The following is a 66,849-nucleotide window of genomic DNA, read 5'->3' on the forward strand; positions in this document are numbered from 1 at the left end:
CGCCTCTGACCCAGCCATTCTCGGGCCAGAATCCCAAGAAACAGACACACGTCCACACGAGGGCCTGCGTGCAGGTAGGCGCCCCAGAGCACCCCTCACGAAGCCTCACTGGGAACAGCCAGGGCCCACCCGCAGGCGCGTGGAGGAAGCTCGCCACATGGGTACGGGGGAGCCACGCAGAGCACCGGAGCGCTGACACCTGCAGTGGGGGGGCGGGGCTTGGAAACACGCAGAACGGAAAGAAGCTGGTCGGTCACAGAGGGTGCGCTCTGCGGGACTCCTGATGTGAAATGCCCACAAAACCCAGCTACAGGGACAGGGCTGGGGGAGGTCACTGGGAGTGACGGCTGGCGGGCGGAGGGGACTTCTTGCAGGTGATGGAAACATCTTAAGACTGGACCGTGGATCGAGTTTCACAACCCTGTAAATCTGCCGAGGTCACAACGGAGGGAATTTATGTCTGAGCTGTGCCCCCAGAGGGCTGCTCTGGGTCTGTCTGCCACATGCTCTGCCCTGTCCTAGCAATTCTGTGGCGCAGACCCACTCCGCCCGCCCTCTGTCCCTCCCTTCGTCCACCCACCCACCCACCTCCTAGCTAGTCCAGCCCTCCCTTCTTTCACCTGTTTGTCCACCCGTCCATCCGTCCATCCGCCCACCCACATCACAGCTGCCGAGGGGCAGGCCCTCAGCACGTGTGCCCACAACCCCTGCACACCACACTACCCGTGCGGGGCCAGCTCTGCTCTTTACTGGTCCAAGTCCTCCAGCTCCCAGCCCTGGCAGCTTCCGGGGGTGGGCAAGCTGCCCTGCACCGGGCAGGGCAGTCAGGACAGGCAGCAGCCCCCTGGCTGGATCCTCCAGGACCTCTTGACCTCTTCTCAGTCCAGAGTGGAAAGCCGGGCCCCAGAGAAGCAGCAGGGCGGATAGTTCTGCTGACAGGGGAACCAGGTCATGGCTGCGGGTGGGCAGGCCTGGTGTGGCAGTGGGCAGATGCCTCCCCACCCTCAGGGCTGGACACACTGGGGTGTGGCACCAACTCCACGGAGTCCCCCAGCCCTCTGCTGAGCAGGGGAACCCTGTCCTGCCCATAGCAGTGCCCTAGGGTCCTCTGACCCACCTGCCTGTCCCTAGCTGAGGCGCCACAGAACAGCAGAAATGCATAAACAATCACGTTTTTGTTAATAAAAATCACTGTCCCAGACCAGCTGAGCATGTCGGGGACAGCGCTGGGAGTGGAAGCTGGGTCCCATGGAGGGGCCGCGGGGACCCCAGGGAGGTCTATAAGGGGCTGTCTCCAAGAGAAGCCGGGGACCAGCTCACTGGACAGTGGGTGCAAGCTCAGAGGCGCCCCGGGGATGTGGCCACCAGACCCCTTCGTGCGGGCGCCATGTGCATGCAGGGGCAGCGGAGGCTTCAGAAAGACCACGAGGGCTGGGGGGCGTGCAGGTGGTCCAGGAGGGGCCAGACGAGCTGGCCTGGTGCCTGTCGAGGTGCTGGCCACAGCGCCCCCAAAAGGCCCATATCCCCAGCTGGTAAGGCACAAAGTTTCGTTTCCCGGGCCCGGGCCCAGCCTGGCCCTGGTGCTCTGCTCCGCAGCATGTCCAGTGGCCCGCTGCTGTGCGGAGGCTGCCGCGGGTCCGTCACTTGGCTTTGGGCTTGGGCCTGAGGCCTGCGGGGAGGGACAGAAATGACATTAGGGAGCAGCCTTGCTGGGGGGCAGTGCTGGGGCAGTGGCATCCGGGGCTCCAGGCTCTAGCTAGCTGTCACCACTGCCCAGGGGGCTGTCTGTGTGTCCCTGGGTCCACTCTGACCCAGGGGGCTGGGTCCCCTCTGACCCAAGCCCTCTCCCTGACAACAAGGCTTCCCCAGGGGCCGGGGGGAGTCCTGTGTCTTACTTCCCTGCATCGTAGACCCAGCTGCACTCTGTCTGTCCCCATCTGTCCCCACTGTGTCACCTCCTCTCCCCGGAACTCCCTTACAGTTACTTCTGCACGGGCACTCATGTTGCCCCCCCACACACCTGTTCTTTCTCCCACTGGGGCCCGAGGGCAGCTGGGCCCCGCCCAGCCTGCACACCTCCCTGGCTGGCCCTGCAGGCCCCCTGCCCATACCCATGCCCTCAGTGCTCTCTGGTCCAGGGGCCCCCGCCCCCCCTGCCCCCTGGAGCCGGGGGCTGTCCCTGGGGGTCCTGGGCAGCCTTGGACCTGAGCACGGCTGCTCAGAAGGCAGGGCAGCTGTGGCAGGAACAGATGGTCAGAAATCACTGACAGTGGGTGTCAGCTCCGTTCCCACCGCAGAGCGCCAGGACAAACAGCCAGGCAGGGGTGGGGTGAGGGGGGAAGGGTGGAGACAACACACGGAGGGAACCGAGGGGGCCGCTGGGCCCCAGAGCATCGGCGTGGACGACACCGACGGGTCCTCCACGCGGCACTCACAGAACGGCGAGGGAGAAGGAAGTTTGTGGGAGGGATGGAGAACAGGAGTCAGTGCTCTGTAGCCACCAAACGGAAGACGTCACCCTTGGCACCAGTACGGGCCGTGCACTGATCAGTGAGGACGGCACTGGGCAGCGGGGAGCGGTCGACACCGTCACCCACCAGGAGATCTGTGTCACCATCAGTAAAGCAGGGGACAGTCGGCCCCGCGCCTGTCCAGTGATGCTCGGGGCGGGACAATTGCCACCGGTGTAGAAATCCCGCCCCAAACACAATCAGGACCCAGTGTGTGTGTGTGTGTGGGGGTGTGTGGATGGGACGAGACACACCCACAGCGAAGGTGTCTTCCACGATCTCCGTGTCACCCAAGACAGGAAGAGCCTGACCAAATCCAACAACTACAAGGGTGTGACCCGGACATCTGGCTGCAGGGGGCCTGTCACCGACAGCCTGTTCTGGGGACAACGGCCTTGTGCTTAGGAGACACACTCAGGGCCCATGCTCCGTGATGTCTACAAATAATCATGAAGTCATTCAGTAAAGCCGAGGCACCAAAGATGAATAATTTTGCAAGTTTTTGCCTTTCCAGGGTGAAGGGGAGGTGGCAATGTTCATTTTAATCTCCTTGCAAATTTCCTGTCGGGTTGAAGCTTTTCCCAATCAAGAGCCAGGAGACAAAACAGTGGGATTCCTTCCTGCTGCCCTCAGCCAGGGGCTGGCAGGGCTGGGGAGGGCGCCAGCCACACACGCCTGGCCAGCAGTGATGGGAGCCCATGGACCTTCCACTGGACAGTGGCCACACGTGGCTGCCAGCTCCCAAACCCACAGACTGCACAGCCAACTATCCCCCTGCCCAGAGCCAGCAGCCAGGGCCACATGGCCAAACCTTGGTCCTTAACAAACACGCCCGTACTGTCGTCAAGAGCACGTGGGTGCGTGACACCAGAACCAGCCCTGGCACCGAGGATAGTGTGACCCTTGGGGTGAACTGTAAGGAGACTTCACCACTGCCCCCGCCTCCCCCGGCGCCCGTCGGACCTGGCCTCTGTGCCCAGTCAGCCAGCACAAGGTTGTGGCGCGGAGTCCGGACACTGGGCACACCTGAGCATGGCTGGGGGTGTGTGGGGGTCAGATGGCCCTGAGCTCACAATTGGGGGGGGGACAGGGGTCACCTATACTGGGTGCCTCCCACCCAGGACAGACGCAGCAGGGCCCAGTCTGTTTGTGTGGCTGTATCCGTGAGCCTCTCCAGCCACACCAAAGACCCGGCCTGTCCAGCCCAGGATGGGGGTCCTGGAAGGCCCCTGTGTCTCAACAGACCCACTGACACTGTCGCCAGGACCGGGCCTCCAGGGAGAGGACATGGCACACCCCGCTGAGGGGCCCGCTTGTCCCTGGCAGCCTGTCCCTGGGACGTCCCTGTCCCTCACTGCCTCACTGTGGACACGAGTGACCAGCACCAGGGCCAGAGGGAGGGTTGGGGTGCGCCCTGCGGACAGACCCAGAGTAGAGGTGTCACCCTGGAGGCCACAGGGCAGGGGAGGGGCTCAGTGCAGCTGAAGGTTAGGCAGGGTTAAGGCTGGGTTAGGGACGGGGCAGCCGTAGCTTGTCCTGCGGGCCCAGGAGGACAACCGCCCCTCCCCCAGGCGCTGGAGCCTTGCCCTCCGGAGGACACCCAAGGGGCCCTGTCCACTCGACTCTCTCGAGACCCGTCTGCCTGTCGGGCAGCTCTGAGGTGGCCACAGCAGAGGAGACACCAGCTAAGCAAGGCCCGGCTCCCGCGCTCCCCGGGAGGGTGGGGATGGGGTGGGGGGCAGGGAGCCCCACCACAGGCAGCAGAGGGGGCCAGGGGACGGGGACACTGCAAGGAAGCCGGGTTAGCGTCCAGGAGGGCCAGCGGGCCGCCGCCACCACCGTTATTAGTGCAGAGCGCCAGGCCACGTACCTACCTCACTGGATGACACAGAATCTTTTTGTTTTATTATCGTCAGAGTCAGGGGCAACCTCTGCTTTCAAATAAAAGAAATGCACTCAACCACTTATCACCCCCCGAGCATGGCGCCGGGGCTGCACAGACACTGAGCCGGGCGCAGCCGCGCCCCGGGCCCCCAGCCGGGCGGCCTCCCTGGTGTGGATCGGAGTTAGCGGGCTAGGGTGCGGCGATGCGGGCCGGTGGCCCCCAAAGTCACCCCTCCCGGGGCAGAGGCGCTCCTGCAGGGCTTGGACCAGCCCGGGAATTGTCCTCACGTGGGAGGAGAGGGGAGCAGGCTGCGGGGACAGGCCCGGGGACTTGGTGTGCTAAGGATGAGCTCGACCGCACGCCGGAGCCCCCGAGTCCTGTGGGACTCGCCCACCCAGGTCCTGCCCGGGGGTGGAGTGAAGGGACACAGTGACATGAGAGGAACCCCACGTTACCTTCCTGGATCCATGAAGGACGCTTCTTCCTCCGCCTGCCCATCCCCTTGGAGGCCCGGCCCTGGGCCCTGGGGAGGGTGCCAGACCCTGAGGAGTCAGTCACCGAGTCCTCGGAGAAGGACCTGTCCAGGGACGTGTCCAGAGCAGAATCTGGGGCCACATCCTCCGGGTCCTCGTCCCCGCAGGGGCCCGGGGCAGGAAGGCCGGGTCCCCGGCCATGGGCAGCTGTGTCCTCCGGTCCCTCTCCCGTGCTGTCGGCTGCGGCCTGGCAGACGCCCCGGGGGGTGGGGGGGTCCTCAGCATCCTGGCTCGAACCCAGGGTCCCGGAGGGCTTGTCACTGGAGAACTGGAGGGGCTTCAGGGCCTGAGCGTCCCCTAGCGCCACCGGCCAGGCTTCCGCAGAGGGCTGTGGTCCCAGGGGGTCCTCCGTCGACAGGAAATCGCTGGCATCGACATACCAGGAGGATCGCCTCTCCTGGGGCCCGGGGCCGTCCCCTTCCAACGGGTCTTCCGTGGGCTTCGGGCTGGAGGGGGCAGCGTCCACGAGGTCCCAGTCTCGGGGCTCCATGGCTGCCATGGTGTCGAGACCAGGCCGAGGGGCAGGGCAGCTGGTGCCTCCCACAGGTTCCCCCGCAGGGCCACTGGAGGCCCCTGTGGAGGGAGTGTGTGTAGGTGGAGAGAAGGGAACCCCAAACCCTTCTGAGAGCACCCTGCTCAGGATAAGCCCAAGCGAGGGCCTCCCTCCTTCTCAGCTTCAACCGAACGCCCCTGCCCCCGGAGCCTTCCCTGGTGGCCTCCAAACTGGTTCCCACGGGCAGGCCCAGCCTCGGAGTCCTTGGTGTGTCCACAGGGGAACTGCGCCCAGGGGCATCTGTCAGTGGGCCCTGGGGCCCCATCTCTCCTCCGCACAGCAGCAGGACACGTGGAAGCACTGTCAGGGTGAGTGGTCTCTCTGGCCCCACCTCACAGCTGTCCCCTATCTCAGGGCAGCAGGGGAGATGAGAGGACTCCCCTGTGAGATCAGGGAGGGCTTCCTGGAGGAAGGGAGGTGCTGGGCCCAAAGGATGGCGCAGGGAGGGGATGGTGGAAAGAGAACTGTGAAGAGCTGGGCGAGGGTCCTACCGGGTGCCTTGTCCCTTGGGGGATCTGCGGCGGCCAGCCTGCTGCCCCCTTCTGCGTCCCCTCGGCCCCGCGTCGTTTTCCGTAGCCGGAAGCCCTTCCTGATATCAGCCAGCAGGGCGTCGATGACACACACCTCCTCCTGCTTCTTGCCTCCCTTCCTGACTGAGAGGCCCCAGGACCCTTAGAGCCGTGGCTCACGTAGTCCCCAGAGCCCACCCGGCAGCCTGAAGAGATGACCCCCCGTGGTGGGCAGCAGCACAGCACAGGCCTGCCCCCTGACCCCCAGTGGTGGGCAGCAGCACAGCACAGACCCACCCCCTGACCCCCAGGGGTGGGCAGCAGCACAGCACAGACCCCGCCCCCTGACTCCCAGGGGTGGGCAGCAGCACAGCACAGACCCCGCCCCCTGACCCCCAGGGGTGGGCAGCAGCACAACACAGACCCCGCCCCCTGACCCCCAGGGGTGGGCAGCAGCACAGCACAGGCCCCGCCCCCTGACCCCCAGGGGTGGGCAGCAGCACAGCACAGGCCCCGCCCCCTGACCCCCAGGGGTGGGCAGCAGCACAACACAGACCCCGCCCCCTGACCCCCAGGGGTGGGCAGCAGCACAGCACAGGCCCCGCCCCCTGACCCCCAGGGGCGGGCAGCAGCACAGCACAGACCCCGCCCCCTGACCCCCAGGGGTGGGCAGCAGCACAGCACAGGCCCCGCCCCCTGACCCCAGTGGTGGGCAGCAGCAGCACAGCACAAGCCCACCCCCTGACCCCCAGGGGCGGGCAGCACACAGCACAGACCCACCCCCTGACCCCCAGGGGCAGGCAGCACACAGCACAAACCCACCCCCTGACCCCCCGTGGTGGGCAGCACACAGCACAGACCCACCCCCTGACCCTCAGGGGCAGGCAGCACACAGCACAGACCCACCCCCTGACCCCCAGGGGCGGGCAGCACACAGCACAAACCCACCCCCTGACCCCCCGTGGTGGGCAGCACACAGCACAAACCCACCCCCTGACCCTCAGTGGTGGGCAGCAGCACAGCACAGACCCACCCCCTGACCCCCAGTGGCGGGCAGCAGCACAGCACAGACCCACCCCCTGACCCCCAGGGGCGGGCAGCAGCACAGCACAGACCCACCCCCTGACCCCCAGGGGCGGGCAGCAGCACAGCACAGGCCCCACCCCCTGACCCCCAGGGGTGGGCAGCAGCACAGCACAGGCCCCACCCCCTGACCCCCAGTGGTGGGCAGCAGCACAGCACAGGCCCGCCCCCTGACCCCCAGTGGTGGGCAGCAGCACAGCACAGGCCCCACCCCCTGACCCCCAGTGGTGGGCAGCAGCACAGCACAGGCCCACCCACCCCCCGACCCCCAGGGGGGGACAGCAGCACAGCACAGGCCCCACCCCCTGACCCCCAGTGGTGGGCAGCAGCACAGCACAGGCCCACCACCCCCCGACCCCCAGGGGGGGACAGCAGCACAGCACAGGCCCCCCCCCCCGACCCCCAGGGGTGGGCAGCAGCACAGCACAGGCCCACCCCCCCCCGACCCCCAGGGGGGGACAGCAGCACAGCACAGGCCTGCCCCCTGACCCCCAGTGGCGGGCAGCAGCACAGCACAGGCCCACCCCCCCTGCCCCTGCCTGGGCCTCACCAGGCTTCCCGTCCTCGCCTCGCGGCCTCCGAGCCTCCTCCTCCTCCAGCTGCCGCTTCCTCCTCTCGGCCTTGGCCGCCTGCTCCTGCCGGTCTTTGTTCTCCTGTGTGTGTGGGGGGGGGCAGACACAGAGCCCGTGATCCCAGCTCTCGATCACCGGCATGTACCGGCGCCACCCACGGACAGCCACGGGGCGCGGGAGCCCGCTCCGGCCTCACGCCCTGGCCCACCTTCAGGGCGCGGAGGAAGAGGTCCCGAAAGGTCTTCATGGTGCTGAACGTGTCTTCCAGGGACAGCTGCTGGGCGTCCTCGCACAGGTAGCTGGCCAAGTGCAGCTTCTTCTCCTCGATGGCCTGGAACACCTCTTCCAGCGCCTGGGAGGCCTCGATGCTGGCCTGTGGGCACGGGGCATGGAAACGGCCCTGTGAAGGCCCAGGGCGGGTGCCGCCCAGCGTCATCGGGAGACAGTCAGTGCCCCCTAAGCAGGGCCTACGGCTGTAGAAGGGTGGCAGCCACCGGCACTGGCCCACAGACAGTGTGGTCTCCGTGCAGGACCAGGCCCCGAGGACCAGGGGACAGGACCTCCTGCGGTGTCCTCGCTCTGCCTCTCTCCTTCCCCACGCTCACCTGTCCTGCCCTGCTCTGCTACCTTACAGACAGTGGGCACAGCAGGCACTGGGACGCTGGAGGGCCTGCCTCCCTGGACACCACATTCGGTGCCACGACGACCGCCCCACCCCGGCCCAGGGTTCCCTGCCTGCCCGCCTGCTGGCACTTGCCTGGACCCGCTGGGCGTACTGCTCCTGCACCTCGAGGACCGAGGACGACACCTTCCGCTCCATCGCCAGGAGCTTCTTCAGGTTGTTGCCGGACTCCGAGCGGATGATCTCAAGGTTGATCCTAAAAGGCCGGGCGGGAGTCAGGTGCAGCTGACGTCCAGCCTGGCTGGGCAGTGGGGGGCCTGCACCCTGCACATGCGCGGGTCCCCAGAAGCGTCAGGGCTTTGGGAGGGGTCCAGTGGAGTGGGGGGAGGGGCCTGCAGCGTTAGGACCAGAGAACCTTCCACAGCAGTGGACCCTGGAGTTGGGACAGCCTGGGCTGCCCTCCCAGAGCTCTCTCTGTGTGACCCCATGGATGTAGCCTCTCTTCCTGGGCCTTAGATCCCCTGTCTATACGCTGGTGGAAGCACAGGGCTCCTCACGGGTGAGCCTTTTAAAGTGGCTATTTAGACCAGCCCCCAGCGTGACCAGGGCCAGGTCATTCCCTGCCCCTTCTCGGCCTCAGTCTCCTCCTCTGAGTCACACCGGGACCGGCCATGGTGGACATGAGGTCATGTCCCAAAGAGAAGCGTGTGTTCTATTGGGCAGTGGTCCCTGGGGGCGGGGGCCTGGCCCAGCCCCCTTACAGACGGGGACCAGAGGAGGGGCCCTGGCTTGGGCAAGCTACCCGGGGCAGGAAGCACTCACCCTGCCGCCTGGGAGGGCGGCTCCAGGTCCTGGGGCAGCTGCAGGAGGTCCGGGTGGCTCTTCTCCACCTCCTGCAACGGCAGATGTCCAGGGAGACTGCTGCGGTCACCAGGCCTGAGCCCATCCCTCTGCTGCCCCCCGGCCCTGAGTGAGCACCTAAGGGCCACACTGCTCAGAAAGGTCTAGGCACTCTGGGCCTCCCCCCTTCTTTCCCCTGGTCCTGGACGGGAGCCGGAGGAGGGGGCAGGGGAGACAGGTGGGGCAGGGGGCTTGAAAATGAGGGCTCTGGGAGGGGCTGGAGGCAGAGTGGGGCGGGGCGAGGATGCATCTTGAGGGCCCAGGACACGCAGCAGCGAGGTGCCCGACCTCCAGCACGTGGTGCAGCAGCGTCACCCGGCTCTGCTGGGACTTGGTTTCCGTGAGCTTCAGCAGCGTGCTGATCTTGAAGCCATCCGCGTTCCCCGTGTGGCTGCCCTGCGAGGGACAGGAGTGAGTCTCCCTGCCTCCCGGCGATGGGGGTCAGGGCGGGGCGGGGAGGCGGGGGCGCAGTCAGCAGTCACTCACGTAGTTGAGGAAGTTCCCGATGCGCAAGATCAGCTGGCAGAAGACCGGCAGCCGCTGGCTGGTGAGCAGGCCTGCGGAGGGCTGGCTCAGGGTGGGTGCGGGTGAGTGGCTGGAGCCCCCCACCCAGACAGACAAGCACAGGGGCTCTGGAAGCAGGTCCCCAACGTCTGTGTTCACTGAACCCTCACAGCCCGGGGGCAGATGACCACCATTCTTCTCCATGGGTGAGGAAGCAGAGTGGAACCTTCTAGAACCTGCAGCTGCCCTGGCTCTTAGCGAACCAGCCTGTGGGGCTTCCGGAAGGCTATCTCTCCTGACTTTGTCACCGGGTTGGGAGTGGACGTCTACTGCTGTGTCTCCAACATGGCCATGGCTGCAGGGAGTCCCTGCGGACTCCTCACTGTGAGGCAGTGGTGTGTGGGCACGCACACATGCCTGCATGCGGTGTGTCTGCATGTGCACACGTGTATCTGTGTGTACGCACACGCGTACATGAGTGCATGCATGTGCACGTGTGTGCAGGGCAGTGGTCTGGGAGGTGAGGAAGGCCAGCAAACACAGGTGCTCTTAGGGACAGTCTCATGCTGGCGATACAGGGGCCGGATGGGCACCCCCACCTGTGCTGGCCCCCCTCTCAGGGCCCCACTCACTGTCGCAGGCGGCGAGCACCAGCTGGGCCTTGGGCCGCACCATGTCCAGCAAGACGGCCGTACCCTCACACAGCAGCATGCACTCGACCCGCAGCTGGTAGCTGGGGTGGCAGGATGGGCAGTCAGGGCCCGGGCCTTGCACACCCCTGCCCTGGCCGCACTGCAGGGGCCGAGGTCCAAGGGTCCATTCAGCACAGAGCTGGGGGCCCCACGCCCATCCCTGCGCAACATTCCATTCCTGGCGGGGCCCCAGAGGCAGGTTCAGCAGGACAGGGCGAGGCCCAGAAGGGTGTGTGAGACCAGCCCCAAGTGCCGAGGATGCCCCTCTGCCTTCCTCTCCTGTGGTGCATTCCTCCCTCCTGGGCTGGGCGGGATCCTGGGCTGGGGCTGGGAGGTCACAGCGCCCTGCTCACTGCCCACCACCCATGGTCCCCTCGAGAGGCCCCACGGCTGGGGGTGCGTGAGGTGGGCACGGAGCCTGCAGGATGGCCCACACAGCCCCGCTCTGCCCTCCAGGTCTGGGCCCATCTCCTGCCCTCGCCCTGCCCAGGCAGGCGGTCCAAGCGCACCAGGGGATGCCCAGCAGCAGGAGGTAGAACTGGTCGGCACTGGACAGCTTGGCTTTGTCCTCCGTGAACGAACGCAGGTTCTCAATCTGCAGGAGGAACCCCACGCATGGAACCCCGGCTTCTCCCTCCCTTCCCAAGAACCTCCCCCCAGGGACTTTCTGCTGGTCTCACCCACTCCATCTGGGTGTAGCAGGGTCAGCGGGCTGGTCCCCTCCCCCTGGGGCGCCCTAGCGGCGGCCGCCCGCATCCCGCTGACCTCGTGCTTTTCAGGGAGCAGCTTGAGCAGCTGCTTGAGCACCTCCACATCAAACTTGGTAGTGTCCCCCGCACGGATCATAGCGGTGACCTCCTCGTTGGAGCTGGAGGGTGCGAGAGGTTGGGCGAGGGTTCGGTGGGCGGCCCGAGAGGGACCCTACCCGTCAGGTGGGGACAGTCCCTAGGCCCACAATACTTCTGGTCACAGCACGGGCTCCCCCACACCCATGAGGCTGGAGTGCACAACTGGGGCTGTATAACCGCACCCCCTTGGCCAGAGCACTGCCTCCCCTTTTAGGGGACTGCTCAGGACATAGCGGCACTCAGGGGCTCTCTGCGGGGCCAGTGCTGACACCTGCAGGGGTAAACTGGGGGGGGGTAAGGAGGGGACTGGGAGGCAGGGCCAGGTCCTCGCCCCGGCTTGGCAACCCCCTGTCTGTGGCCTTGGCGGGGGGTTGCCAGTGCTCTCTGGGTTTGTCTCCCCAGGGAGTCTGAAGTGGGGGTCTCCCAGGCCTCCAGGGGGCACACTCTGAGGCTATACCCTCACTGTCTCTGGCCCCAGATGGGGTGTGCACTTCCCAGGGACATGGCCCCAGGTGGGGCGTGCACTTCCCAGGGACATGGCCCCAGGTGGGGCGTGCACTTCCCAGGGACATGGCCCCAGGTGGGGCGTGCACTTCCCAGGGACAGCCTGCAGAGGGCACCTCTGAGCCCCAATGAATGGCCCCTGGGCGGCTGGGGATCCGAGACTGGGAAGGGGAACTGGGTCCTGGAGCTCACCACTTGAACTGCTTCAGAAAGATGTTGAGGTTCAGGCTCTTCTTAGAGTCCAGGAAAGTGATCTGGGAAATACACCGCGGGTCAGCCAGTCCCTGGAGGGCAGCGCAGGGAAGGGGGCACCCCCAGAGCCCAGGCCCAGGCCCCACCTCCTTGGGCTCCTTCCTGGCCAGGACTGCCGCCGGCTCCTTGGGCTTGGCCACAGGGAAGCAGAAGAGCTGCTCGATGCTGGAGAAGTCGGGCTCCACCACCTCAGCACCCAGGCTGCTCAGCGAGGCCCACATGGAGCTGTGCTCTGCGGGTGAGGTGTCCGTCAAGCTCATGCCGGCCCCGTCACCCAACTCATCCAGGTGGGCAGGCAACCTGACCTCCAGCTGGACTCGGCCGTGACCACTGAGCACAGCACTCTAGAGGCCCCACAACAACGAGCACCCAAGTGTGTGGGCAGCGCAGGGGTTTGGGCATCAGACACACACCAGCCTCCGGGGTGTGCGAAGGCAAGGGTCCCCACAGGTGACCTCGGATCAGTTCTTGTCCTCTGCCCCCACCTGACTGTGCCAGGGCTGAGCCCAGAGCAGAGAGAGACTGCCTTAGCCCTGCGGGCCCCCCCAAGCACACATGCTACAGGTACCACCTGCCCCTCTCCTGCCCAGCAGGGCCCAGCCCGCCCCATTTCTGGAGAGTAGCCACTCATGGGGGACGGGGTCCAGGGTCCTCACCTTGCGCCACGTGGGATGGCAGCTTCTGCCAGTTCAGCTTCTTCATGCGCAGGGTGGGTGGGTTCACCTTTCGGTGGCTAGGGACCCTGGCAGAGCCCAGGCTGTGGTCTACCTGAGCCTCAATGACCTCCTCCATGCTACCCACTGCGGGGGGGCCAGGGATGCCTGGCAGGGGCGGGGGTGGGGGTGGACATCCCATGCCTGGGGGTGGTGGAGGTGCAGGAGGTAGGGTCCCCTTAGAGCTAGGCAGTGGCGGTGGTGGAGGGGGTGGGGGGATCGCGGTCCCTGGGCCTGGTAGGGGTGGGGGTAGAGGTGGAGGGGGTGGAGGGGGAGGTAGGGGGAACGAGGTCCCCAGGCTGGAAAGGAGAGGTGGTGGGGGAGGGGGCGGAGGAGGAGGTGGGGGCCCAGCGATGGAGCTGGGGAGGGTGGGTGCAGGCGGGGGTGGGGTGGGTGCCCACTGCTCCAGGTCAGTCAGCTGTGGAACGATCTCGCTGCTCGAACTCTGGATATGGACAGTGTGCAGGCCGGCGAGAGTCACCGCTGGCTGCAGGCTCTCCACACCTGCCTTTGGGGTGCCTGTGTTTTGGGAGGAGCTGCCGTTCCGACTCTGGCCTAGGTCGGCCTGGACACTCTTGTGGGCCTTGTGCAGGGAGCTTGGGCGGGGGGGCCGCCCCTTCACAGACACTAGCCGCTCAACCATCTCCTCCAGGGTGCATTCCTGGGCTGTGGTGGGCAAGGCTGGGGTCAGGCCAGAGGGCCAGGGAGAAAGGCATGGCCCTCCCTCAGGCAAGGGGCAGGTTCGAAGTTAAGCATGGGCGCCTAACCCCCATGGCCTAAGACTTTTGAAGTGCGCCCACCAGGCTGGGTCAGGGAGGCAGCTGTGGGCAGGGTCGCTCACCGTCACTGGCCAGGAGCACGGCCCGGTTCACCAGGCTCTCCAGGGCTTCCCAGAGCAGCTGGCTGGAGCGGAGGCCAGGCTCCAGGTGCAGGAGGCCCTGCAGCACTGACAGCAGCTGGGAGGACGCTGGGGAGCAGCTCACCTGGGTGGGTGGAGGAGGAGGGTGGTCAGCGGCCGTCCCCTGCCTGGGGGGGACTGACACCACCGGCCTCAGTTTGCCAGGAGCGTCCACCCCATGACTACACTAAGACTCTGAGGGGTCCCAGTCACGAGCCTGCAGCAGCATTGGGTGACACACTGGTGACATTTGGGGCCAGACAGCGCTCTGGGTTGGAGGCTGTCCTGTGCATAGCAGCATCCCTGCCCACTGTGACGACCCAGGGTCCAGGTGTTTCTGGAGGCCCCTGGGGACACACGCCCTGGTCTGAGAACCAGTGGGTGATGCTAGCCGGCAAGGTCCGAGCTGGACCGGAACTCAGCCTCCTGGACTCGGGCTGTTTCTGAAGTCCCCTCAGTCTGCCTGCTGGTGGCCAGCCTGCTGGGGCCCAGGACAGCACAGCCACCTCTGGGCAGCCCTGCCCTTGGAACCCTGTCCCCTAGTCCTGTGGCCTCCTATTCTAGGCCCCTCTCCTTTCCAGCCCTGGACTGACCCCTGGCTGCTCCCCGAGTTCGCTCCAGTTCTGGTCCCAGTGCCCAGTCACAGAGGATCGACCCGACTGGGGCAGGAAGGCGGCTCTCCCGGACCCCGCCCACCTTGTGGAACAGGGAGGCGAAGACCTCCTGGTGGCTGTTCATGTCGACGCCTCCGCAGACCTGCAGCAGCTCCTCCTCGTCCTCCGCCTTGGCCTCATCGAAGGCCTCGAGCTGGATCAGCAGGTCTGCATCCTCCAGGTCCCTGCGATGGAAGGGGCCGGGGCAGCTCAGCCCAGAGCTCCCCCCAGCCTCCCCTGACCCGAGCCAGACGCACAGACAACCTGAACGGGGCTGTTTGTGGCCAGCATGGCATATGGTCACCATTGTCAGGGGGCAGCCTAGGTCTGTGGGGCTGGCTTCTACAGTCAAGGGACAGAGTCTCACAGGCTGGGGGGCTGGGAGGGCCCCACCAAGACCACACCTGAGGGGGGCGTGGCTCACTGCAGGAGCAGCGGGAGCTTGAGTGTTCATTGGGCCCAGGAGCTGCCAGTCATCTTAGCCTGGCCAATGAATTGCACCCTCAGCAACAAGGGAGGCCCTCTCAGCACCCCAAAGACTTCTCTGCCCAAGGCCAATTGAGCACCAATCACATCAGCCTTTTTCTCTTCTTCCTGGGGGTCCCTCTACCCCAAGCTGACTTCCTTAGGGAGAACTCCACCCTGGAGAGTGATCCTGATGAGGCCTCAGATGAGGGTTCTTAGCTATCTGGGTTCTTGGGTACCCAATTAAATTTGAATTTCAGATAAACAATGAATGATTTTTAGTGTATGTCCCACGCAGTATCTGGGTGTACTTATACAACAACGTTGTCTATCTACAATTCAGTGTAACTGGTGTCCTTACTATATACTCGGCAACCCTAGTTTTAGGGGTGGCTGCCAAGCCCCTGGGTAGGAAAATTCCACAGAGCAGACTGTCCAGCAGGGCAAGGGAGGGACGGGTGGGTTCTTGCTGGGACCTGGGGTCCCCCCTGCCCATCTGGAGGATGGCAGGTCCTTGGGACCCTTGGGACCTAAGAGGGAGGTGGACCAGACTCTAGGAGAAGCAGGTGGGCACTCACCGAAGCCGAGTCAGCACATCCAGCAGCTGCAGCCCTGGGGAAGGACAGATGGGGTCAGCCCCCGGCCCTCAGTCACTTGTAACCTCTGACACCTTCCCCTGGGCTCACTCCCGACCCCCAGAGCTGTGGAGCAGAAGTGGACTCTGCCATTCCCATGGGACACCATGGACATGAGGCTCAGAGGGAGACATCTCATTGGACAATCAAATGCCTGTCAAATGGTCACTGTCACAACTGGTGGGGCACGGACTGTGGGGGTCAGGACCCTGCCTTGCACTGAGAGCCTCCTGGGCTAATGTCCAGGGGTCCTGAAGGCCCCGTGCACCGAAAAGCGCAAGTGGGGACAGAAGGTTTCCAATGCCTGTGACTCAGGCTTCCTCTGGGGCCCGGGGGAGGGGGTAATTGGGGGAGCTGGGGGCATCTCCCTGGGGGGGGGGCAGGGCAGGCCGGGCTGACCGATGAACTCGCCGCGCAGCTGGGTGCGGGCACGGAGGTCCTCGGGGCCCAGGATGATGGCGTTGATCACACTGAGCAGGGTGACGACGTAGGGGACATTGTCGCTGTTGGTCAACTCGGTCATGATCACGCTAAAGCGGTACTGCTGGCTGCACACCGTCTGTGGGGTGTGCAGGGGTCAGCCGGCACCCCAGGCCCCGCCCAGGCCCCGCCCAGTCTCCCGCCACCCACCTTGTAGTGGTCCAGGGCATCCAGGGCTAGGGCGTGGCCCTCGGGCGAGTAGATACACAGGGCGGCCAGCAGCTCAAACACCTGCTTCTTGACCATCACGTTGGACGTGTCCAGAGCTGCCGAGGGCCAGGGGGAGGCTCAGTGGGGCCCAGGTGTCCAGGAAGAGCTTCCCATCAGCCCTTCCCTGATCTGGGCCTCTCTCCGCCCAGAACTCCCACACCTCAGCTGGGAAAGCCCCCACAGGCAAACATGGGGTACTCTGCACACAGCCACCGCCCACATCAGGTGCTGACTTCTCCAGGTGTACAGACTGCCTCCTGGACCACAAGGGCTAACTCAGGTGACGAGGGCTGCCGTTTAGTTCTGAGAGGCCCTCGCTGGCTCAGGGTCCTTGGCCCCATCAGCATACCTCCCCTGAGCCAAGCCCGGGCCCTCTCCAAACTTAGTACCAACTGCCTCCCACCTCATTTTTGAGCCAGGAGAGTTTCTGGGGGCATCCCTTGGCTGGCCCTGCTGAGAGCAAATCGCAAAGGGCACAGCCAGGCCTGGGTCTGGCTCAGATAGGAACGATGTGACTGCTGTCTCACTCACCCAACAGGCACCCGTCCCCACTGTGGCCCGCCTGTCACAGCCCACCCCCAGAGTCCCCACTGTGGGGAATCGGTTAGTGCTATGGAGCAGCACAGCCTGGCGGGCAACGGACAGAATGACCTCTGTGTACCAAGGGCCACCTGGGGTCTTTCCTAAGGGATGAGGACTAAACTACAGGATGAACTAGGGAGGCTTTCTGGAGGAGGTGACAGTGAGACAGAATTTAAAGGGAGAGCAGGACTTTGCAGACACACAAGACAGGCAGCAGCCTGGTGTGGAGGTGGAGACAGGGGTCCATAATTGGAGAAGCCCCCAGGTGGCAGGAGCAGGGAATGGGGGCAGGGAGGTGATGCCATCAGCAGGTGCCAGCCAGACCTGAAGGGCTTTGGCAGGCTAAGGTCAAGGGGCTCAGAGCCAGGCAGACTGTAAGTGGGGCGAGGTCACAGGACAGAAGGGGCAACGAGGTGCATTTGGTGTAGGAACTAGGGCTCCAAATTGACCTAGGGGCGGGGCTCGGTCAGACTTGGGGCAAATGGGAACTGGTGCCTCCTCCAGGAAGCCTCCCAGCCTGCCCAGCCAAACTGTCTTCTCCCAAACTGTATGCTCAGCCCTCCCACTGCCTTCCATGGCCTGAGCCTCATCCTGAGCTGGTCTGTCTGTCCGCGCCCGCTGCCGTGGGGGCCCCGCGTGGCTCACCCTGAGAGAGCTGGCGCACATAGGCCTGATTGCTGAGGATGTACTCCATGCCCTGCTGTGAGTTCATGACGGCGCGCACGCAGCTGACGCAGGTGAGCTGCAGCAGGGCGTCGGCGATGCGGGCCACGCCGCGGCCCGACAGGCGCGCCAGGGCCTCGAGCAGCAGGTCCAGGCCGCTCTGCTCCAGGAACTGCACCATCCAGGCGCCGTCGCTGCCCTCCAGCCGCTTGCGCAGGCCCGAGTAGTTGACCACGGACGGCATCTGCAGCAGCCGGATGCAGAGCTCGGGGTCTGCGTTCTCCAGGTTGGCTTCCGTGGGGTCCGAGTCCTGGGGCCCCAGCTTCTCCTTCAGAGCCGCCCACTTGCGCTGCGCGCCCTCCTTCACCGACATCTTGCCGAACTGCGGGGCCAGAGAAAGGCAGGAGTCAGCCAGGGTGGGATCCCCTGCCTCGGTCTCCCCACCAGCAAAAGCTTCTCTGCGCTTCTTGGTGACTCCCTGCAGCACCGGTGCCGGCACCCCTGCGCCAGGCACTCCTAGCACCCATGATTGACTGCATCGCCATAGCAACCAAGGAGGAGCAGCACTGCCCCGCTGTGCGCTTGGGGACTGCTCAAGGACCCAGGGGCTACACTGGCAGCAACGCCACTGACCCAGGGGTGACAAAGCAACAAAAACATTGTGTCTGGGTCGCCCTTATCTCACCCTGGGCACTTCCCCTGCCCAACAGATGGGTCAGATGGGCACGCTGGGTGGGTGATTCCAGTCCCCGGGCACTTCCGGGCTGCCTGGAGTACATGAGTGTGGTTGGAGAGGGGCTGACCCGAGGGTCATGGTCAACGCCCACCCGGCTCTGGGCAAGATCAGGGCCCTGCGGGAAAGCGGCCCTGCCAGGTCCCCGCTTCTGTGCGCTTCAGTCTGTCAACTGGTGTGCAGACGGAGGACAGGGCACCCCGCCCCCAGCAAGTGGAGATTTCCCTGACTTCTACCGCAATAAGTGTAACCCCTGCCCAGGATGTCCCCCCAACACATGCCTCTGTGTCGTCACCACACAGACCGAGCCCCCCTCCCGGGGCAGTGACACTGTCCCCAACCACAGCCCCTGGGGAATGGCCCCATGGCTCTACTGCAACCATGTATGGCGTGGGTCTTATATTTAGCATCTGAGAAGGGCCGTGTGGAGCCACAGGGAGGGAACCCCAGGGACAGGGCCTGGCCTCCACACTGCCCACCCCTAACCCTTAGCCTCCCCCACCACTGAGGCAGGTCGTGTGCACCCCACTCTACAGGAGGGAAAAGTGAAGTGGCACTTAGAGAAGCCAGGTCACATGCCCACAGCCCCAGAACTGGAAACAGCAGAGCCACATGAGACTGGACCCCAGAGGGGCCCTGGAGCTGGCGAGGCCACCAAAGCTTCCCTGTAAGGGCTGCCGCTCCTGGTAGCTCAGAGGGGAGACTCCAGGCACCATCTGAGGTTATGCAGGAGACAGAGGCTGGGTTGAGGTGACAGCCCTGGTGCCTGCCCCCTCCGAGAGGCCTCGCTGCCCTCTGCCTTGGTAAGGGTCTTGGGTGTCCTCCCCCAAGCTTCCAGAGCCAACCCCCGGGGCCTGATGGGGCAACAGCAAACAGCCTGGGGACACCTGGCATCTCAGCAGTCCCTCCTCTGTCTGCTGTGGGTCCACACCAGGAGGCCAGCCAGCCCCTCTCCCTCCACCTGACCAACTACACTTTGGGACCCCTGGGATCCTCCCGGGCGGCAGTCTGGCTGAGGGGAAGAGAGGGCTCCGCTGACCTGTGGGTGCATCCAGCTCTGGCCCTTGCCAATAGGCACTGGCCAAGTCCCTGTCCTGTCTGAGCCTGTTTCCTCAGCTGCACTGGGAGCATCCTGGCAGGCAGGGGACATGGACACCCTCTGTAGGCAGCAGGGTGGGTCAGGATGTTTATCAGCCTGCCCCCAGGGCCTGAAGCCTTGGTCCTGTGTTGGGCCCGGTCAGTAGAGAGCCCAGAGCCCCCCCTGTGACTCCACAGTCTCCCCTCCCCTCCCAGCCCCTGAACTGGCCACTCACCCAGATGCGCAAGACCTTCCGGCTGCCTCTGCCCCCCCACTCCAGGCCCTGCCTGGGGCTGCCCCTCACGATCGCCTGGCTCCTCATAATTGCTGGCCGCTGAGCTACCCAGCTGCTGGCTGCAACCCTGGTCCCTCCTGGGCAGCCTCTTGGTGGCAGGGAAGGGGGCCGCTCCCAGCACCATGAAGAGCAGAGCAGATGGACCTCGGCATACACAATGCCACAATGCCACCCCCTTGGGTGCTGCTGCTTAAAGAAGGCCCAGAACTGACCCTCCCCTCCCCGCCCCCATTGGCCCAAGGCCCTGTTTCTTTGGCATAGGCTGAGTGGACAGAGCAAGAACTCTCCCAGGCCAGGCTTCTGGCATCCCAAGTGTCCTGTCCAGCCAAGAGTCCCCGGGGTTCCTGGATGCAGAAAAGTCACATCTCAGGGGCAGCCAGCGTTGCCAAGACCCGTGACACCAGCATTGCCTGGTACCCCATCCCTGGAGCCAGAGGTTCACACCCCAGAAAGAGTCTGCTTATGAGGCCCCGAGCTCGGTCTGTGGGGTGAGAGATGACCAATCCTGTCTGTCCAGAAAGACCCCATGGTGTGCACCCTGCTCTGTATCCTGGACCCGAACTGCACAAGCCGGCCATGCCCTACCCGGAGCTGTGTGGGGCAGTGAGCATGCACAGGGCTCTGTTGGCTGCAGTCTAGTGTGGATGGGTTGTGAACTCAACTGGGGACCTAGTGGCTGAAGTGGGGGCAGCTTTTCCAAAACTGTGATGCACCAGTCCAGTCCTAGGCTGGGCACATCTCCCTAGAAGTGTTCCAACTGGTGTTCAGGATGACAAACTGAATATATAAGTGGACAATGGCTAGGCCACATATAAAGATAGAACTCTGACCCACAACCTGCCCAGGAAGCCAATCCTTCATCTGCAGGAACCAGCCCAGGAAATTGTTGGATTTGCAGGAAGTCAGACCTCCCTCTCAAGGGACAGCCCCGGATGCAACAGCCAGCCCTGCTCAATAACTGACAGCTTCCATACTTCCCACTTCCAGCTTAGGACCCACCAGAGAAGGCCACATGTGCTCCCCAAGCAGTCACATGGGCCACCCCACTTCTAATGAGCTGCCCAGCTTCCCCAGGGCACCCTTTTTTTCTATATATTGTAACCATCAACATAACAATGTATGTATGTGTGTGTGTGTATATATATATTACATGTATGTACTATATACATGTACATCTTGTATGCACAGAGGCACAGCATAGATACACCTAGTAACTCCACAAAGCTCCCTCACTCTCCTGCCTGTCCCCAGTCTCTGCCAAGCACAGTGCTGGTGGCCGACTCCAGGGGCCATTAAGTAGCTCGGAATAAGCAGCCTTAGCTTTCTGCCCGGGTGACAGGGAGCTGGGGCTGAGTGGACAGAGCGTGAACTGTCCCAGGCCAGGCCTCTGGAATCCTAAGTGTATTTATTTTGTGACCTGCTCCTAGGAGCGGGGCTGTGGGGCACGCTCTTCCTGACAATGCCTGGGACGCCTGGGAGACAGGACCTTGGAAGGTGGGGCCTCCTTTCTGGGCTTACTTGTTCTGTACCCCCACGAAGGGACTAGTCTGTGATCTCCATCTGTCAAGTGGCAGCGTGTGTCTCAGAGGGTGGCAGCAGGGTTTTCCGCGGAGTAACTGGACCCAGTGGGCACACAACGAATGTTCAGGAACACTCCCGTCTGCTGTAATGCTGTCTGGGGAGGCTCCTGGCCCTTCACCCTCCGGCCCAGCCCAGTCCTGCAGGCCGTGTCTGGCTCCCAGGTAGGCCTAGCTTCAAGACCCGGAGGACCTTCCCCAGTTCAGTCTCACCCGATTGGAACGCGGCCTGCCCGGGGCGGGGCGGGCGGGGCCTCCCGCGGGGGCGGGACCTGCGCAGGAATGTGATCCGTGTGCTCAGAGCGCCGGCGGCGGCTGGGGGCGTGGCCACCCACGGGGGCGTGGCCTGCGCAGAAATGTGCATTGGCAGAGCTTTTCTCAGCCAGCACCACTGCTGAAGCAGGCAGAGCAGGGCCGTCCGGGTTTCCCCGAGTTCAAGTGCCCCATGGCTCAGGCCAGCTGAAAGGTCAGGGGCGTTTCAGCACCCCCATTTTGCCCGCTAGCCAGTGCACCCCTCCCTCTGCACCCGAGGAACTATATGGGGCAGGGGCCTTTGCAGGGAAGGACCATGAGGCTGGGACATTACTGAGATCGTTCAACTTTTTCTACCAATTGTGTGGCTTCCCAGCGGGATGAGGTCATGCCTTCCCCTTCCGACTGGGGCTCCTGAACATAGGGTCTCCCTCAGAGCTCTCCTGGGGGTCACCTGCTGATCCGGTGGTGTTGATGGGTGGTCTGAGTGCCCCTAAATGAGACAGGGGCTGCCTTGGGAGCCTGGAGGAGACAGTGACACTGACCCACCGTCTATCTTCCTGCCCATGCCTGGACGAACTGGCATGAACTGGCATGGGGATGCTGGCACCTCCATCTGGGTGCCTACATGCCCGGGCGGCTGCACCGACTCACGGGAAGCTGGGAAGCCGCCGCCCCTGGCTGGCGGTTGTCTATCAGCCTGGGTGTATGTGTGTGTGTGGCGGGGCAGAGTCAAAGCACCCCTGCCACAGAGGGTGAGTTTCTGAGGCTGACACTGGGCACCGAGATGTGTCCTGGGCACAGGCACTGGAAGGCCCCGCACAGGCCCATCTCACTTTGAGCAGCACAGTGAGATGGGAAAGCCCAGACTCAGGGCCAGAGCTTGGCACCCTTCGGAAGGGGGTGCTGCCTTCTGTCCCTGGATCCCTGTCAGCGTTGGCAGAGGGGTCTTAGGGAGCCTAGGGGTGGGGGCCAGGCCAGGCTTGGGCTGGGGACATGGGCACCTGGGAGGCCGCTTGCCTGGGGTGGGAGGCAGCTCCAGGATAGCTCTGCCAACATCACAGGAACAGGGGTGCTTCTGGGCTCCGAGCCAGTGGGGGCGAGTGCAAAGAGTGAGCCTGTCTTCCCTGGGTGGGCGGGCAAGGTGGCAGGAGCGGGATTCCGGAACAGGGAAGCAGGGGCTGCCACGCTGTATTTTTAGCTCCTCCAAAAACCCAAAGTTTTCCACTGCCTGACAACCCTTGGATTGCATTCCTGGCGGCTCCCTGGACTTCAGGGGCAGCCCAGGCCACTTGGGCAAAGGTGGGGGGCCTGGAGCCCTCAAGGAACCTGACTGACTTGTGTGGGTCCCCTGAGTGGGCTCATCCCAGGTAAGGGGTCCTGGGCACAGTGAGAAGCAGGCCCCCAGTTTGGATGATACCACACCGTGTAGGATTTCTGACCACATGAAAACATAACATGTCACACAGGACATGAACTCGAACACTTATCAGAAGTTGCATCGGGGTAAATACGACCGGTTTCATAATTAGAGAGAGAGAGAGAGAGAGAGAGAGAGAATGAGAGAGTGAGAGAGCGAAGACAGTGAGGGAAGAGGAGCAACCCATCTCCTCAAGCGGCTGCACCAGCTCAGATCATCAGGGAGCAAAGGGCAGAGCCAGTGGCTGGGTTTCCATGGCACTGCAGCAAAGAGCGGGAAGGGGGGGCGGAGGACAAAGGGGCAGGTCTCTGGGCAGGCTGGGTGGGTGGAGAGCCAGGGCCATCACTGGTCAGGGAGGCAGGCCAGAGCTTAGCCCACTGTGTGTGTGCCCAGGGCTGGGGGCAGGTCAAAGTGATGTCAGACACACTGTGGCAGGCCTGGCCTGGCTGCATCCTCCGCGGACTCCGCCCTCCCGGGTTAGGAACAGAAGCCGGTGGAAGGCAGAGTGAGGGCAGGCGAAGGACTTGGGCAGACAGGAAATGCCTACGAGGAGAGGGGGGTGGTCAGTGCTGTCTTGGCCCCTGCCCCAGGCAGGGGGTGCTCCCAGTGCAGCCCTCAGCTGGGCACTGTGTTTGCTGGGAATGGGCTGGGGTGGTCTGGGAGAGCCCCCTCCCTAGCAGCTCGCCTGGTTCAGCCGTGGGAGGGCAGGAAGGGTGGAGGCCCGCTCGCCAGGAAGCCTGGCTTTCGCTTCCACCTGCACCGAGGGCGGGCAAGGCCTGTCTCAGCCTCGGCCTCCAAGCTGCACAAGGAGCAGGGCCTGGCTACTTCTGACACTCTCAGAGCAGATCCTGGGGGGCCCCGAGGCCGAGAGCCCCAGCACCGGAGAGAGCTGCCTTGGGCCAAGGAGGACAGTGGCCCCTGGCGCCCCTGGTGGCTGAGTCTGCCCTGACAGTGGACACTGGAGGGAGTGACGTGTACAGACCGTGGTTAGGGGGTGGGGAGGATGAGGAACTTGGTGGATCCACGGGAAGCAGCGTTTGAACCAGCCACACGTCCACCTGCGGGGCTCTGAGGACGCAGGAAGGTGCCCGCTGCCTCGGTTCTCTCTCCCAAGACCAGACAGATGCTGTTCTGAAATGCCTCTCCCAGGAGGCCCTGTGTCCCTCCCTGGTCCGCCTGCAGCCCTCAGAAAAGGCCTCTCCCGGCCCAGGAGAACCTTCCGTGCCCAGGGAGAAGGACCAGCCAGAGACAGACTCTAATGTGTGTGCCAGTCTAGGCATCAGTCAAGGTGTTGGGGTACGATCTGAAGGCTGCCCACTGCAGGACCCCAAGCAGTCCCTGCCCCCAGCCCTGCCCTGTGTCCCAGGGCCAGGCTGCCTGCCCCAGAACAGAGGAAACAAAGCAGCAGATTGAAGGTGGAGGAGGGGCCCCAGTCGGCACCACCCGGCACTGCCAGGGGCTGCGGCCAGAGGACAGCTCAGGTTCCGGGTGAGACCAGGCTCTACGGCCCTCGTTCTGTCCTCAAATGGGGATGAGCATGTCAGTGCTGACCAATCCCTGCCCCCCCCCCCCCCAGGGTGCTGGGCCCACGTGGGGTTGGGATATTGTATCAGGAGCCTGGCCCAACCGGGTGAGCGAGATCCTCAGCCTCTGGCTCAAGATCCTGGTGGCGTTCCTTGCTGGGCACCTGGGGCTCATTCTGGACTCGCTTTGCTCATCTGTAAAATGGTCTCAATGTTCTCCAGGGTGCCTGGGTTGGATGGGCCAGTGTGACCGGCAAGTCCCCTTCCTGGGTCCAAGCTCTGGGCCTCTGTCCCGGCCTTCCTCTCACTGCTCTGCCACCGCCCACAGGCAGGCCCGACTCCTGTGCCCAACCGCCAAGGCCTGGCCCAGTCCCCCGCTCCGTGGGGACAGCCTAGAAACACCAGGTGGGCAGGATCCAATCTGAGCACCCAGGGCTCCCTTCTCAAGCTCCTCAGGGCCGTGCAGGCTCGTGGGGAGCAGCGCCCCCGCCCCACCCCGGGCGAGTGAGGAGCAGATGTCTGCCTCTCTGCTGCTGTGCGTGGGTGGCAGTGCCAAGCTGTGCTTGCAGCAGAAAAGGGACCGGGACACGGATGGCGGAGGAGGCAGGCTGCATGCTGAGGACACATCCCGGGGATCGGGGACCAGGCACAGACAGGAATGTCCTCTCCCACCGCTTGCCGGGGTCCACCAGCTGTTGGCAAAGGCCAAGAGCAAGCTCAGGGACGGGGAAACCCTGGCTGGGTCTGCTGGGACTCCGTGTGTGTGTATGTGTGTGTGTGTGTGTGTGTGTGTGGTGCAGGGGGCGGGGGTGGCAGTGGCTGGGTACAGTGAGGAGCTTGGCTTGGTCTGCTGCAGCCAAGTGCAGGCTTGGAGGCCGTGCAGGGACCGTCCCCTCCCCCCGTGCCATCTGTGGCGAGAACTGGACGCCTGGCCGTCCCCTCCATGAGCACCATGTTCCCCCCAGGCAGGCTCCACACCAGGCTTTGACGTGAAGCCTCTGTGGCACCAACTGAGAAATGGGAAGCAGTCTGCCTTCACCTCCCCACCGGGTTCTCCAGCTGGGCGCCCATCCACGGAGACCTTCAGCCAAGGGCTCTGGTCAGCCTGGCCTCCCAGGCGGCCTCTGCCTTCCCTGCGGGCTTGGCACCTTCCCCGCCCCTCCTTCTCACTTGGGATCCTGGGGCTTTGCGATGGTGGCGGGGAGGGGGACAGCCCAGGCCTCCAGGTGCGCCACGAGGGCCCGCCAGTTTTCACCCTGACCCCCTGGCGAAATGCCTTCTGTAAGTGTGCCCAACGGGGTGCATACCACCCTGTGGCACAGTGGCAAAGGCTGACGCATACAGCAGGGGCTTTATAAACGGCTCTTGCCAGAGGATGGCACTGATTCTGTCATCCAGCTACCCAGGCCTCAGTTTCCTCCTCTGCGAAACACAGCACCCACTATACCCAAACCTCACCAGGTGGGTGTGAGGGGACCCCAGGCGAGCGGAGCAGGCTGGGTCACACCCTCCTTCCCTCTCTCCCTCTTCAGCACCGGCCCTGATCCGGGTACCTGACCAGAATGTCAATGTGGACAGGCCAGGCTCGGGGACAGGCCAGGCTCAGGGACCTATGTGCCCCAGGCAGAGGGGTCACCCTGAGCAGTTCCTTGTTTAATGACACCTTGGATGGAGTGCCCCTTCACCACATGGTCTGTGTGTGCCAGGCAGGTGGGACAGTTGTGCCAAGAGACCCCACACTGCCTCAGGATTCAGGATGTCCAGTGCTCAGAGGTGGACTGGGCAGAGCCATCCTTACTAGGATGAGGCTGGTGGGAGCGGGGACCTCCCTAACAGAAGGCCACAGGGTTGCATCCTGTTCTCACCTCCAGTGACGGGGAGCTCACCCCCTCACATGCAGTCCCTCCTGCATAACGGGCTGAAACCAGCCTTCTCATCTTGGACATTTAGAGTCTGCAGGCCTGGCTCCCGTTTGGCCTGGACCTCCCAGTCCTTGTGGCCTGCCTTCCCTGGACACTTTCCCGACCACCGTCCTGAAACAGGTGGGTGTGCCTTCCTCAATCCACTGTGTGCACCGGACACAGCTGACCCATGCAACAATTAGGCACCGGCTATGTGCCAGACTGCAGTGAGGAGAGAGGGGGCCGGGCGGCCCTCAGACTATGGGGGAACTGTCTCCTCCATCCTCCTCTGGAGGCCCTGAAATGCCGGGGGCTTGAACTTGCCTCAGAGAATGCCCACCATCCGGTCCTGACCTGGGCCACAGGCCCTCGTGGAGAGGCCACACCAGGCTGGCTGCACTGCCCCCTGCCTCCTGCCCCCACAGGTAGTGCCCTGCTATTATCCAGTGATCAGACACCACACCTGCCCGCAGCCTTCAGGAGCCTGCTACCTCTCCCAAACCCGAGAACAAGCGCTCTTTGATGAAGGGCAAACGGAGTCTATTTAAGGGAGGCAGGTCCCGAAGTGAGAGGTGTGCACAATTAGCTCCCACAACCTGTCAGCACCTCCACACTGTGCCCCTCCCTGTGGTGCGGGAGCAGGGGAGGAGGGGCAGACAGGCCTCCTGGGTGGTCACAGCAGGGCAGCCCCACCTGCTCATCTCAGTCCACTCTCCCCAGCACGGCCCCTCTCCTGCTTGCAGAGGGGATGACCTGCCCATCAGCACAGAGCAGGAGCAGGGGACGTTTAGGGGTTAAATGGAAGGACAGGACTCCATCAGTGGGAGGGGGCGGGGGGGGGGGAGGGTTACTCCACCAACCGCTGGCTGGTGAGGGGCGCGGACAGAGTGAGGCCTCAGACTGAGACCCGGAACCAGTCTCCACTAGGAGCTGTGGCATCCACTCAGGAAACGCCTGTGGCCCTGGGTCTCACTGGGAAGGGGTTCAGGGAGCAGGGCTCTGACTGAGTCCCTGCCTCCTCCACTGCAGAGTGACCGGGAGGAGGCCCACACCCGAACCACCGTCCCCCACCCTTCAGCGTGCAGGTGGGGAAACCGAAGCCCAGAGAAGCAAGTGTCCTGGCCAGGTCCGACTGCGAGGAAAGAGAGTAGAGGCAGGACTGGGTGGAAGGAACTTCTCAACTCAGGCGCCTGTGTGGGTGGGTGTGCCTGGTCTCTGGCGGTGTCACTCCTGGTCCTGGCTGGGGCAGAGTCAATGGCCATCTCTGCTCTGCCACTCTGACTCCAGGTGTGTTTAACTGTGCTGGGGCACTAACGCCAAGGTCACAAATGATGCGGCCACCACGCAGCCTGGGGCCCTGGGTCGCAGAGCCTCAGGGGCCAGGCAGACACCCTGACTGTGCTTCCCAGGAGCAGCTGGGGGCTGGTGGGGACACAACTGGTCACCCTGGCTTTACTCCTGAGGTCCGGGTCACTCCTGGGTTTCCCCAGTAAGGGGTTCCAGGGCTGGGACTAGGGGCGCAGAGACCAGCCTGTCGCTCCGCCTACCAGCCGCACCCAGGAGGAGCTGAGAGCAGCGCCTGGGCTCGGTCCCCCAGGGCACCTGTGGGGTGCTCAGGCTCTGTGTGCACCCGCCTGCTCGGGAGCAGCCACAGACCCAGCAGCCCGGGGGACCACAGGACCACGCGCCTGGCGGTGCCAGCGAGGCGGCGCACCCGAAGTGGAAGTTTATTTTCCCAACTGCGGCTGATTCACGGTCAGGATGTGGCAGCCGCGGGGCGGGGAAATTGTGCAGGCACCATGTGGAGCCCCGGCCGCCCCGCGACCCACCATCCACAGGCAGCGCGCATTCGGGCGGCGTATCCGCGCCGGGGCGGCAGTGCCAGGTGTGCGCGGGCCGCGGGGGACCTGGGAGTCCTGGGGTCCCCGCCGGGAGCTGGGGCCCCGCTGCCCTGCGTCGCTGGGCTGCTTTCCGCCACCCGAGACTTACAGGTCGCTCCCCTCTTCTACAACCCCAAGCGGCCCCATTCGCCCGGACTCAGTTTCCCCGAGGCTCCTGGTGGACCCAGAGAGCGCAAACTTACCGGGTGGGGGCGGCGGCCGGAAATGCGGGGTGGCGCCGGAGCTCAGTCCTACTGGGTCCGGGGCTACGAGCAGCCGGCCCACCGCGGGCTCTGCTCTGCTCGGGCGCGGGCTCGGGCTCCGGCTCCCGCGGGGCGCCGGAGGAAGAAGAGGCACCGCCCCTCCCCGCCCGTCGGCGGCCACGTGGGGAGCGGGCGCTGGCCGGGGGCGGAGCCCAGAGGGGGGGGGGTCGCTGAGGAGGCCCCGCCCACTCCGGTAGGGCCTGACGGGGTTTTTAGGGGATCTCCCACGTTTATAAATACCTGGACGGCTTCCCGCGGAGATCCGTCCCTTCTTAGCTGCCCTCCTGGCTCCTAGGGGCGGGGGCGACACACCTACCTCCTCACTGTCCCCTTTCCTGGTCTCCACTGCACCCCCCCCCCAACATCTCCTCCAGGTCCATCACGCCCCGCCACTCCCACTCCCGACAGCCAGCGGTCTGACCTGGCAGGTGGGACCTGATTCCCGGTGCTTCTCTGTCTCTGCCCCTACGTGGGACCCCTGCCCAGGCCGGCTGATCTTGCGTTCTCGTCTGTTTCCTCATGGAAGACTGCTCTTCCCTGGCTCTGGGATGGAGAGCGTCAGTATCAACCAGGCCAGCTCGTGCAGCCTCCTCTCAGCAGCCCTCCCTGACTGCCATGGTGGAGTCTCTGTGATCTCTGAGCAAGATGGATTCTAGGGGGTGCAGGCAGAAGGCCTGAGCGAGCTGCCCTTGCCCCCAGCAGGCCAGACCCTGCCCATGACCCCCACCTTGCCCAGCCGGGGCCTCCCCTTAGTAGGCTTGGGAAGCCAGCCCCCAATTCTGTAAGCCCCTTCCAACATCTAACCCTGAAGCAGGCGGGGGTCCCAGGGCACATGAAGGAGCCCTGTCCAGTCTGATAGGGAGACTGGGACATGGGCCTGCCCTGAGGGCCCTAACTCCAGCACTCTGCGCATGGGGCCTTAGGCCCCAACGTGACAGAAACTGTCGAGCCTCAGAGAATGACCAGTGTCTCTAGAGGCTGTAACCAGGGTGAGCCGAGCACATGGCGATGAAGTGTGTTCGCTGCTGCTTTCTCTTGCCTGGTCTCCCCGAGACCTGCCCTGTGTGGGAGGTGGTGGGGATGGGGGGGTGAGGGCAGGCTGGGCAGAGGGAAGGGCAACGGCTACAGTCGCTTCAGGCCCGGGTCGTGGTGGCCTCCCAGCCTCGCTCCATCCAGGTTCTGCCAGGGCCAACCTCGTGCTCTCTCGGGGCTTGAGGGTGCTCCTCGTTGGGTGGGTACAAGGCCTGGAACTGTCCACTCCCAGGGTGTGTGCCCCCACCCGCCCCCGCCCGGTGCAGAAGCTGTTTCTGGCAACAGGCCAGTGCTGAATGAGGTCCCCTGAGTGCTGGGCGTGCCCAGGAGGGCGGCTGCGGAGGAAGTTGGCTGCCTCCTGGACACCCTCCAGGATGGGGCTGTGTGAACGTGGCTGCCACTTCTGGACAGGACTCCCTGGTGCTGAGTTCTTAGAATGCGCCGCGTCCTTGCACAGGAGGTGTGCCTCTGACTGGAGGGCCGCCATCCCTCCCCCACGGGCTCCCTGCCTCTCTCCTCAGCCTGTCCCCCAGCGGGTGGGGCCTCTAGGGAAGCCCTGGTGCCCTCCAGCACCCTCTAGGCCTCTCTCCGTGTCCCCTTGGACCCCTGTTCTGGCAGCACCGAGAAGCGGGGGTGGGAGGCACAGCCGCCAGCTGACTCATCCCTGTCCCCGGCTGGCGCCTGGCTGCAGCAGCTGGCTGTGGTCAGTAGGTGTGCTTGTTGATCCAGAGGGTATAGTAGAATGCAGAGGAGGAAGCGAGAAGGAGGCTGAAGTGCCCTTCAGGCCTTCTGGGCTGGGCTGCGGAGAATGGTCCGACTGGGAGGGCAGTCAAGCTGGGCTCCCTCCTTGTCCCTGACCACCCCCACCAGCTCTCATCCACCTGGGCCTGGAGAGCTGACAGAATCCCGAGCCTCGCCCAGAGACAGGTGTGAGGACCCCTGCCTGGATGGGGAGGAGGATGCTGGTGGGAGGCCAGCACCCCGGGCTGGCTCCTCCCAGGCTCAGGGAGCAGGGACCCCCATCCAGGCGTTCCCAGTCCAGCTGGTGCTCTGGGAGCACACTCGGAGGAGGCCCATTTGTGCCGAACCCTGAACCCTGAGGGGCGGGGTGGGTCACCGCACCAGCTGCCTCCAACACCCCCCCCCCAGAGGCACAGGTGCTGCCCTAGACTGGCGTGCACCACCGAGGCACGCACAGCCCTTGGTGAACCTTCCAAGAGCTTGTTACTGCCTCCCGCGGGTGAGCAGGCACGACCCGCGTGCGCTGTGCTGCGAGCAGGCAGGCTGGCGGGCTGGTGTGGACATGTGTCAGGGAGAAGTCATCCCAGCTCAGCCTTTAGCCGTGGGGAAAGCTTTGGACCCCTGAATTTGGTGGCCAGATACTTCCTGGCTGGGAAGGGAGGCTGGGGCTCATCCAGGAACCCCAAGTAGCTGCCTGGCCTCCAGTGTCATTTCATGTATCAGCTCAGCCCCCAGAAGGCTTATCTTTCCCTTTTTAAAAACATGTTTCCTTTTGTATCCCACAGGGATGCCCACAGACAACCTCTGGTGCTGTTACAGAATGAAGTCAGTCAAAGCGCACCATCCATCCGTCCGTCTGTCCTTCCACTCATCCATCCATCCACTTACCCACCCACCCATCCACTCCAGGGTTAGCTCTACCTGGTCAGTAAAGAGCTGGGGTAAGTGCAGAGGTTGCCGGTTCGGTCCCCGGTCAGGGCACGTATAGGAACAGCTCAATGTTCCTGTCTCTCTTTCTCTCTCTCTCCCTGCCTCTCTCAAAACAAAATAAAAAACCCCAGCCCAGTCCCACCCTCTTCACCCCTGTCTCTCCCTTTGCTGGATCCTATTGGTTGCTGTGGCCTTGTCAACCTTCAGGGCCATCTTTCAGTTTCCCAAATGATTCCTGCATTCCCGGGTTCAAACTCCAGGGAGCACCTGGGTGCCAGCCTCTGTGTGCCTGGCCGCAGGAGGTGGCTGTCAGTCAGGACCCTTCCCTGCTCTGGGCGTGGACAGAGCGCGTGGGTCAGGTGGTAACCTCTGGCTTCCTGGTGTGTCACACACGGGGGGGGGGGGGGGGGGGGGGCAGGGGGGCGTACAGGAGGTTCTCATCATTTGCAGATTCTGTATTTGCGAACTTGCTACAATGTATCTGTAGCCATAACATCAACACAGCTCTGCAGTCACTTGCAGACACAGTACAGAGCAGTAAAGACTGGGACCCTGGCTGACGTCAACTAGACAACCTCTGGCTTCTTGTCTCATCTCTCGGGACAGACAGGGCCTTTGCTGGCCTGTTTAGGGCCGCATGTTGTTGTTGTTGTTGCTGCATGTTTCAGTGTGCCTCCTGGGAGCAAACATGTCAGATGAGCTTCCTGGAGGCCTGAGCCCAGCTCTGCAGGTTCTGAGCTCAGTGCTCACGACTCAGTCACATACACTGAGCAGGAGTCTGCCCAGAACACAGGAGCCAGGTGACACATTGTCCCCCAGGAGGAATGGCTCAGTACTCCCTAATTCGGTGTTTGTGGGCACTCTGTAGATGGTCACTGTTGTGCCTCGGGCTGATTGAAACTGTGGGGATCCCACGGCCTGCCACAGGGCACACGGGTACCCGTTTCTTCGTGGGCGGGGCCCGCCGTGGCCTCCCTTGTGGGCAGCCTGGCCCGTCCAGCCGAGGAAGCTTCTCTGTAGAGGCTGGGGTGTTGACAGACCTGTCGGTGGCCTGACTCCCCTCAGGAACCTCCCTAAGCGGCTTCACCTGTGGCCCTGAAGGCCCCCAGGCAGTTAGTGGTCCGCCCGAGGAATGCCAGGGCCATGCCTAGAGATGCAGTCTGCAGAGCAGGTAGGACCCAGGATGGGCTGGGGCCAGTGGCCTGCGGCCTCTGCCAACCCCCCCTGGGGGAGACCTGGGCTATCCCCCACCTCCCCGGCCCCCCTTGGTAGCCCCAATTGCCCGGGGAAGATTTAGATGAATGAGTGATTTCCTCCCTGCTTCAGCACAGGTATTGATAACTCAGCTGACAGGCCCAGGGCCTCTCCGCCGTGACTGCGCTGTGTACTGGGGCAGTGTCGTCCTCTTTGGCTCAAAGAAAAGGTTCTGCTGCTCATGAGCTGAGAACCACTGGGCCTCACAGTCCTGGTTCCAGGAATAGGGGGGCTGGGCGAGGTAAGGGCAGCCAGATGGAATCCCCGGGGGGGGGGGGGCGCTCCCTAGGCCTAGGGCTTTGAGGGTGAAGAGACGCCGAGACCCGCGTGCCCCAGACTCTGCTCGCCCTGCCCCTGCCTTGAAGCTGCAGACCAGAAGGGGGCTCCGCTCCCCACCCCCTCCAGAGGCAGGGGAGGGTTAGGGAGAAGCATTGCGGGTCAAGGGGTTGGAGGTGCGTTGGGGAGACAGGAGAGGAAAGAGGCGTTTAGGCTGCAGAATTGATCCTCCCTGGAGTTAGCGAGGAAGAACTCTGGGCTGGAACCTTTTCTGGGCGGTTTGGGGTTGCGCTGCTGAGACAGGCACCTCCAGCCTGGGCCTCTCCCGCCTTCTGCGGGTCTCCGCGTTCTATTTTGGGGGAGCGGCAGGTCATAGAAGTATTTATGAATGGAGTGAGGCCGCAGCTGGCGGTGGTGTCCCGGCAGGTCTGTTCCAGACCCCCCACCCTCACCCCACGTGCAGCCAACTGCCGATCCCAGATGACCCGGCTTCAGGTCTGGCTCCACCCGCCCCTGGAAGCGGGCTCTGAGCCTCTCTCTTCACCTCCGCGGACAAGAGTCCACCTGCAACTCAGAGCTTCCCAGGGAGGAGGAGGTGACAGATCTCATGCGGGAGGTGGGGGAAGGCGGTTCCTGTGGCCGAGGGCTGTCCCCAAGCCCCTGGGCCAGGTCTCTGTCCCCTGTCCCTTCCGCCCCTCCCCCCCATGCTTTTGCTGATATCACAATGCTCTTTTTCTCCTGCGGGGCAGCTGGCGGCTGAAGGGTTAAATGGAAACAAAGAACCAAAACCCCAACGTGGTTCAGCGGAAAGGGCCATGGCTTTCTCAGGCCTCTCCGCAGGGGTTCTGGACTCTACAGGGAGATCCCTCCGCCTCCGGTCCCGCCCCGCCCCGCCCTGCGGGCCCTGCAAGATCTCTGACCTCCCCTCGGCCCTACTGAACTCTGACCCCCGCTGGCCCGCACGGGGCTGTGCTTGTGAGTCACCTCTCTCCCAGATGAGACTGTGACTCCCAGGCCCAGAGCGGCTGAAGGTCAACACTGCAAGCGCTGCGGAGCACGAGCACCGTGGGGGTGGGGGTGATGAGTGAGCTCCAGGGCCCGCCCAACCTGCCTCTACTGGGGGGGGGGGGCAGAATCAACCCGCACTGTCACCACGGTGTGCCCAGCTCAGGACCCTCACTCAGGTCTCCCGCCCCAGGGAGCCCTCCGTGGCCACTTCGGTGGGGCCACCCCAGTGGTGCCACCCTGTCCCCTTCACCCTTCAATTCCTTCCTCTCTTAGTCGTATTTTGATATAAACTAGCAAGAAATAGAGCTCTGATTTGATGACCGGGGCCGTGATGAGTGAGCCCGGCCATGGGCACGCCATGTCAGGGGCAGTGGGTGTGAGCCCCCACGGGGTTGGAGGGTGCGGGAGGAACTGGGAGGGGGCCTCTGGGCGGTCCTTCCCGGTACCCCCAGCCCAGGAGAGCCATGTCTGCGGCCACAAAGGCAAGGACGATGAGAGTGGCACCAGACTTTCCGTAGATGCGTCCATGAGAACATTCTCGTTCCTTTTTTTTCCTTCCGCATTTTAAATAGAATCAAATTATTTACTAACAGAATATGTGTTCTCACCCAGCACCAGGCCTGGCTGAGGGGGCAGGGAGCTCAGTGTCCCTTGTGGGCGTGTGAGGAAGAGGCAGTTTTGGTGACCTTCCTCCTGGACACTCTTCTCCCCACCACTGTCTCCGGTGCTTCTCCCCCAAGCTGGGTTGCTCCAGCCCCGTCTCCTCAGGGGTGGCTTTGGTGAGTGTGAGTCTCCCCTGGAGGGGTTCCTGGGCTCCAGTGCCCCAGCAGGGGTGGGTCTGGTTCAGGCCTAGCCAGGGATCCCTGCTGACCCCAGTGAACAGAACGGAGCCTGGGTCTTTGCCCCGCCCGCCCCTTGTGTTGGCAAAGGGATAGTCACATCCTTGCTCCTAAGGTGCTGACTGAGGCCTGAGTCATCAGCCGCTGTCCCGGGCTGCAGAGACAGAGAGGGGTGTGGCGGGAGGTGGGAGTGCAGAACCCTGGGCCCACAGGCCCCGTTCCAGAGCTGTGGGCCTGCCCTGCCTGCTCGGGGAGGCCCCCTAGAGGCCGGTTACGCCCCCATGAGCAGTGGCCAGTGTGGCCAGTGGCCAGCACAGGAGCACTGTAGCTGGACAGGCTGGGCCCAGGCCCTGGCTCTGTGCTTCTATGCTGTCCAGGTCTGGGCAGGCGCCTCGGCTGCAGGGAGCTGGGGGCCCCTGTTAAGTGGGGGTGGCCATAAAGGCCCTCCTATGGCTGCTGGAGGGGCAGTGGGGGGATGGGGTTACATCCAGGCAGGAGATGAGACCACACTGCCAACAGCCCTTCTGTGACAACCGGGGTCCAGGGGTGGAGGCAACAGGCTGTGTTAGCCTTGGAGGAGGGTCCAGGCAGCTCCCCAGGACACAGCAAGGGGAAGGAGAGGGAGGCTCGGTGGATAAGGTCAGGCAGGGATGGGGTGGGGGCCGGGGCCAGCTGAGGCTGAGCCCGCAGGAACTGGCTGAGGTTAGACCTGAGTGTATGTGGGTTCGTGTGTGAGTGTGCAAGCCAGTACGTGAACATGGGTGAGATGGTGCAGAGGGTGTGAGAGTGCTCATGTGCACGTGTGTGCGTGCATGTGTGGAGTCAGCCCGGGCTGTGGGGTGACGTGGGAGACATGCTGCCCAGCAGTGAGGGCAGCCAGGCCCCTTGGGAATGTCCTCAGGGATGAGGTAAGCTTGGGCTTCTGGGGACAGGTGGCCGTTTACTCAGGTGAGGGACATTCTGGAGCCTGTCTCTACCATCGTGCCTGTGCGTGTGAATGCGTGTGCACATGTGAATGCGTGTGCACATGTGAATGCGTGTGCACATGTGCCCGTGTCCTGGGGGCAGCTTCGTGGTCGTGGCTCATGGCTCGGCAAGAGGGGGGGTGAAGAGAGAAGGGGGGGCTGAGACATGCTGGCCTGGTCCCATCCACGCTGAGAGTGTCTTTGGGGGCTTCCAGATGGTAGGTTTGAGCGGAGAGGGGAGCTCATAACAAGCGCCCTAGTTGTGGGTCTGGAGTGAGTGTCCCAGGGACCTCAGGGCGGGGGATGAGATCCGCCCTGCTGGGCCTCTGGCCCACATTCTCCTTGGAGGATCCCAGTCTGCCTGGTTCCTGCCACAGAATCTTCCGCTTCTGGAAACTTCTCTTCCCTCGGGACACCCTCCGCGGTCTCCCCTCCCCCTGCACTCGGCCCTGCCCTGGCACCAGGCCCACGGCCCTCCATTGCCCACCCCACCCCAGGACCACAGGGGCCCCCTGGGCACACTGTCCTCCAGCGAGTGGGCAGGAAGTGAGAGGCCTCTGAGGGGCCAACGTGGGAGGGGCGTGCAGCTGAAGCCTCGCCAGGGTCAGCTCAGGCTGGGGAGCAGGCTCAGGGGTGGGGGTGCCGGCCAAGATGTCCCGGCTCCCCTGCCCCGCATTCCCTGGGTGGAGTCCTGGGGCCCTGGGGAGCCCTGGAGCTCCTTCTGGGTGAGGGAAGGCAGCCCGCAGCCCGCGTGGGGGCTGAGGAGGCAGCTGTGGTCTGAGTCACACTCCGGAAAGTGAAGGAAGCTGTTTCCACCACCGTCTGTCTCCTTGGGAAGAGGAGGAGAATGAGGAGAAGGAGGAGAAGGAGGAGGAGGAGGAGGAGGAGGAAGAAGGATAGGAGGAAGAGATGGGGGAAGGCAGAGGGCAGGGCTGCATGGGGTGGGGGGCCCACCTCAGTCCTGTCTGTTCTCCCTGCCTCCTGTCTGGGCAGAGTGAGGTGGGGTGTCCTTAAATGAGGGGCCCCACAAGTCATTGGGGAAGGTGTCCAATGCTCTGCATAGCAAAACCCGGCCAGGCCCTGGCCGGTTGGCTGAGTAGTAGAGCGTCGGCCTGGCGTGCAGGAGTCCCGGGTTTGATTCCCGGTCAGGACACACAGGAGAAGTGCCCATCTGCTTCTCCACCCCTCCCCCTCTCCTTCCTCTCTGTCTCTTTCTTCCCCTCCCACAGCCAAGGCTGCATTGGAGCAAAGTTGGCCCTGGCACTGAGGATGGCTCCGTGGCCTCTGCCTCAGGCGCTAGAATGGCTCTGGTTGCAACAGAGCAAGGCCCCAGATGGGCAGAGCATCGCCCCCTGGTGGGCGTGCCGGGTGGATCCCGGTCGGGCGCATGCGGGAGTCTATCTGACTGCCTCCCTGTTTCCAACTTCAGAAAAATACAAAAAACAAAAAAAAACCCAAACCCGGTCATACTGGGGCTCCTCCTAGCAGCTTCTGGAGACCCCGTCTGGGGACCCCCTGGCCCCAGTTCAGGGACCCCAGCACCTACAAGGCTGTCCTGAGCCCAGCATAGGACAGGGAGCCAGTTACCAAACCCCCACACCCCTGTCCTGTGTTGTCATAGCCCAGATGTCCTCTGTCCCCTGGGGCCCGGGAGCCTTGGCATGGAGCCCTTTGAGCAGCTAGAGCAGGGGTCCCCAAACTACGGCCCGTGGGCCGCATGCAGCCCCCTGAGGCCATTTATCCGGCCCCTGCTGCACTTCGGGAAGGGGCACCTCTTTCATTGGTGGTCAGTGAGAGGAACACATTGACCATCTCATTAGCCAAAAGCAGGCTCATTGTTCCCATTGAAATACTGGTCAGTTTGTTGATTTAAATTTACTTGTTCTTTATTTTAAATATTTTATTTGTTCCCATTTTTATTACTTTAAGATATATGCAGTGTGCATAGGGATTTGTTCATAGTGTTTTTTGTTTGTTTGTTTGTTTTTTTTTTGTATTTTTCTGAAGTTGGAAACGGGGAGGCAGTCAGACAGACTCCCGCATGTGCCCGACCGGGATCCACCCGGCATGCCCCCCAGGTGGCGATGCTCTGCCCATCTGGGACGTTGCTCTGTTTCAACCAGAGCCATTCTAGCACCTGAGGCAGAGGCCATAGAGGCATCCTCAGCGCCCGGGCCAACCTCGCTCCAATGGAGCCTTGGCTGCGGGAGGGGAAGAGAGAAACAGAGAGGAAGGAGAGGGAGAGGGGTGGAGAGGCAGATGGGTGCTTCTTCTGTGTGCCCTGGCTGGGAATCGAACCCAGGACTCCTGCATGCCAGGCCGACGCTCTACCACTGAGCCAACCAGTCAGGGCCTTGTTCATAGTTTGTTTGTTTTTTATAGTCCGGCCCTCCAACGGTCTGAGGGACAGTGAACTGGCCCCCTGTGTAAAAAGTTTGGGGACACCTGAGCTAGAGCCTCCCATTCCCACATCCCTGAGAACCAGCACCCTGGGCAGCTGTGGGGGTAGGGCTGTGGGGTCACTCTGGAGGGGGTCCCATGGGTGGGTGGATGCAGGGATGCCCTCTCTGGCTGGGGCAGCCCCCTGGGCTGCACTGCCCTCTCAGCCTCTGGGACTGTCGCAGATCTCCCCGACACGTGACATGGAGATGCAGCAGCTGAGGGCCCCGACCCCCAGTGTCCCGCAGGTCTGTGCCTGAGGCTAGGTCAGTGCTTTCCGGCGTGTGGACTCTGGAGCATGCCTCAGCCACGGGGCCTCCCGTCCAGATGAAAGCTTACCCAGACGCTAACCGCTGGGCACCGGGCAGGGCCTGCCCTCCTGGCTCGACCCTCGAGCACACGTGGCGTGGGGGGGTTCCCGCTTCCCACGTGTGCTACTTGTCTCTCTGGGCTTCGGGGTCTGGTCTGCAGTGGACCGGCGGGGGATCTTGCGCTGCACCCCGTGTGTGTCAGGTCAGCAGGAAACCAGTAGGGCAGATGCCCGCAGGGCTGCCCCAGTCCTGGTGAGGAGGAGCCCCCAAGACTGGGTGTGGCTCTCATCCAGGGACGAGGAGGTAGTCAAGAGCATTTTGGCTGCAAGAGTCAGAACCTCAACCGGGCGCAGGCGAGGAGAGAAAGGGGACTTGGCTGACTGAGTCACAGGAGGTGGGGGGCAGGTCAGCACAGCCTCTCCACCTCCTGTCTCACTCAGCTCGGTCCTGCCAGCCAGTGTCCTCCTCCTCCAGGCAGACACCGTGACTGCCTGCACCTGCCTGCTGGCTCCATGCCTGGGGGCCCTCGGAGGGAGGTGACGTGGACGATGAGATACCTCCCTCCCCCTCCTCCCCAGAAGGATCCTGGGGACAAACTCTCTTGGGACAGTCAGGGACCTGCCCCCACCTTTGGACAGTCTCTGGGAGGGCCAGGGGCGTGAGGTGCGAGGAAAGGAAGGCCTTGGTTCAAGGTGGGCAGTTCTCCCGGACAGGGGATGTGGGAGACATTGGCGAGGTGTCGCAGGTGCTGCTGGGCCTGCCTGACACCAGCCCCTTCCTTACAGGTAGGGGTGGGCCTTATCGGTAAAGCATGGTTGCCATGGCTCCCGACTGCAAGTCAGGAGAGGTGCACCTGACTGGACCCCAGGACTGCAGAGGCCTCTGGAGGTGCTGACAAACTTGGACTTGGCCACGGGGGTGGTCAGCTGTCTGGGAGAGGCTCCTTGGTGCTGGGCTGAAAGGGCCACCCTTTCAGTGACGTCAGTGGCCCCACCAGGACTTGGAAGCCTACACGCAAGTCAGATGACCCTCCTCCCAGGCCAGGGACGCAGTGCCCATGCCCCAGCGCACCAGCTGCCTCTCGTCTGGGGCAAAGGAAAGCATTCCTGTTTTTTGTTGTTGTTTTGTTTTTTTAAAAAAATTTTTAAAGATTTTTATTCATTTTAGAGAGGGGAGAGAGAGAAAGCGAGAGAGAAGGCAAGGAGCAGGAAGCATCAACTCCCATATGTGCCTTGACCAGGCAAGCCCAGGGTTTTGAACTGGCGACCTTAGCATTCCAGGTCGACACTTTATCTACTGCGCCACCACAGGTCAGGCGAAAGCATTCCTGTTTTATAGACACAGACTGGACAGAGATAATGAGATGGATCAGAGCTGGGCAGGGGTGGTCTTCCCACTGGCCCTTTCTTGGCTCTTACCTGGGCTCTGTTGTTGGCTACTTAATGTGAAAACCCTTATAGAATCCAACATCCATCCATCCATCTATCCCTTTGTCAATCCATTCAACATTCCTTTATCCATCCATCTATCCATCCATCCACCATCCATCCATCCATCCATCCATCCATCCATTATCCATACATCCATCCATCCATCATCCACCATCCATCCATCCATCCATTATCCATCCATCCATCCATTATCCATCCATCCATCCATCCATCATCCACCCACCCATCCACCCATCCATCCATCCATCCATCATCCACCCATCCATCCATACATCATCTACCCATCTATATACATCTATCCCTCTGTCCATCCATTCAACATCCATCTATCATCTCTCCATTCATCTACCATACACCCATCCGTCTATCTGTCCCTCTGTCCATCCAATATCCACCCATCCATCCACCCATCCATCCATCCATCCTGTCCACACTCTGAAAAGCTATGGGACGCTCCCACCACATCAGAAGGTTCCCTTGTGCCCCTTTTGGTCTGCAGTGCATGTGGCTAATGAACAGAGAGATGAATCTGGAAGCTAGAGGAGAGTTGTTTATAGCCAGCCTGGTTTCGCAGGGGGATGGGGGGTGCCCAGATAGTTCTCGCCACTGGGCCCTGCAGCCAGATGGGTACTGGAGGTGGCAAACCTCCCTTCTCCGGGTGCCCTCCAGCTGGGCCCGGGGAGGGGGGGGGACGGAGAGTGCTCTAGCTGTGGTGCCCACCCACCGAGGCTGCCATTCTTCCACCTCCCACGTCCACTCGGGGTCACCTGGCCAGAGGGACAGAAGGCCTTTGTATTGGGGATGTCATCTGCTCTGCAGTGGGGTGGGAGGGGAGAACGAGCTGCATTCTTGGGGGGTGGGGTGACCAGGACACAAGGCTTTCTTTCTGAGCTGCTGGCTGAGTGTCAGCCAGATCTTGGCACCCAGTTGGGGCCTCGGTGGCCGTGGGGGGACACTTCCAACCAGCCCCCTGAGCAGTGGCCGTGGGGGGACACTTCCAACCAGCCCCATGGGCAGTGGCAGTGGGGGTGACACTTCCAACCAGCCGCATGGGCAGTGGCCGTGGGGGGACACTTCCAACCAGCCCCATGAGCAGTGGCAGTGGGGGGACACTTCCAACCAGCCCCATGGGCAGTGGCAGTGGGGGTGACACTTCCAACCAGCCCCATGGGCAGTGGCCGTGGGGGGACACTTCCAACCAGCCCCGTGGGCAGTGGCCGTGGGGGTGACACTTCCAACCAGCCGCATGGGCAGTGGCAGTGGGGGGACACTTCCAACCAGCCCCCTGAGCAGTGGCAGTGGGGGGACACTTCCAACCAGCCCCATGGGCAGTGGCAGTGGGGGTGACACTTCCAACCAGCCGCATGGGCAGTGGCCGTGGGGGGACACTTCCAACCAGCCCCATGAGCAGTGGCAGTGGGGGGACACTTCCAACCAGCCCCATGGGCAGTGGCAGTGGGGGTGACACTTCCAACCAGCCCCATGGGCAGTGGCCGTGGGGGGACACTTCCAACCAGCCCCATGGGCAGTGGCAGTGGGGGGACACTTCCAACCAGCCCCATGGGCAGTGGCAGTGGGGGTGACACTTCCAACCAGCCGCATGGGCAGTGGCAGTGGGGGGACACTTCCAACCAGCCCCATGGGCAGTGGCAGTGGGGGTGACACTTCCAACCAGCCGCATGGGCAGTGGCCGTGGGGGGACACTTCCAACCAGCCCCATGAGCAGTGGCAGTGGGGGGACACTTCCAACCAGCCCCATGGGCAGTGGCAGTGGGGGTGACACTTCCAACCAGCCGCATGGGCAGTGGCAGTGGGGGGACACTTCCAACCAGCCCCATGGGCAGTGGCCGTGGGGGGACACTTCCAACCAGCCCCATGGGCAGTGGCCATGGGGGGACACTTCCAACCAGCCCCATGAGCAGTGGCAGTGGGGGTGACACTTCCAACCAGCCCCATGGGCAGTGGCCGTGGGGGGACACTTCCAACCAGCCCCATGGGCAGTGGCCGTGGGGGGACACTTACAACCAGCCCCATGGGCAGTGGCCGTGGGGGGACACTTACAACCAGCCCCATGGGCAGTGGCAGTGGGGGTGACACTTCCAACCAGCCCCATGGGCAGTGGCCGTGGGGGGACACTTCCAACCAGCCCCATGGGCAGTGGCCGTGGGGGGACACTTCCAACCAGCCCCATGGGCAGTGGCAGTGGGGGTGACACTTCCAACCAGCCCCATGGGCAGTGGCCGTGGGGGGACACTTCCAACCAGCCCCATGGGCAGTGGCCGTGGGGGGGACACTTCCAACCAGCCCCATGGGCAGTGGCCGTGGGGGGACACTTCCAACCAGCCCCATGGGCAGTGGCCGTGGGGGGACACTTCCAACCAGCCCCATGGGCAATGCAGTCAAGGCTGAGTCTGTCCCGCTTGCAGGGCCGGGGGAAGAGCTCAGTCTTGGGGCAGAGTCGGCACCTGGGAGTGTGGGGGCCTGTGGCTGGTCTCAGGGGTGGCGTCTCCGGGAGTGTGGGGGCCTGTGGCTGGTCTCAGGGGTGGCGTCTCCGGGAGTGTGGGGGCCTGTGGCTGGTCTCAGGGGTGGCGTCTCCGGGAGTGTGGGGGCCTGTGGCTGGTCTCAGGGGTGGCGTCTCCGGGAGTGTGGGGGCCTGTGGCTGGTCTCAGGGGTGGCGTCTCCGGGAGTGTGGGGGCCTGTGGCTGGTCTCAGGGGTGGCGTCTCCGGGAGTGTGGGGGCCTGTGGCTGGTCTCAGGGGTGGCGTCTCCGGGAGTGTGGGGGCCTGTGGCTGGTCTCAGGGGTGGCGTCTCCGGGAGTGTGGGGGCCTGTGGCTGGTCTCAGGGGTGGCGTCTCCGGGAGTGTGGGGGCCTGTGGCTGGTCTCAGGGATGGCGTCTCCGTCAGCAAGGGCTGGCATAACGTCACCGGCCGAGTGGCTTAAACGACAGACATCGGCTTCTCAAAGTTCGGAGGCTGGAAGGTCAAGATGAAGGTGCCGGCACAGTGGGGAGCTCCCTCCCTGGTCTGCAGACGCCATCGTCCCTTCTGTCCTCACATGGTGGAGAGAGAGAGAGAGCTCTGGGGTCCTTTCCTCTTCTCAAAAGGCCACTAGCTCTGTCAGGTCAGGGCCTACCCTCTGACCTCATGTATAAAACCCTTATCACCCCAGGACCCCAGGGGTCCCCAGCTCTAAATGCAGTCACATTGAAGTTAAGACTTGAACAGGTGCATTTGTGGGGACACAATTCTGCCCACAATGGACAGCTAGCTGCCACAGGACCTGTGGCCCGGGGGGGGGGGCAGCAAGCTCCCCCCGCTCTGAGGAGTCCCCGTGGGGATTCCCACCTGCCGGCTCCTCTCCCTCCCCACCTCCCTCCTCACAGCTGCACTGGCCTCAGAGGAGTGGGCCCAGTCCTGGGGCTGAGTCCCACGGGGAACGGGGAGGGAGGTGTCCCCTGGGAGCTGCCAGAGGGCCTGAAGGCAAACACACCGGAGGATTACCTCTCTGGTCGAAGTGGGAGAGGAAAACGCCTCCTGCAAAGTGCCTTGGCTTGCTCTTATTTACAAATATCGATCGACTGACGACCTATGCAACTTATGACCATTCGACTTGACGACCACAATCGCTAGCCACGACTGCTCCGCGTCTGGCAGCGCAAGCGTTGCCCAGCTGGGCGTAGGACAGTGCGGACCAGCTTCCGGCAGCACTACCATCTCCGCGTGCACCATTTCAACTGTTATCCCAGACTCGGTACAGCAATTTGTGTTTTGTGTCGTGGATATTTTTCATCAAACCCCTCCCAAGATGTCTACCAAGAATAAATTGTCTTTGCAAATATTAAACCAGCTGTACTGGTAATGCAGTGTTTTACGTAAACCTGACAAATGTAAAAATAAGAAACAAAGTGGTGTAGAGATGATACAAATGGCATCAAATGAACAAAGAAAATTATGATATATAATAATAATGAAAGAAAATTATGGTAAAATATGACTTAAAGATTTTTATAACATCATTTCACAGTACTGTACTTATAGCCTACTCTACTTACGACCAAATCGTGTTATGACCGGTCTGTCGGAACCAATCGTGGTCGTAAGTTGAGCACTAGCTGTATTGATTTAGGCAACTGAACACCTTGGGCTTCCGGAGCTGAGGAAGAAGAGCCCCTCCCTGCCCGGCCTTCCTCCTGGAGTTAGTCTAACCTAGAAAATGCCAGGCGGGATGAGCAAGAGAGGGTGTGTGCGTGCGTGGCTGTGCGCGCACACGTGTGCATGAGCGTGTGCATGTGTGCACACACGTGTGTGTGTGTGTCAGAGGGGGGTGGTTCTAGTCCCCTTGGTGTTATCAGACCCCCCTAAGCCGGTCCCCGCCTTTTCTGTCTCCCTCCCTCCCAAACTTGCCTCAGCATGGCGGGGGTGAGCTCATCCACACGGTCTGGGCAGGTCCCCCGTTTGGCCACAGGGCGCGACTCTGCTGAGGCTGAGACATCCTTTCAGATGGCAGAGGAGGGAGGAGAGCTTTGCGGGGGTGGGGTGGGGCGCACTCTTCCCTGTCCAGGGTACCCCCGGGGCCTGTCCGCTGCGTCCTGTTGGGACTCATGGCTAATACGAGCTCCTCCCCCAGTGATGAGGGAAACCAGGGAAACCATGGGTGCCATGGAGGGCAGGGAACCATGAAATCAAGCAAGACTGTAACTGTTGAGACGAATAACATGCAGGTGGGGTGAATGGCCAGGCGGTACCAGTGACCACACGGGCAGGTTGTCGGGACAGGGGGAGCCCTGGGTGGGGCGGCAGGAGACCAGACGCAATGAGAGGGACAGCGTACGGAGAGCTGGGCGTCCTGAAGGACAGGACCGGGTGGAGGTGCCAACCGTGGGACGTAAGGGTCCGGGGGGGGGGGCGGGGGAGGGGAGAAGATGGAGAAATGGAAACATCTGGAAAACGAAGGACAATACGTTTCCCAGAGTCAAATAGAAACTTCCACGGCAGAACACTTTTCTGAAAGAAAGTGTTTACTGAACCACTGGCTGCCACAAAGGGACCAGGTCCTGGGGACGGGCCGGAACCTCTGCAGTGGGGGGGGGGGGCGCGGGAGGGCCGCGGGGGGAGCTGGGTCCGCGGTCCTCGGCTGACGGACGGCTCACTTCTGCGTTAACGTGTGTGGGGAAGGGAGACGTGAGCCCATCCCGCAAGACAGCGTGTGCTCTTGCTGTGAGCGTAGGCGGGGCGGCTCTGGGGGCCGCTTTCTCCCTCGCGCCGTCTGTGGGCAACAGACTGCAGACGTCTCCTAGAAGCAGCCGCCAAGGTTCCCGGTGGTGAGAGGCACCTGGCTGTTCTTCTCTGTAGGGGACTAAGCCGGCAGGAAGCTGAGTCAGAGTCTCAAGCTGCCCTCAGGAGTGTTATCAGTCTTTGCTGGTTTCACCCCCCCTCGCCCCCCACCAGCTCAGACCCCTGTAATGAGTTCAGGACCTCTCAGTTGTTTTCTCGTCACCAGGGTCAACGAACGTTGGAAGAATTCACGGGACTCAGAAAGCGCCGGAGAAAGGAGTAAGGGCAGCCAGGTGTTATTATTTTTGTTTCCAAGTAGTTACGACAAAAGGGACATTCTGAACCCTCCCAAGAAGAGAGGGGATTCGCCACACAGGAAGAAAACCCAGGCTGCGGGCAGCGCAAGGGATGGAAGAGGGGGAGCCGTGATGGGGTCCTGGAGAAAAACACTTCGGACCTAGAAGTGTGTGTGGAGCCCAGTGGCCCTTCGGCTGCAAGGAAGCCACGGGAAGGAATGTCCCCAGCACCCCCCACCCCACCCCCCGCCCAGAAAACCTGTTTCATCACATGTAAACCCACCCAGCTCCTGAGCCGGAACCCGCTGAGCACAGAATTCAGGGCATCGGCAAACTCGGCAAAGTCACATCTCGTTCTCACTGCCTGTCTGCTGCCCTCAATGGGGTGCCCCCAACTGGGAATGCCAGCCAAGGACCTGGGAGTGGCCCACACAGCAGGAAACCCTGTGAATGTCCCCTCTTATCTGTGGGTTTCACAGGGGAAACTCAAGAGTTAAAAATATAGTTTTAGCAAGCTCTGGCCGGTTGGCTTAGCAGTAGAGCATCGGCACGGTGTGTGGAAGTCCAGGTTCGATTCCCGGCCAGGGCACACAGGAGAAGAGCCCATCTGCTTCTCCACCCCTCCCCCTCTCCTTCCTTTCTGTCTCTCTCTTCTCCTCCTGCAGCCAAGGCTCCATTGGAGCAAAGTTGGCCCGGGCGCTGAGGATGGCTCCTTGGCCTTCGCCTCAGGCACTAGAATGGCTCTGGTTGCAACAGAGCAAGGCCCCAGATGGGCAGAGCATCGCCCCCTGGTGGGCATGCCGGGTGGATCCCAGTTGGACTCATGGCAGGAGTTTGTCTCTCTGCCTCCCCTCCTCTCACTTCAGAAAAATACAAATATATATATATAGCTTTAGCAATAATAGCTTTCTTATAGTTACAATCCATTGGCTTAATATAATAATTAGGGCCAGTGAAAAGCTTTGTTCCAGGAGCTGAGATACAGGAATGGGCTTCTACGATTTCGTGAGGCTATAACCAGCCCGCCACTGTGGTCTGGGCCCAGGAGTTCTGCGATCAACCACCATGGTATCTAAGCCCAGGTGCTCCAAGGACGGATACCTGCTGACAAGGACGCACATAATTACTGGGTCAACAGATGAAGAAACATTATCTTTGGACTGCAACGTTTATCTGATTAACTTTTCCCTAAATTCCAAACCCCTTACCTACTTCTTTCTTCCTCTTATAAAAAAAAAAAAAAAAAAAAAGGCTGGCTTGAGACGAGACGCTCACGTGGTTCGCAGGCCACGTAAGTCTCGGTCTTCCCGGGTCGCCAGGCAGCTGAAAAAAACACCCATAAAGATTCAATCCTTGGCCCTGGCCGGTTGGCTCAGTGGTAGAGCGTCGGCCTGGCGTGCAAGGGGTCCCGGGTTCGATTCCGGCCAGGGCACACAGGAGAAGCGCCCATCTGCTTCTCCACCCCTCCCCCTCTCCTTCCTCTCTGTCTCTCTCTTCCCCTCCCGCAGCCAAGGCTCCATTGGAGCAAAGATGGCCCGGGCACTGGGGATGGCTCCTTGGCTTCTGCCCCAGGCGCTAGAGTGGCTCTGGTTGCAACAGAGCGATGCCCCAGATGGGCAGAGCATCGCCCCTTGATGGGCATGCCAGGTGGATCCCGGTCAGGCGCATGCAGGAATTTGTCTCTCTGCTTCCCTGCTTCTCACTTCAGAAAAATTAAAAGAAAAAAAAGATTCAATCCTTGTCTCTCCTTATTGGGCTGTGTGGTGAGGGGCAGCAGGAACGCCGAATTTCCTGGCTTTCATTTCGCGAGTCCTTTTGCTGGGTCTCAATTAATTCATTAATGGGGAAGTGCCTCCGTCACTACACAACAAACCAGACTTATTTTTTGGGAAGCGTCTTTCAAGGAAACAGGTTCTTTCGTAATTGGCTACATTTGATTCTATGCAGCTATAAACCATTTCCTGAGAAGGGCTTCACAGGCTGTTTTAGGAGGCTGGAAGCACCTGAGGACCAAAAAAAGTTTCAAGACCCTCCCCACTTCCCGCCCACATTCCCAGGAGGAGCAGGGAGGAGGGGTAGGTTTACCTTTTACCTACTTCATTTATTTATTTATTTATTTATTTATTTATTTATTATGTTTTTCTGAAGTGAGAAGCAGGGAGGCAGACAGACAGACTCCAGCATGTGCCTGACTGGGATCCACCCGGCATGCCCACCAGGGAGTGATGGTCTGACCATCTGGGCTGTTGCTCCATTGCAACCGGAGCCATTCTAACACCTGAGGCGGAGGCCATGGAGCCATCCCCAGTGCCTGGACCAACTTTGCTCCAAAGGAGCCTTGGCTGCGGGAGGGGAAGAGAGAGACAGAGAGGAAGGAGAGGGAGAGGGATGGAGAAGCAAATAGGCGCTTCTGCTGTGTGCCCTGGCTGGGAATCGAACCTGGGACTTCCACACACTGGTCTGATGCTCTACGATTGAGCAACCAACCAAGGCCCCTTTAACCTACTTTATACATGCACCTAGTGTGAGAAGTCTACGCGGTCTGCAAGTGTTCCCCCCACCCCCCTAATTTGCCAGAAGTAACTGCCCATTGTCACTGTAGCTGAATTCCTGGCTCCCAGGTCCTGAGTGCCAGCTGAGTGTTGCTCCGAGTCGTTAGAGCACGGTGACTCCCTGATGCGAGGACGATGCGGCCGGACTGGCTTAGACCCGAGCCTCCCCAAACCTCCCCACAAACACAAAGCCACCGGGACAGCCAAGCCGAACCAGCCGGCCACCACCGCGTGCTGTCCATGGCTGTGGGGAAGACACCTCCGACAGCTTGCTGACCCCGTGACCTGGGAGCAGGCGGAAGCCAGGGGAAGCCGCTGGGGCGTCCGTCCGTCTGGTGTGCCCGAGAACTGTAAACTCGGCAGCTGGAACTTCCTCAAAGGCAGGGTGGGCGAGCTAACCAGCCACGGATCCAGAGAAGAGGGTGCCGGCAGAGACCCCAGCCCGGAGAGATCCAAAACCAGACGACAGAGACGTGGGAAAAGCGTGTCCAGACCAAGGGGACGGACTGTGGAATACTGTGGGACAGACGCACGGGCTGGAAGAGCAATCTAGACCCTGCGCCGAAGCACAGGAAACCTGGCTTTAGGTAAAACGAGCAATGGAAGCGGCTGCAGCCAGATCCTGTACCGAGAGGGTCTAGGGAGAAAAGGCAGAGGAGGTGTGGAGCAGCGTCCCTGCAGACCAGGAGAGCCGCCACAGACCCACCTGCTCATTACCTGGGCAGCGCGGCACCCACGCTCGGTGGTTTAAAACAGCCCCCAGTCCCTCCTGTCACCGTCCCTGTGCCCTGGCTGTAGGGCGGCTCCTGGGAGGCTCTGCTTGGGCTCGCTTGTGGGGTCAGGTGTTTGCTTGGGTTGCTGCCATCTGCAGACTTGATTGGGGATTCCAGGACCTGCTTCCAAGGCAACCGACTCAAGGGTGGGCAGGCCAGATCCTCCTGGTGTAGGGCTCTTCCTGGCTGCTCTCCCCAAGGTGGGTGTCCCAAGAAATCAAGGGGGAGGCTCCAGGACCTTTTATGACCTCATTCCAGGTGTCAACAGATGTCACCTAGGCTGCGGGCCACACCCATCAGTCTGACTTTACAGTGGTGGGGACCACCCGCGAACAGGATTATTGGGAAGCCCAGGATTAAGGAGCCTATCTTGAAGGACTGCTGTCACATAGCTGAAAATACAACCGAATGCTTCCAAACAAGTTTGAAAACATTAAGATGCTGATAAACAAAATAAAATAATAAAATAAAAATCAGAATGAGAAGAAAACCCCAACAGAAGGCGATGGAATTGAGAGAATCCCAAATGAAATAAAAAAGCTTTTCAGAAATTAGGATTAAAGCAGAAAGAACCCAAGAGTGAATAAACACACACAGAGAAAGAAACATTTCAAGAAAGACGAAAAGAAATGGAGAACGGCATGAAGAGGGTCACAGAGCGGACATGAAGCAGGGGCAGAGGGGGTCCAGGGGAAATGCCTCCCTGTGAACTGGCCCATCAGAACTGGAGGCTCTGGCTGGCTGGCTCAGTGGGAGAGTGTCGGCCCGGCGTGTGGAAGTCCTGGGTTCGATTCCCGGCCAGGGCACACAGGAGAAGTGCCCATCTGCGTCTCCACTCTTCCCCCTCTCTTTTCTCTCTTTCTCTTTCCTCCCGCATCCAAGGCTCCAATGGAGCAAAGTTGGCCCGGGCACTGAGGATGGATCCATGGCCTCCTCCTCAGGAGCTAGAATGGCTCCAGTTGCAACGGAGCAATGGCCCCAGATGGTCAGAGCATCACCCCCTGGTGGACATGCTGGGTGGGTCCCGGTTGGGCACATGCTGGAGCCTGTCTCTCTGCCTCCCCACTTCTCACTTCAGAAAATACAACAGCAACAAAAATCCGCAGGGAGATGCCAGCTCACGCCTGAGGTGGGGGATGGTAAAGGCTGGTGACAGGGAGCACTGGGAGGGAGTGGGGAAGGTGGCACCCTGTCACCTTGCTGGTGAGGACGCTGCAGCCACTGTGGAAACAGCCTGGCAGCTCCTCAACATGTCCAACAGAGTTTCCATAACGATGGGGCATTTCCACTCCCGGAAACGTGCCAAACAGAGTCAGAGCCCGTGTCCACAGGAGAACCTGTGCGTGACTGTTCACAGCGGTACTATTCATCGTAGCCAGAGAGTGGAAACCATCCAGAGGCCCATGAACTGCTGGACGACTCGTGGCACATTCGCACAATGGGATATTATTCGGCCATGAAAAGGAGTGAGGTGCTGACAGGAGATAAGACCTGCCTAAGCCTTGGAAACAATGTTAAATGCAACAAGCCAGACACAGAAGGATACATTGTCTGATTCCGTTTACACAGAAGGTCCAGACTAGGAGAAGCCTCGAGACAGAAAGCAGGTGAGTGGTTGCCCCAAGGGGGTGGGGCTGGGGTGGCTGGGACTGTTAATAGCTGTGAGGTTCCTTTTTTTGCGGGGGGGGGGGGTGATGCAAATGTTCTAAGATTAGATTATGGCGATAGTTTGGTTGCACAGCTTTGTCAATATACTGAAAAAAAAAAAAAAGCTGAACAGTCTGTTTGAAATGGGTGAATGATATCATTGCGTCTCCTGCCAATTGTGTCTCAGTGAAGGTGTTTGAGAAAAGAAAGAAAAGGAGCCGATGTAGGTAGAATTGGAGTTCCTGGGGGAAAAGTAAACAAGAAAGCACTAAAAAAATAAAACCCAATTAATTTTAATTCTATTTATTTATTAATTTTTTTCAATGTTTATTTATTGATTTTAGCGAGAGAGGAAGGGAAGGGAGAGACAGAGAGAGGAACATCAGTTTGTTCCTGGATGTGCCCTGACTGGGGATCGAACCTGCAACCTCTGTGCTTCGGGACAATCCTAAGAACTGAGCTATCCAGTCAGGGTTATTGATTTACTTTTTAGAGAAAAGAAAGGAAGGGAGAGAGGGAGAGACACAGACAGACACATCAATTTGTTGTTATTTACACCCTCGCTGGCTGACTGTTGTATGTGCCCTATCGGGGGATCGAACCCTCAACCTCCACATGTCAGGACGATGCTGGAACCAACTGAGCTACCCGGCCGGGGCCCTCCCTGCTCCGATTTATTATTATAGAGAGGGGGAGAGAGAGAGAGAGAGAGAGAGAGAGAGAGAGAAGGGGGGAGGAGCAGAAAGCATCAACTCCCATATGTGCCTTGACCAGGCAAGCCCAGGGTTTTGAACCAGCAACCTCAGCGTTTCCAGGTTGATGCTTTATCCACTGCGCCACCACAGGTCAGGCCCTGCTCCGATTTAACTGGGACTTCTGTTTATTCATCTTCACACTCCTCCGCAACTCGCAGCTGCCCCGACCCAAGCGTCCAGATTGCCCACTTCACAAGTTCTCACTTCCCAAGCTCCTCTGCTGGGACAATAGAAACAGGTGCCCCACGGCCCAGGGAGGCGTGGCCGCCCCCGGCTGGCTCCGCCCCCGGCTGGCCCCGCCCCCGGATGGCCCCGCCCCCGGATGGCTCCGCCCACGTGCTGGGAAGGGCCCTGTGCAGACCCAGACGCCCTCCTGTGCAGCACACCGCAGCGGCAGCCGGCCTCCCCTTTTCCTTCCACTGTTAGGTCTGTAGCCTTTATTGTCACAATAATTTGGCACCGTCAGCAGGCCCCCGGCTGGGGGCGGGGATGAGAGGCCCAGGAGGAGAAGCATGTGAACCTCTGGGGACCAAGTCACCTGAGCTGTCCCCCTGAGACCGCTCTGTGGTCACAGCTGGCCGAGCGCTGCGCCTGTCTGTCTGCCTGTCACCCCAGGTCACCTTCCCGACGCCCTGAGTCTTTCCGGTGAAGCCCCCAGCCTGCAGGACCCGCCACAGGTGTGGCGCCCTTGCAAGGTCCTGGGGCCCCTCCCCGCTCCTGACCGTGCACTGTTAGGGTCTCTGCCTGCGAGACACGCCCCAGTGGCCCAACCGGAAGTGTCCCTGTGGAGGGTCCCGGGGTTCTGGGCCCTTAAAGCAGCGGGTGGAGTGTGGATGTGCGTGCAGACGACACCCACACAGATGCAGGAGACGTCAGGGCTCTGCGGGGCGTGAGGACAGTGGGAGAGCCCTGCTCACGTTCCGTCCCCACGCCAACGCCACACAGCACAACAGAGCACGGCACCCCCGGCTCCTTTCTCGGCAGGAGATGGAGAACTTCCAGCCCACCCCGCTTCCTCCTGGGTCCCCAAGTCACCTGCGGCCACCCCACGAGACCCTGAGTCTCCCGATCTTAGGACCCCCTTCAGGGGTTGGGGACCCCTCTGTGGACAGGCTCCCAGAATTGGAAGCAGGGGCCTGGGGTCATCGTCCACACGGTGGGTGTGTGGAGGAAGTGGCACCTCGAAACTAGAACCCCACGGGGGGGCCCCAGCCATCTGGGGCTGGGCAGTGGATGGTAATGGCTCTTAAAGGCCCTCAGCGTCCACGACACAAAGGCTTCCCTCCCCAAGGAGCTGGCTCACCCCAAGTCACAGCACCCGGGTAAAGCTTCAGGGCGTGTGAATGTGTGAAGAGAGTGTGTATGTGCATAAACCTACATGGCGCGTCTGGGAACCCGTGGGAGCCTCTCTAAGGCAGGGCCCGCGCCAGTGCCATCGGCAGGGCACCTTTTATGATCACTGACTCGGTGCTGGGCCCCCAAAGCTTCTGGAAGCTCCCCAGAGGCTCTGTGGGGCCGCCTGCCCTTCCTTCTTGCAGATGAGGTGGGCCAGGCGGGTCAGGAGTCTGGTCCCTCCGCTGCCCAGCCGCGGGCCTCCCTGCCCCTCTGAGGGGCTCAGTGAGTCTGGCCTGTCCCCCAGACCTGATCCTGTCTCTCCCAGGGCCTCTGAGATCGTATGCTCTGAAGGGTGGGGCTGAGGGCTCCTGGGAGAAATGTGACTCGCTCCTGCCTGTCTGTCCCGAGGCTTGGCTGGACCTCTCCAGGGCCCTGCATCCCCCAGCTGGCTTCCAGAGGAGCCCACAGGCAGCGTGTGGACACACTGACTGCAAATCAGGCCACTGGTCAGGGGCTGAAGCCAATGTCCCAGACAGGCCCCTTGCACAGCAGAGAGGGAGGGAGGTGTCTGTGAGGAGGAGCAGGGTTGCACGGAGTCACTTGGATGGTCAGGGCTGGGGACCCTCACAGAGAGGCCTTTAGGGGATGTGGAAGCTTCCTCTCTGGGCTGTGCCAGGCCTCTGGGGGCCCAGGGTCCCAGGAGCGGGGTGCCCTTTGCAGCTTCACTGTGGGCTCAGCTCTGCTCCCTGCCGGGTGGGGTCATAAACCCGTTTCCTCCGGCCCTGAAGCTCGCCCAAGGGAGCGCTGACCCCTCCACCACCCCTTCCCAGGCCCAGGTTGTGCCCAGCCTCAGGCTAACGCAGGAGCTGGGGGCGTCCTTCAAAACCCCCCAAGCCGAGGGCAGGTGTCTGTTGTCCCGGTCTGGTCAGAGGGAGCCTGAGGGCGGTGCTCTGCAGAGCGCCTGCCGGGGAAACAGGTGTCCACGATCACTTGCCAACCCCTGTTCCAGGCCGGGGTTCCAGTAGCGCCCCTCTCTCCTTCGTGGGGGGGAGTCCCTGTCCTGAGAGACCCAGCAGCGTGGCCCCAGGGTGGGGACCAGTAAGAGCAGGCACCTCAACCAGGAGCTGGGGGGTGGGGTGGGACGCGGGTTGGGCGGTCCTTGTGGAGCTGCGCCTGGACCCAGGCTGGGGATGCCCAGCCCACTCCGGCCAACCCACCGCGCTGCCGGGCAGGTGCAGGGAGCCTCCGGGACGCCGGCTCCATCCGTTTGCAGGCGACGCGCGCCCTCTGGTGGCTAGAGGCCGCATCACCCTCCTTTGTCTTCGCCGACCTGTGGTCCCTAATCAAGGCGAGGGGGGTGGGGGTGGTGGACGGGTACCTCCAAACTCCGGACGCCTAGGAAGACCTTCCAGGGCTGAGCAGGTGCACGCCGTTTTGGGGGGAATGAAGCCTAGCACCTCGACTTCCACAGGCGTCCGTGACGGAGGGGCATCTCCCGCTCGTCTCCCATCTGGAGCATCACCGGCCGGCCGGCTTTGCCCACCTGGCGAGGCCAGCACCCCGTGGCAGATGGCTGTGCAGACAGATAGTTGTCATTTTTGGTATTGCATCTGTGTGATTATTTTGAAATTGATGTAGCAAAACTTTTGGTCCCCACATACTTACTTAGGTGAACAAAGTTGTTGAGAGCTAAAGTCTTCAAAACCCCCCAAGTAGGAGTCAGTTTGATGCTGAACACTGTTATCTTTTCAATAATAGGTAAGAGTCACCCATGGATACAGGAATTACATGGAAAAGAGCCCCATGCATTTCACAGAGAGATGTCGTTCCAAAGAAAATGTACTTTTCTAACAACTTTTTTATATTAAAAAAAATCAAAATGTATAATATAAATTATTTATATCTATCTGGGGGTTTGACAAATTGTGAGCTAATAATTGTAAAAATAGCTGAACTCAGCAAAAATAATTTGGAGATAATGAAAAGCCTTATGAAGCAAAGAGTGGAAAGTGACATTTTAGTTTGTACACATATTTTAATGGCAGGAAAGTATGATGGGTGGTCAATAAAAGTCTCTTTTAAGCACAACATGTTTCATTCATTACATTAGAATGAAATTCTGTGGGCAAAGCAGAGTGAAAATACAGGTCAAGGGGAAAGTCTAACGCCTGTTAAAGAATTCTCTTTTTAAAATCGACAGTGGTGAGTATTGTCACCAGGTTAGTGACGGTTTGCCGGGTGTATTTAAAAGATTAACCCAATATTTATTGTCAACATTAACTACTGATATAGGTGTGAGAAGAATATAAACAAAGTCGCTTAAAAATGGAGCCGGAGCCTGCCCTGTGGTGGTGCATTTGGTGGGGCGTCGACCTGGAACGCTGGGGTCACCGGTTCAAAACCCTGGACTTGCCTGGTCAAGGCACCTAGGAGAAGCAACTACTATGAGTTGATACTTTTTGCTCCTCCCCCTTTCTCTCGCTCTCTAAAAATCAATAAATAAAGTCTTTAAAAAAAAATGTAGCTGGAACTGCCTTTCTGATGCCTTGAACTTTTTGGAATGTTAAAATGGCAAATAAACCTCGCACTGGAACTGGGGCAAACCTCTTTCTCAAACACTGCAGATGCTGCAAAGCTAACAAGAAAGCAGTCAGTATGACCGCAGGGCTGACAATGGGGAACAGTCTGTAGAATGAACATCGCTCTGTTACCTTATCTACACCAACAGCAATGCCTTCCTGCTATGGGTGTCAGTGGCCCCTTCCCTTTCTCACAAATGCCCCTTGTTTTGGCCTCTGCATTGGACACGACTTGGGCTTCTGCCTGAATCAGTGCTTTGCAGATTTTCACTGATCTCAAATCAACGCTTGTTGCCTCTCACTATGGTCTTTTATTTTTAGGTTTAATGTGGCAAGAACATGGGTGGACCTCAGAAACATTGCCCTGAGCCTGACCAGGCGATGGCGCAGTGGATTGAACATCGGACTGGGACACAGAGGACCCAGGTTCAAAACTTTGAGGTCGCCAGCTTGAAGCCCAAGGTTGCTGGCATGAATGCGGGCTTGAATGCGGGCTCATCCGGCTTGAGCAAGGGCTCATCAGCTTAAGCGCGGGGTTGCTGGCTTGAGCGTGGGATCATAGACGTGACCCCGTGGTCACTGGCTTAAGCCCAAGGTCCCTGGCTCGAGCAAGGGGTCACTCGCTCTGCTGTAGTCCCCTGGTCAAGGCACATATGAGAAAGCAGTCAATGAACAACTAAGGAGCCACAACGAAGAATTGATGTTTCTCATCTCTTTCCCTTCCTGTCTGTCTGTCCTTCTCTCTGTCTCTTTATCAAACAAACAAACAAACAAACAGAAACATTGCTCTGAGTAAAAGAGTTCTCATACACAAGAGCACATTCTGTGCAATTCCTGGCACGAGGAGGTTCTAGACCAGGCAAAACCAGCCTCTGATGAAAGATCCTGTCAGGGTGCCCCTGGTGGGGGGGAGGGTGGGGACAGGGGTTTCCTGGGAGGGGCATGAGGGGTGCCCTCTGGGGTGGTGGTGATTGTAATCTTGGGGGGTGGCTTACACAGAACTCCTAGATAGGGCACTTGGAGAGTCTGTCACCTCCCAGCCCACGATGTCCCCAGCCCCCCCCCCCCCCGCAACCGCTGACCTGCTTTCTCCCTGTGCTGGGCTGTCCTGTGAGTGGAATCGCAGAGCAGGTGGTCCTCCCCACGGGCGTCTTTCCCTCTGCGTCGTGGTTTCAGGTTTGTCCGCACAGCGTGTGTCCGTGTTTCACCCCCTTTCAGGGCTGTCTGAATGGCACTCACTACGTGCACACTGCCTTCCAAAGAAACAACAGACTCGCCCACGAACACCGCACCCTGATTCACCACCTGTCTGCTGAGCAGCTGCAGAGGATGAGCCGATGTCTGCTACCTACTTTGAAATGTGTTAAAGAAACAACAAAACTAGGACAGCTGAGGGCTGCCGAGGTGGTGGGGAGAGGGGACGGGCCTGGGGGTGTGGGAACAGTGGGCTCTGGGGGGCGGGACATGGGGCCCCCGAGTAGTTCTTTCAACTTCGTGGTGTGCTTGGAATTTTCCCTAATAAGTGGATGAGGGAAAGTGTTTGAAGAGTCCAGTGGAAGGAATCCTGGGCTGTAGACATTGGAGTGGTCCAGCTGCCTAGTTTCTTTCTGCTCTTTTATATTTATTTATTTATTTATTTATTTATTTATTTATTTATTTTTGTATTTTTCCGAAGTGAGAAGCAGGGAGGCAAACAGACAGACTCCCACATGTGCCTGACCAGGATCCACCCGGCATGCCCACCAGGGGACAATGCTCTGCCCATCTGGGGCGTTGCTCTGTTGCAACCAGAGCCATTCTAGCGCCTGAGGCAGAGGCCACGGAGCCATCCTCAGCGCCCGAGCCAACTTTGCTCCAATGGAGCCTTGGCTGCGGGAGGGGAAGAGAGAGACAGAGAGGAAGGAGAGGGGGAGGGGTGGAGAAGCAGATGGGCGCTTCTCCTGTGTGCCCTGGCTGGGAATCGAACTCAGGACTTCCACACCCCAGGCTGATGCTCTACTGCTGAGCCAACCAGCCAGGGCCTCTTTCTGTTTTTTTTTTTTTTATAGTTTAGCAGTAGCATGTGTTCCTTATAAAAACCCAGAAAAAAGTGTCACCAGCGTGTAACTCAAATGTCACTCAAAGAAGGGTAGGGAAGAGAAAGAAGGAGGAGCCGGGAGCTGGTTGTGGACCTTGTTTTCTTTCTACTGCCCAGTTTCTTAGAAGAAAGCAGAACTTCACCGCTCACCTCCTATGGGAATCACTGAAGGCTACCCCTTGTCCTCAGAGACATGCTTTGGCTGCACTGATGTGCAGTTCCCTCATCATCAAATTCACCAGGAGGGTCTGTAATGGGATGCTTCACGTCTTCTTCAATTCAGAAGAACATGTGTGGCTCCTGCTACCCCAGTGACGCGAGCTGATATGCACTGAGCCTTGTCTGTGTGCTGTGTATTTTAAGTGCTTGATTCTGCTTCATATTCAGAACACGGAGATGTGCGGACCACAGCGTAGCCCTCCACAGGTGAGGAAGCAGAACTACCTAGCCTGCTGGCGGCAGAACTGATCGGATGTACGCTGCTATGCCAAGCTGACAAGAGCTTAGAATTTTATTATTTTTTTATTTTTATTTTTTTTTATTTTTGTATTTTTCTGAAGCTGGAAACTGGGAGAGACAGTCAGACAGACTCCCGCATGTGCCCAACTGGGATCCACCCGGCACGCCCACCAGGGGCGACACTCTGCCCACCAGGGGCGACACTCTGCCCACCAGGGGCGACGCTCTGCCCACCAAGGGCGATGCTCTGCCCCTCCGGGGCGTCGCTCTGCTGCGACCAGAGCCACTCTAGCGCCTGGGGCAGAGGCCAAGGAGCCATCCCCAGCGCCCGGGCCATCTTTGCTCCAATGGAGCCTCGCTGCAGGAGGGGAAGAGAGAGACAGAGAGGAAGGAGGGGGGGGGGTGGAGAAGCAAATGGGCGCTTCTCCTGTGTGCCCTGGCCGGGAATCAAACCCGGGTCCCCCACACGCCAGGCCGACGCTCTACCACTGAGCCAACCGGCCAGGGCCGAGCTTAGAATTTTAAGATGCACCGTTGTTACTGCTGAGTTTTGTGGCCTGTGTTCGGGGTTGCTGCCTGCAGGGCTGCCCCTTTCAGAAACCTACGGGGCTCCCTAAGGCTCACTTGTTTGTTTGTTATTTGACATTTGAAAGGAATGCACCTCCTTCTTTTACTGGGTGTGAAGTTCTGCACACCTATTGATTCAGGGTGCTTAATTGTTCCATTTATATCAGGGGTCCCCAAACTTTTTACACAGGGGGCCAGTTCACTGTCCCTCAGACCGTTGGAGGGCCGGACTATAAAAAAAAAACTATAGACAAATTCCTATGCACACTGCACATATCTTATTTTAAAGTAAAAAACCAAAACGGGAACAAATACAATATTTAAAATAAAGAACAAGTAAATTTAAATCAACAAACTGACCAGTATTTCCATGGGAACTAGGCTCCTCTCACTGACCACCAATGAAAGAGGTGCCCCTTCCGGAAGTGCGGCGGGGGCCAGATAAATGGCCTCGGGGGGCCGCATGTGGCCCGCAGGCCATAGTTTGGGGACCTCTGGTTTATATCGTCTGTCCCCTCACACTCTTTTGATCTGGCAAGTGCTGCAGGAGCTGCCTTGGTCTCCCACCGAGACTGTTCTTCAAGCGAGTCCTCCCTGGGATTTCAGCAGCTTTTCCCCATATGTTCCGGAGCAAAAGGTTAACAACTGCGATGTGGTCTGGGTGGCCGTGTGGGTCTGGCCCTGAGTGTGTGTGTGGGGGTGCTCCACTGTGGTCCTTGCCAGCCTCGCTTCTAATTTCTAAATCTCCGACAAGATCGTGTGGGACGTACCTTTTCCGGATTTTAGAGAACAGAATTAGTCACCCCAGCCTCTCAGACCAGGACAAAGATTTGAGGGCCAGGAAGCAGTAAAGCACAGAGATGCCTGGGCCGGGTTGGGAGTCCTCCCGGTCTGTGACCTGCTGTCCTCTGGCCCTGCCCCAGCGCAGGGAGGGGAAGGCTCTGGTCTCACGCAGAATCAGCCGGGACGTCCTCTGAGGTCGGTTCCCAAGTGCCATGGGGGTTGGGACTTTACACTTGATGACTCCAGTGCTCACTGCCACCAAGTCCAGGTTGCCAGTGCCCCAAGGAGGTTTCACGTGTGGCTGTGGGGATGTCCCCTGTTAGGGACCGCTGTGGGCTGTGTCCTGTGAGCCCCGTAGACTGGGCAGTGTTGGCCACCAGCAGCCCTGATGTTGGGGAAGGGGGACAGTCAGCCTCAGCTGCCTGACTGGGTTTGCACGGAGATAGAAAAGTCTGCCCCTGTGTTTGGACCTGGACTTGAACTTACACTGGAGTCTGTCTTGGTTCTCAGGACTTTGAATATCCCTGGCTTTCCTGTGGGACTTGTCAGCCGTCATAATCACACGAGTCAATTCCTTGTAGTAAATCTCTCTCTCTCTCCACACACACACACACACACACACACACACACACACGCTGTCTATTTTGGATGGCTAGACCCTCTCAGCATGTATTCATGTTCCTTCATGAAGACCCCCCCACTTCAGCAGTGCTGGGGGAGTGGAGGAGTGCCAGACTCTGTGCAGGTGGTCTGCGTGCCCACCTGCAGGGTGGGGCGTGTGCACCACTGCTCGGGTAGAAGGGGCACAGGGGACTCACTCTCTTCAGAAGCCATCGCAACGGATTGCATGCCTCATCTGAACAGAACGCCCTCTTTATTCCATTTAATACATGGGCCTTAAAAATCCACTTTGTCTGGTATTAATATTGCCACAAGTTCTGTCTTCTTTTTTAAATTCACCTGGTGTATCTTTGTTCATCCTTATATATTCGACCTGTGTCGTTTTGTTTTGGGTGTGTCTCCTGTAAACAGCACAGCTGGATTTTTTTTTTCTTTCATTTTTCTGAAGCTGGAAACGGGGAAGCAGTCAGACAGACTCCCGCATGTACCCGACCGGGATCCACCCGACACGCCCACCAGGGGGCGATGCTCTGCCCACCAGGGGGCGCCGCTCTGTTGCAACTAGAACCATTCTAGCACCTAAGGCAGAGGCCACAGAGCCATCCCCAGTGCCCGGGCCATCTTTGCTCCAACGGAGCCTTGGCTGCGGGAGGGGAAGAGAGAGACAGAGAGGAAGGAGAGGGGGAGGGGTGGAGAAGCAGATGGGTGCTTCTCCTGTGTGCCCTGGCCGGGAATCAAACCTGGGACTTCTGCATGCCAGGCCGATGCTCTACCACTGAGCCAACTGGCCAGGGCCAGCACAGCTGGATTTTTAAGAACCCCACTCTGAGAGCCTTGGTCTTTTACTGGAAAACTACCCCATTTCCGTGCATTGTGGTGCCTGTAGACTTGGTCCTGTTCTTTGGTTGTAGTACATCTTCTTATGGGCACTCTGGAGGGTGGCACTAGGTGCTGTCCCAGTCCTCAAACCCGTCTTCCAGGTGAAGGGGACTACTATTCCCAGGCTTAATGACATCAAGGGACTTCCTAAGGTCACACACTGGTGAGGGGTAGAGTTGGGACAGACACCAGGCCTGTGTACCCAAAAACTCACGTTCTCAATGACGGTGCTAGACTTGTTGCTTCTTCTCTTTCCACATTTGAGTCTTTTAACCCTAATGATTTAAATGTTTTATGTTATTAGAAGTTAGCTTTCAATTAAAAAAAAAAAAGAGTGCCTGACCTGTTTGATGGCACAGTGGATAGAGCGTCTACCTGGAACGCTGAGGTGGCTGGTTCGAAACCCTGGGCTTGCCCAGTCAAGGCATGTAGGAGATGCAACTATGAGTTGATGCTTCTCACTCCCCATCCCCACCTTTCTCTCTCCTCTCTCTAAAATCGATAAATAAAATCTTAAAGAAATGTTGGTGCAGCTTTCTATTCACATTGCACGCTCTGTTTCCTCTCTTTGAATGAGAGGATGCTGAGCACCCCCTGCGTTCGTTACCCTTCCTGAGTTCGTTACCCTTCCACCCCCATCTCTTTTGTTCGGTTGACTCTCTCAGAATCTCAGTGTCTAACGGCTACCAGTGCTTTGACCTGAAATAGCTACCACTTTAGAAATCCTTTCTTAATCCTCACATTAAACTTCATGACCGGACCAGGACGCATTGCTGGAAATGAGCAACACTAGCAATAAGTCGGAATAAACTTGATGGCTACATTGTTGACCATGACTGAGAATTAGCTGTGCGTTTCTTTGTTCGTCCTCCTGTCTTGATTTTCACCTTTTCCTCTCTCTTGGGTTTACATTTGTATTTGGCTGGTGTAGGAAAGCACTAATTTTTCTTTTCCATAGAAAACCTAGGAGGAGTTTAGTTTACTGGTCTTTGCACAATTTTTATTGAATTCATCGGGGGTGATACGGGTTAACAAAACCATGTAGGTCTCGGGTGTACACTCCTATAACACATCATTTGCAGACTATACCCTGCGCTCACCACCGAAGTCTCTCTCGTCCCCACTGATGCCCCCGTGCCCTCTCCCACCCCCAGCCCCTCTCTCCCTCTGACAGTCCCCACACTGTTGTCTGTCTGGATTTTCTTTTCTTAGTCCCTTCATCTTTGTCACCCAGCCCCCCACCCGTCTCCCTCTGACAGCTGCCAGTCTCTTCTCTGGATCTATGAGTCTGTTTCTGTTTTGTTTGTTAGTTTATTCTGTTCATTAGATTCCACGGACAAGTGAGATCATCAGGTACCTGCCCTTCTCCGCCTGGCTTCTTTCACTTAGCCACCTGCTCTTCCAGTCCACTCATGTCGCAAAAGGTAAGGTTTTCTTCTCTTCTTTCTTTTTTTTTTTGTTTTCTTATGGCTAAGTATTTTTAGATTGTGTAAACGTACCACAGCTTTTTTTTTTTACCCACTCACCCAACGATGGGCACTTGGACTGTTTACAGATCTTCGCTGTTGTAAGTAACACTGCAGTGAACACAGGGACATTGCAGTTTCTTCAGATACATGCACAGAAGTAGAATCACTGGTCATCAGGCGGTCTCATTTTGAACTTTCTGAGGAATCTCCATACTGTTCTCCACAGTGGCTGCACCAGTCTGCATTCCCACCAGCAGTGCACCAGGGCTTAGCCTCTGCTTACTGGACGACCCTGCTTCTCCCTCACATTGGAGTGAGGAGCTGGGTGCAGTGTTCTAAGGGCCCAGTGTCTCCCTTTGGAAGATGGGGCTGCAGGCCTGCTGGATTTCAGGTTTACAGACAGGACAGCACACGCCCATGGAGATGAATCACTTTGTGAGCGACCTGTTTATTCCCTCTGGTAGCTCCTCCCCCAACTTCTTCTATTCTCTGCAGCCCAAATGCCCAGATCTCGCCGAGACTCAGCTCACGAACATGGACAGAGAGCTCTGGCCTCACCCAGGACCTCGAAAACCCTGTTGGAGCAAATGAAACCTAAAGGGAAGAAAGAGGAAGACTGTTCTAGGCAGGGAACAGCAAGTCAGGATGCTCTGAGGCCAGTTTGCTTTGAGGAGCTGCCCAAGGGGTGGAAGGGCCAGCAGGGGCAGGATGGGGGGGTAGGGACAGGGACAGGGGGGGCAGGCGGACTTCGTTCTTTCTCAAAGGCACAGACGGGCTTTAGCGAGAGCAGTGCCAAGGTCAAGTATTGAAGAAGGTCCCTCTGGCTGCCACAGCTGCCCAGAGAGCTCTGGCTGTGGTACTGATGCCCCCCTGGGAGCTGGCCTTTCTCAGTCTCCAGCCCCCCCACCTCATACAGAACTGAGGGCTGTGCATGTCTGTCGACCCCAGTTCAGAAACCTGGGAGGCACTGTTTCCCCTGCCTCCCCCCCCCCCCGAACAGTGGGGCCCAAGGGCACAAAGCTGGATAAGGTGGGCACTGGAGCCCAGTGACCCTGCTGGCTGGGCTGTGGTGGGGCACTGAGGGATCTGTCCTGCACCCCGTGGGAATCCACAGACCCATCCGCCCCAAAGGTGAGGAGGGTCCCCACCTTCAGCGAGAATTGCTAGGGGGTTTAGCACCCCACGATGAAAGCGGCCCCCAGGGACGGTGGCTCCAGAGGCGTGTCTGGGTAAGGGAGGGTAGGTGAGGACGGACAGGCTGCCAGGCTCAGTGGGCAGGCAGGTTGTGACTCTGCTCCTGACCCCTGCAGAACTGGAGTGGGGTCCCTGACCAGAGTCGGAAAGGGATGGCAGGGTAGGGGCGCTGTTTCAGGTCACGTGGTCAGTGCCGGGTCGCGGGAGTGTGCAGCCCCGGCTACCTGCCGGTGGGGTCGGCTCTAGTGGGTGTGCGGGTCAGCCTTCCCCCAGGGCCTCTAATTCCAATTCTCAGACCGCGTCCTAGGTGGAGGTCGTGCCAGCGCTGGCCACGCGAGGGCGCCCGAGCTCCACCCATGGACGGTCCCCGGCACTGCAAGTGTGTAGGCTGAGGGCGAGGGTCCCCGGGACCCCTCCTGTGGAGCTCCGCTCGGGGTGCCCTGATCGGCTGGGGCCGGGCTGGACGGGGGTTGTAGGGCTGAGTCGAGGTCCACCAGCTAGTGGATAAAGAGGAGCGCAGCCAAAGAGAGAATGCCGGGAGGGCTTCCTGTGGGAGGAGGCAGCTTAGGCAGCAGCCCGTGCGGGCTGGGGACACGGCGGCTGCGATGTGGGTTTCCGTGGGCTGCGGGTGGCGTGGTGCTTCCAAGGGAGTCCCAGCGCGGAGAGGTGGTCCGTCCTGTGCCAACCTCCACCCGCGCCCGCAGCTCCTCCCCTTCCCGCGCCGGTCCCTCCCACCCGAGGAACCGCAGGAGCTGGGGGCCAGTCCCACCCACTTCCCCGAGGCTGGAGTTGAATAATGGATGCTGCACAAACAGAGGTATTAACGAGGGCTTGGAGGGGGGGGGGAGACTCATCCTTGTTAATATTTATTAAACCTGCAGCCCCATCCTTCAAGAGCTTCATAAATATTAATTCCTAATTAAACATTTATATGAAGGAGATTGCTTCTCCTCCCCCTCAAAGACCTGTTTGAAGCTGGGGCTGGTGGTGGAGGGGTGGGCAAAGTGATGTCCCCAGGGAGAGTCCTGGGGGGTTGGAAGCAGTCACTTCTGTGTGTGTGTGTGTGTGTGGGGGGGGGGTCCCAGCAAGCACCTGGCTTGTGCCTGCTCCCCCTGCCCAGGCCAGACAGAGTGGCCCCTGCGGATCTGTCCCCATGGGCTTTGCAAGTGTCATGTGAATCTTGAGCCTGGCTGCCTAGTCAATGTCTGTGAGATCTATCAGTCATGCACACCTCAGTAAGAATTAGCTGGCAGTGTCCAGCCGGAGAGGTCAAGCAGGCTGCCCGCCCCCTGCCCAAGCACCAGCCGGCTCACTGCAGACTCCAGGATGTCCTCCACTCTTTCTTTTGTGGGTTTTGGGTGCTGATGTGGGGGGCGGTAAGGGGTGGTCCTCAGTGTCCGTGCTTGGCCAGCCCTGCCCACACAGCACTCCTCCTCTTCCTCCTGGTTCCTTCTCTGCTCCCCCTCCTTTGGAAGAGTCCCTGCATATATTTGGACCCTCATACAAAGGTGAGGGTGATGGTGGGGATGGGAGCAGGGAGAACTTTGTGCCTGAGGGGCTCCGCGGTGCAGACCCCACTACTTACCCTGGAGGCTCCTGCCACTCCCTGCCTTGTTCCGTCTGGGAGGGAGGCCCCTCTTATCTGCCCTCCGCAGGGCCTTAGCAGTTCTGGGACCTCCAGGCGTGGGGCATGCACGCAGGCTTCCTCTCAAAAATGATGATGCCTCTGGGCCCCTGGCAATGCACACACACACAAGCCCTTTCCCACAGATCCTCGCCAGCCCCGCACGCCGCCCACTTCTCGGTGGCGCTGGTCCTGGCATGAGTGGGGGCTCCGTGGTTTTCCCCGAGTTCTTCTGATGAAGGGAGCATCGAGTCTCCCCGTGTCGGCTGACAGAGTCGGTCCCCACGCCGGCCACCCCCTCGCTCCTCTCACATTTCTTTTACATCTCCACCTTCGGTCCATCCGCACCCAGTGTTGTTTTTTTATTTTTTATTTTTGTATTTTTCTGAAGTTGGAAACAGGGAGGCAGCCAGACAGACTCTCGCATGTGCCCGACCGGGATCCACCTGGCATGCCCACCAGGGGGCGATGCTCTGCCCATCTGGGGCGTCGCTCTGTTGTATCCAGAGCCATTCTAGCGCCTGAGGCAGAGGCCACAGAGTCATCCTCAGTGCCTGGGCCAACTTTGCTCCAATGGAGCCTCGGCTGCGGGAGGGGAAGAGAGAGACAGAGAGGAAGGAGGGGGGGGGTAGAGAAGCAGATGGGCGCTTCTCCTGTGTGCCCTGGCCGGGAATCGAACTCAGGACTCTTGCACGCCAGGCCGATGCTCTACCACTGAGCCATCTGGCCAGGGCCCGCACCCAGCATTTTTAACCAGATGTGACAGGGGGGTCCAGCCTCCTCTCCCTGAGTCACAAGCCATGTCATCCAGCACAGTGTCCCCCCTGACCTGGGGGACACCTTTCTCCTGGGCCCTGCATCCTGGGGCCTCTAGCCTATTCAGGGCCAGCTTGCTCCTTCATTGGCGTGACACTGGCCTGCCATTTATTTTACGTGTAGTGACCATGCTTTCTGGTTTGTTTTCTTTGGGGGACTGGACCCTTTCTCTGCCTTTTTTTTTTTTTTTTTTACCCGTGGGGTCCCCACTCCTGGACCACGTGTTTAGGATGAGGTTGGCTCGTTTCCTAGACTAGAAACCAATCTGAGCACACCTGCCGGGGTGCCGCCCTGAGTCACACACATGTGGTGGTGGCACTTTCTCCGTGTCCTGCACAAATTCCAAAATGCTCACCGAGCAGGCCCCGTCTGTTCTGCCAGCCCAGCTCCCAGCTCCCTCAGGGGCCTCGGCGGCCCGGGATCAGTGCCGTGTTTTCTGGATGACTGTTGTTGGCGAGGGGTCAGGTTATTGATTCCCGAGGTTCATCTTGTAACTCTCATTAGTTCGAGCGGTTTGGTTGATCCGGTTACATTTTCCCTGTCGGCAGTCACGTTATCTCCCGGTCGTGTGACGGTTTTATCTCTTCCCTTCTCAGCCCCTTCCTGTCCTGCGCGTCTCCTGGGATGTTAGGATTGGGTTGCAGCGTGGTGACAAGGGACAGGCACGCTCGCTGGCCTTGCTCCCGACCCTGGAGAGACTGTGTCTCGGCTTTCTCTCCGACATCCCCTGTTTCCTGACGGGCTTTTGGAAACGGGTTTTGTCAAGTGAAGGATGCCCCCTCTGGTACTCGCAGCCTCCTGAGAATCTCTGCAAATTATACACCAGTGTCGACCTTTGTCCCGTCCCTCCTGTGCCCGCCGGGACACTTCGCGTGAGGTCTGCGTGTGCCTCGGTCCTTTCAGGGGACCTGGTGAGTCGCAGCCCTGGACTGACCTCATGGAGAGCCACCTTGCCCACGGGGGACACCGTGGGACCAACCGTTATTCTGTTTTAGTCACGTCCGGCTGCGCGTCGTAGGTGGCTGTGACTTTACACGCCCCCAAGTTCGGCTGCGTGTGCGCCGGGGCCTCTCACACGTCTCTGGTCGTGGTGGGCTCGTCGCTCCCTCGCAGCGTGAAAGGGGAACCCAGGTGGTCTGAAAGGAGAGCGGGTGGTCCGTCGTCCTGCGGGGTCCTCGCCCTCAGACAGGGCTCCTCTGAGTCCCTTTTCGACTCGTCGACATCCTCGTTTCCCACATGGGCTTGTCCCCTGTGCCGTCGGGAGTGTGGGTGACACCACACTTCTGAGAAGATGTGCCACCGTGGCCTGGGGCTTTCCTTCCCAGCTGTGACAGCCATCTGGAAGTCGAGGCTGGCGCTTCCTTGGTCTCCTCAGAGCTGGGTGGGGGGAAGGCATCCTTCCTCGAAGGGCGAAGGGCCCTTCAGTGCTGTGTTGACCCACCCCACCCCCCGGGCCATGTGGGTCACCGGGACCGGGCGGGGCTGTGCGTGCAGGTGTGCAGGTGACCTGGCCGCACCGTGCTGCTGCTCACCGTGGGGGATGAGAAGCCACCTCGCTGGGGTATGCAGCCTGTCCCCCCCAGTGTCCTGTCCCACCCAGCCAGGTCTGAGCTCAGTGCTGCACGGACCCCCTGTGGAGGCAGGGAGAGAGCTAAGGGCGACCTTGCAAGGTTGTCACCTCCCTGAGCACACCCCCCTTCCATGCTGGTCTCCCTGA

General features: G+C 60.5%; 1 protein-coding gene across 5 annotated transcripts; it reads right to left on the reverse strand.

The window, feature by feature from the left end:
• Positions 1 to 1,156: 1,156 nt before the first annotated feature.
• INF2 (inverted formin 2) lies at positions 1,157 to 28,285 on the reverse strand. Of its 5 annotated transcripts, none has more exons than XM_066275334.1 (23): positions 28,129 to 28,285; positions 17,249 to 17,648; positions 15,962 to 16,077; positions 15,731 to 15,890; positions 15,275 to 15,308; positions 14,275 to 14,416; positions 13,522 to 13,663; positions 12,624 to 13,346; positions 12,054 to 12,199; positions 11,908 to 11,969; positions 11,129 to 11,231; positions 10,873 to 10,958; positions 10,304 to 10,404; positions 9,654 to 9,724; positions 9,456 to 9,563; positions 9,090 to 9,160; positions 8,403 to 8,523; positions 7,854 to 8,018; positions 7,624 to 7,726; positions 5,973 to 6,134; positions 4,851 to 5,501; positions 4,385 to 4,441; positions 1,157 to 1,669 (listed from the first exon to the last, which is right to left on the reverse strand). In XM_066275334.1, exons 2-22 carry the CDS (start codon positions 17,637 to 17,639, stop codon positions 4,386 to 4,388), a joined length of 3,714 nt encoding a protein of 1,237 aa, XP_066131431.1. In that variant the 5' UTR covers positions 17,640 to 17,648; positions 28,129 to 28,285; the 3' UTR covers positions 1,157 to 1,669; position 4,385. The 5 variants fall into 5 exon arrangements, with proteins under 5 accessions (XP_066131431.1, XP_066131432.1, XP_066131427.1 ...); XM_066275335.1 differs by lacking the exon at positions 28,129 to 28,285 and adding an exon at positions 20,891 to 21,095; XM_066275330.1 differs by lacking the exon at positions 28,129 to 28,285 and adding an exon at positions 19,313 to 19,407.
• Between the last annotated feature and the right edge of the window lie 38,564 nt (positions 28,286 to 66,849).

Source organism: Saccopteryx bilineata, chromosome 4 (assembly GCF_036850765.1).
Source record: "Saccopteryx bilineata isolate mSacBil1 chromosome 4, mSacBil1_pri_phased_curated, whole genome shotgun sequence".
NCBI lineage: Eukaryota > Metazoa > Chordata > Mammalia > Chiroptera > Emballonuridae > Saccopteryx > Saccopteryx bilineata.

Excerpts from the sequence above, each read along its gene's own strand:
- INF2 (XM_066275330.1), bottom strand. The coding sequence starts at position 19,399 with ATGAGGAGCCAGGCGATCGTGAGGGGCAGCCCCAGGCAGGGCCTGGAG. Across the intron at positions 15,309-15,730 it reads GCTGCGCGGCGAGTTCATCG|GGCTGCAGCTGCTGGATGTG; the intron begins GTCAGCCCGGCC and ends GTCCTTCCCCAG. Across the intron at positions 4,442-4,850 it reads TCCTTCATGGATCCAGGAAG|AGGTTGCCCCTGACTCTGAC; the intron begins GTAACGTGGGGT and ends ATTTGAAAGCAG.